The 72089-nt window shown below is 34.6% G+C and overlaps 3 protein-coding genes across 15 annotated transcripts; 1 reads left to right on the forward strand and 2 right to left on the reverse strand.

The window, feature by feature from the left end:
- Positions 1 to 4475: 4475 nt before the first annotated feature.
- LOC132295127 (uncharacterized) lies at positions 4476 to 15607 on the forward strand. 13 transcript variants are annotated; one of them, XM_059793268.1, is made up of 10 exons: positions 4476 to 4909; positions 8413 to 8534; positions 8876 to 8959; positions 11061 to 11232; positions 11358 to 11514; positions 11591 to 11789; positions 11917 to 12006; positions 12116 to 12214; positions 14645 to 15007; positions 15093 to 15607. In XM_059793268.1, the coding sequence occupies exons 3-7, from the start codon at positions 8917 to 8919 to the stop codon at positions 11922 to 11924; spliced, it is 579 nt and encodes a 192-aa protein (XP_059649251.1). In that variant the 5' UTR covers positions 4476 to 4909; positions 8413 to 8534; positions 8876 to 8916; the 3' UTR covers positions 11925 to 12006; positions 12116 to 12214; positions 14645 to 15007; positions 15093 to 15607. The 13 variants fall into 13 exon arrangements, 6 of the variants coding, with proteins under 6 accessions (XP_059649251.1, XP_059649259.1, XP_059649228.1 ...); XM_059793276.1 differs by having other exon boundaries at positions 8425 to 8534; XR_009478339.1 differs by lacking the exons at positions 4476 to 4909; positions 8876 to 8959 and adding an exon at positions 7733 to 8079 and having other exon boundaries at positions 8392 to 8534; positions 15093 to 15164; positions 15245 to 15607.
- Positions 15608 to 17749: 2142 nt separating this feature from the next.
- LOC132271087 (protein ALP1-like) lies at positions 17750 to 18892 on the reverse strand. The gene is made up of 2 exons (XM_059772354.1): positions 18160 to 18892; positions 17750 to 18078 (listed from the first exon to the last, which is right to left on the reverse strand). The coding sequence occupies exons 1-2, from the start codon at positions 18890 to 18892 to the stop codon at positions 17750 to 17752; spliced, it is 1062 nt and encodes a 353-aa protein (XP_059628337.1).
- Positions 18893 to 31327: 12435 nt separating this feature from the next.
- LOC132295169 (peptide methionine sulfoxide reductase B5-like) lies at positions 31328 to 38995 on the reverse strand. Its single transcript, XM_059793321.1, has 3 exons — positions 38759 to 38995; positions 31726 to 31882; positions 31328 to 31642 (listed from the first exon to the last, which is right to left on the reverse strand). The coding sequence occupies exons 1-3, from the start codon at positions 38851 to 38853 to the stop codon at positions 31478 to 31480; spliced, it is 417 nt and encodes a 138-aa protein (XP_059649304.1). The 5' UTR covers positions 38854 to 38995; the 3' UTR covers positions 31328 to 31477.
- Between the last annotated feature and the right edge of the window lie 33094 nt (positions 38996 to 72089).

A 72089-nucleotide genomic window follows, 5' to 3' on the forward strand; every position in this document is an offset into this window, starting at 1 on the left:
TGGCTTTTTCATGTATAAAGTATCATACTTAATTTTGCGTGGCTTTTTCATATATAAAGTATTATACTTTGTGAGAGTGATAAAAATGGTGATTGTAATTAATTTAGTTATGAAAAAGTGTGTGCTAGTGCGATATTGGAGGAAACTAATATAATATAAAGAGGGAACTTATTAAAAGTTGGGTGATGATCACAGACACAACGTACCACAGCAAATAATCTAACATTCAAAGCCATACAAGATTAATATATATATCACGTGTATATGTAAAAAGAAATCAAAATTCTCAGAAATCTCAATTCAGAAAAATCTGAGAAGGAAAGATTGCAGAGACGCATAGAAGTAGCAAACCTGTATTTTCTGTCTTCGTGCAGAAAGATTGACACCGAGCGCTGTGATTGTTGAGAGGTTGAATCAAACAATATTTTGATGGATTGATCACAGAGAGATTAAACAAGTTGAAATATAAAACTTTGCTATGGTGTATGTGTGTTACATATATATAAAAATTGGGATAAAGTGCAAAAAAATAAAAAAAAATAAAAACCGTTCGTCTAAATTTGCAAATAACCCCTTAAACAATGTTTCTTGCATAAAATCTCCTAAGTTATCACATTTAGTTGCAAAATGACCAATTGTCTTACCTATTTTTCATTAAATAACCATAATACCTGATAGGGAAAGATACTTCCCTTATTAAAGGGGTCGAGACATCAATGGTCAAATAGATCTAAATACGACACTAGAAAGAGAAAATAGTTCCAACACCAGAAGTTAGATCATAAGGGTACAACCATTGGTTATCATAAATCAATGATTGGTTATCCAAAACTAAGGCCTAGTCAACCAATATTAAGAATTAATTGCCCAAAGTGTACAAAGGCTCGATCATTCAAGATCAGTGCCTGGTCACCCCAAGTCTGGTCATCAGAGACCAAGACTAGGGCCAAACTGACAAAAGTATGGTCATCAGAAATCAGGACTTAATCTACAAAGGTCAGGTCAAAAAACGATCCTCTTCATAAGTTCCTGAGAAGTTCATCTTTAAAGGGACGATGTTTATTGATCGGTGATTTATTATTTTAAATGGAGGGTAGCTCCCTCACGTGTTATACCTATGTGGTAATTAATGTTTTACAAAAAGTTAACAAAAAATATAATTCCTTTACTAAAGGGACGAGCTGAGTGAAGCTTGTAAAATTTAATTTTCTTATTAAAGGTGTGACGAGCTGAGTGAAGCTCGTAAAATTTATTCCCTTGCTAAAGGGATGGGCTAACTGAAACCCATAAAGTTTACAACTAGTATATTAGATTTTCAAAAGAAAAATCTAGTTTTACATCACTAAGAGTCATTAATCATAGGTTTGAATCCATGCCCTTCCAAAACAGAACCTTGATTTGATATCTGTATTAATCATAGGTTTGAATCCATGCCCTTCTAAAACAGAACCTTGATTTGATATCTGTGTTAATTCCACCATTGGGAATAGTACCTAAGGAAAGATTATTCGAGGGAACATTACCTAAGGGAAAAGTACCCAAGGGAATAATAGCCAAGGAAACATTACCCAAAGGAAGAGTATCCAAGGAAACATTACCTAAAGGAAGATTACCCAAGGAAACATTACCCAAGGGAAGAGTACCTAAGGGAATATTACCCAAGGGAAGAGTATCTAAGGGAATATTATCCAGGGCAAAAATAAAAATAAAAATTAAAAAATTACTATTCAAGTGAACAGTACCCGCGGGCACTTTTCCTGTGGGAGCAGTGCCCAGGGCAAAAAAACTACTGTTCAAGTGAACAATACCTGCAGGCACTATTCTCAAGGGAACAGTGTCCACGGCAAAAAAAAAAAAAAAAATTCACATTCCCAAAGCTAGACGAGCAAGCTTGGGAATAGGGAGCAACTGATAGGGAAAAATAAACCTAACCTACCTTGACTTAACGATAGAGGCAACTAAGTGTTGACCAGCCGCCAGACCTCTTCAAGTTTTGAACGATGATATTTCCATTGGATAAGAATGATAATATTTCATTATCAAGAATAATGAAATATGACGTGGTTCAACATAGTAAGGATAACCTTGGCACAATTTGAGGAAGTCAAAGGAGTAAATCATATACCCGACAAATCTGGTAACAAACGGATCTCCTCTGATCTCGTACAAGCGGATGATAAGGGAGACCTCAACCATCAACATCGGCTGAACCAATTTGATTCCAATCGACAGCTATAAATAGAGCACTAAGTCGTTAAAGAAGGTACGAGAAAAACCTCCTAAACAGAATATACATAATTATTATGTGATATGATTACAAGTACTAATTAATTTGATCATCGGAGGGTCCTCGACTGGCACCCCACCGGTACCATTCGAGGTGACATCCCTTTGTTTTGCAGGTAAACATCGTCGTTCCGAGTTGTGAGTATTTTCGCATAAACAATACCCTTTCTTATTGAATTACATTTGATATATTTTTCTTGTTGAAATAAATTATGAAAAAAATTCATACTAATTTGATAAAATATTCTCCATTAGATTTGTATAAATTTGCCTTTAATTTTTAAAATTAATTATTTAAATAAAAATCTTAAATAGAAAATTTTGAAACAATTTAAGTAATTTCTTAATTTTCATGAATACATTGCATTAAAAAGAATATATTTTTTATTTACGTAATTTATTAATTTTTTAGAATATTGTTTGAAAAATAAGATATTTTGTTATACTAAATTTTTTAAAGTGAGTGTAATATGTTTTATTATAATAAGTTAATCATTTTAGAAAATGATAATCGCAAATCTATTTATTTTTTTTCATTTTTATAATCAATTAATACTAATTATAAAATTAAGGTAAATGGTATAATTAATATTTAAATAAGAGAAAATATAATAAAAAATAATTTAATAAGAAATGACAAATTTAAAAAGAAAGAGTGAAATAGTTTTTGTGATGAATTTGTCATTAATTATAATAAATTAATAATTTAGGGGGCAATCTTTAATTTAGGAAGTTAGTTGTAAAAAGTCAATAGTTCAGGTTTTTTTTTCCACTTTACCCTATTATTTGATTGTATACTCCCCCCTCTCTCTCTCTCTCTCTCTCTCTCTCTATGTATCACTGTTTTTGTACTCTTATGATTTTCTGGTTCCTCTTTCTCTCTCTCCTCCGTTTTTAAAACCTGAATGAGGAAGGGGAGAGGGTTGCAGAGGTAATTATATAACTTCAGCTTAACTTGAGAAAAAAAATGTAAAAATAAACTTTGAAAGCCCATTAAAACGTGGTCGTATCCTTACCAATTACGTAGTAGTTAAGACTTTGACTCCACAGGCAATAACGACGGCGTACGGTTTCCGGTGAAAATTAAATATTCAAAAGAGATATCAAATACATATGCATATGAATTTGAATATATATAAACAAAAAATACATACATATATACATATGTGTATATATATAAAAGAAATACCTGGGAGATGGTTGGGTTGGAGAAGAGGAGGGAGGTGTAATTGGGGAAGGGGCGCGAGAAAAGTGGTCAAATGGGTTTTATGCCATAGGAAGAACTCTTGGACCTGAGTCCTTGTCAAATCACATCATTTATATTTAACAGCATAAATGTGTGTGTATGTGTGTGTTACATATACATAAATTGATTGTATACTCTCTCTCTTTCTCTTCTATGATCACTATTTTTGTGCTTTTGTGATTTTTTGGTTCCTCTTTCTCTTTCTCCCTCCGTTTTTAGAACCTAAATGAGGAAGGGGAAAGGGTTGTAGAGGTAATTATATAACTTCAACTTAACTTAGTAGTTAAGACTCTGACTCCACAAGCAATAACGACGGCGTATAGTTTTTGGCGAAAATTAAAGGTTCAAAAGAGAGATCAAATACATATGCATATGAATTTGAAGATATATAAACATAAAATACATACATATATACATATGTATACATGTAAAAGAAATCCCTGGGAGATGGTTGGATTGGAGAAGCGGAGAGAGGTGTAGTTGAGGAAAGGGTGCGAGAGAAATGTCAAATGGGTTTTGTGCCATAGGAAGAACTCTTGGACTCGAGTTCTTCTCAAATCCCTATATCAACATCATTTATATTTAACAGCATAAATGTGTGTGTATGTGTGTGTTACAAATATATAAATTGATTTTATACTTTCTCTTTTTCTCTCTCTATGATCACTGCTTTTGTGCTCTAGTGATTTTCTGGTTCCTCTTTCTCTCTCTCCTCCATTTCTAAAACCTAAACGAGGATGGGAGAGGGTTGCAGAGGTAATTATATAAGTTCAGCCTAACTTGATAAAAAGGTAAAAATAAACTTCGAAAACCCATTAAAACGTGGTCGTATCCTTAGGCCTGTTTGGAAGTCCAAATCTGATATTGTTTTGATATTTTGGTTTTGTATTTCGGGCCAATAGCACGCTTAGAGTGAGCTGATGTGATATTAAATAATGTCAAAACATTACTAGATTTGTGCCAAAACCCATATCACCAATTTGGTGATATTGGGTGTTTTGGCTACTGTAGTGGAGATATTAGCCCAAACTGATATCAATTATCAAAATACTGTAGCGGCCATAATAGGTATATAATATCGCAAATCAGAAAACTTTCATTTTTCAGCCTCATTTTCTCTCTCTTCGCGCAGCTCCTTGGAGGCGATTTCATGGGCCAAATACAGTGTAGCTAAACCAAAGTCACACAATTTCTCCTTTTATCCTTCACAAACCTTAACTCCATACACAACCTCCTCCACCACCGATCTGGCAGATCTGATGAGCTCCTCCACTAGCAAGAACAACCAGTTCTTTTACTTTCCCTAAAGCCGATCTCCTCCACCGCCCACATCCACCAGCAAGAAGAACCTGCTCATCATTTTTCTCTCACAACCAGGTAATATTCACCTATCTTCATCATTTTTAAGCTAGGGTTTGTTAACAATTTTTTTTTCAAGGTCAAATCTTTTCAATTTTAGTTGAATCTTGAGGGTTTAATTTGTAGGTCAAATCTTTCACTTTACAGAAGCACTTAATTGTTTTGCTGATGATTCCTTAATTTGTTTATTCCGTTCTTCAATTGTTTTGCTTGTTCTACAGATTTTGTACTAGTTTCTTCTCGAGGGTTGAATTTGTTTACAGCAGAACACTTTTTAGGTGGCCAAAATTGGAAAATTTATAAATTTTTAAGCGAAGGTTTGTTGAATTTGTTTATAGCAGAACACTTTAAGTGTATTAATTGTGAGGAAATTTATAAATAGGCTAGGGAAGAGACCAAAGGGTTGAAGCAACTTCCTATCCAATTGAAGCAGAATTCCTAAATTTAGGTGTCAACAACAATTTGTAGCAATCTGAGTAATTGTTTTCATGCAAAGACTTCTGTAGCAAAAAGGAGACCATTTTGCAATGAAATTATATATGTTGCAAATTGTAAATTATATATTTCAAATTACTTTGGCGCTCTAAAATTTCTTCTCAGGAATTTTTTTTTAGCTTAACATAGCATATATATGCTTGATTTAAAAAATTATACATTTCTTTTTTATTTTGTATCAAATGTGGTTTATTGAATACACTTTGACAAAGCTTTATTTATTTTTTTGAAAGGTATTTGACAAAGCTTATGTGTATTCATATATACATTCGTTTGTGGGTTGAGCTGGTTTGACAAAATTTCTCACTACCTTTCACCTACCGGACCTTGTTTGGTCACTAAAAAATTAAATACACTGTGTGTAGTAGTATTGAATTATCACTTTAAAATTAGAATTCGATAAACAATTTACTAAAGTGTGAAATTTACTTAATAATAATTGATGGACATGAACAATGACAATGTTTTTTTTTACTTTCTTCTTTTTTTCCCCCTTTGTTTTGAAATTATTGAATGGGTTAGCAGTTTAGTCACTGCCACTCTCTTTACTTTCTAATGCAAATTCTTGTTTAGCCTCTTGTGTTTTTTCTATGTGGTTTAATTTTTGTGTGTGTTTGTGTTTGTGTTTGCGTTTGTGTTGTGTCTATATATATATATATATATATATTTATGTTTGATGTTGTTAACTCTAATTAAGGCTTGAAGAAGCTTCTCCTATTGTTGAAATATTTGTGTAGCATATTGTGCGTTTTCTTTTGAAATGGGAAATTGATGTAGTAGCTGAGGAGTGAGGATTGATGTGTGTGTGTTTTGTCAGAATCTGAAGTAGCAGTGATGGATCAATAGAAGCTTGGTAGAGTAAGAATGCGCAAACAGGAGGATTGAGGAATATAGATGGAGCAGTAGCAGCAGCATAACATACACATGGATCATCCCAAACAGGAGGATTGAGGGTTACCATTATTATGTATATCTCTTGTTAGTATGTAGTGTCACTATTAATTCTTGCAATTGGCTTGTTATTACCTCTATATTGAAAAATTAGGTTGTAGTCCTAGCAGTGATTCTGCAGATAATTCATGTTTTTCTTGCATCCCAGTTGGAACTTATTTAATCTTTAGTTTAATCTTCAGTTTTAAAACTCAAAACATTGATTAGAAGATATTGTTTTTACAGAGAGCGGAGGAAATTCACTAGTCTCATTGTAATAGCAATTTGGTCTTTGGCGAATAATGACCACTACAAATGCAAACCACAATTTTTATTCATACACTTGGAAGGAATGTAATGTAATCCAAAAGTAAAAGATAAATGGAGAGTAAAGATCTCCTCTCATTGAAAGATTATTACAAAATTAGAATTGTAATTTGGTTGCCACTAATCATATTTGTGCCTCGTAAAGATCCCACATGATCTTATTTATACATGTAAATTTATTAATAATTTTTTTTTTCAACTCTTAATGGAGAATATATATATATATTTTTAAATTTTAACAAATTATCTCAAATCATAAAAAAAAGGACTATTACATATAAATTTATAATTGTATTAATATATATTTAATTATTCAAAATAAAAATAAAATAGTTTTTACCAAACAGGTATCCTATTATTGATTTAGAATTCGCATGACATTGCCAAATGCGTTTTCATATTTTTGTTTTCGAATTATCAAAAACAAAACAGTCGTTACCAAACATGGTTACGATTTCTACTAAAAACATACCAATACTAAAATGATTGTTTTCATATCATATCAAACCATAACGCCTATTTGATATTGCGATCCGAATGAGCCCTTACCAATTCTGTAATAGTAAAGACTGACTCCACAGGCAAAAACGACGGCGTATGGTTTTTGGTGCTTCAAATAATAATACAAATAAAGTAATACGGAATAATCAAAATTGCTTATCAAAACAAACAAATATGTATATGTGTGTGTGCTATATATATATATTTATATATATATAGAAAAAAAAAGAAAAAAAGAAAAGAAAGGGTAAAGTGAATCAAAAAAAAAAAAAAACTGAATTAGAAATTTTTTTATCATGTATTTTTAAATAACTTCCTCAAAACTTCAAAAAAAAAAAAAAGAGAGAGAGAAAGAATTCACTAAACTATACAAAATTTGCAAATAACCTATACTCCATATTCAACTTAATGTAATTAGATAATAAAAAATTAAACTATACAAAAAGAAATATATGCCTTACACCAGCGTTTCGTAAGAAAACGCTGTTAATTCACCAGCGTCTTGTAAAAAAACGCTGGTATAAATGAACGCGCGTAAGTTGGTAACTGCGAAATTTAGTGTATTTTTTAATCGCGGGAAAATTTGGCGCTAATAAATTTTACTTTACCAATTTCCCTCGTCATCCGTCTACTCTGTGCCCTAGCCTAGCTGTGTGTTCATCCGTCTCCCCTCTGCTCGATCTCGATCTCTCACTGCTCGATCTCCATTTCTCAGCTGAAGCCCTTGATTGATGTTTGCTAACCCCGTGTCTCTTTCGGCATTATCTCATCTGAGATTACAAAGTTGAAGCCCTAGGTTTCTCTTCAGGCTGTCTCTCCTTTGTCTCGATCTCTAACCAGCTGCTCGATCTCCAAGAGCTGTTAATTTATGTCATTTCGAGATCTTACTCACTAGATTTTCCTCCCAAAGCGTTCTCGCTAAAGCTGAGTCTCAGGTACCTCTTTGTTTCATTTTAATTTCTTTGTGGTTTTGTTGTTTTATTTCTCACTGATCATTCATTTTACGCAATTCTAGGGTTAGTCGTGCTTGTTTTTGATTCAGCAGCCCCCATGGAATGATGGGTCTGCTTTAGTTTTACACAAGGATGGGTCTGTTTTAGTTTTACAAAATTCAATTTGTTGGATTCTCGACGATTGAATTTTATTGTGGTTCATCAAATTAGGGTTTATAAAATTTAATATGATAATATAATATATAATATGATTAGTATATAATATGATTTTTCAAGATTATTTCCATTTCCCAGCTGAAGACCTTGATTGATCAGGCCGTTTCTCAGCTGCAAGGCTAACCCGTCTCTCTTTGGGTATTTCATCTGAGATTACAAAGTTGAAGCCCTAGGTTTCTCTTCAAGCAATCTCGCCTTTGCTCGATCTCCATAACTCTCAGGTAACTTTTTTGCTTGTGATGGTTGGGGAAATTTCTGCCCTTTCACTCTCTATATGTATATATTAAAAATTATTATGGTTCGATTTCATGGAAATACATATAAAGTCTTTTGTATGAAAAGTTTTTCCTGGAAATCAATTATCGTATTTAAAAAAATAGTCATGGGCAATAAATGGATCGAGCATTGTAAGTTGAGTTCCTCTTGGTACTTGTTTATTTTTTGTACATGGGCTCTGCTATATGCAGAGATTTGTTGTTGTGTTTCTTTGTGTGCTCTGCTATAACCTGAGTTATTATTCAATTGCCTGTGGCTCCCATAGCTTGAATATCTCTGTCTGTAGGTTTAGCGGTTGAAGTCGGATTGCCAACTGGCGGTTTACAAATGCATGCAGAAGTTAATCCACAGATATTGAATAATAACTCAGGTTTACTTTCAAAAAAGGAAAACACTTTCATATACCTATAAACACATGATGCATGGTTGAATACTGGTGAGGCGCTCCCATAGAAGCAATCATGCATACATGGATATTACCATGCATGCATAAACACATGCATGCCCATACACTGAGATGTACATACATTTATTTGAGTCATAAGTTATGAAGATCATTCTTGGTTTTCCGGTGTGAATTGATCGTTTTATTATGGTTCATAGTTACTTTAGAGAAGTTTTATTAGTCAAAGTCTTTAAATTTTTATATTTCAAATCTATATTTGGAGTCATAGTCCTAAATGCTGTATGAAATTTCTAGCAAATTTACACATACTTAGATTGTCTTTTAATTTCAGTAAAGATCAGTTTATTGAATTTTCAGAAGCTATTTTAGTTCTTCTAACCTTAGTTGTGATGCCTAACTTATTTATTTTGTTATCATTATTATTTTTTTTGTTAAAGTTTCTGCACTTTTTTTTAGCCCTTGCAAGAGATAATCAGACTTGTTTACCCTTAAGATCCTATCTTACAAGTCCTAACCCTTCCATATTCAATTATTCAACTGCTGTGCACAAAAAAGCTAATATTTTCTTGTGGGTTACTATTCTCAGTCCTTTAACTCTCCCTTTTTCATCCCCAAACTCTTTTGTACCAGCTCAAAATCAATGTTAACCCTTTTTCTTATCTTTAGGCCCTCAAAATCATACTTAAATTCCACAATCTGTCCAGAATTTCCTGCAACCTTCGTCTCTGGAACCAAGTGATTTTCAACGGCTCTTCATGAAAACTTCCTATTTTTCAACAAACTAAAACCATAAATATATAAGATTTCCACGAATTAAGCCCACAATAAAATCAATTATTCGGGGTTCTATTACTACTTTTACAGTGCTGTTCTATATCACCTTTGCTGTCATAGTTTGTAGGATAGTATTCTCTACACTCTACAACAAAACTATTTGGTAGAAGCAAATCTTAGTCTTGCATAGAAATATATAAATGTTAATTAATTTAACTCCTCACCATTTTTGGAGGGATGAAGTTTCGTAGATGTGACATGAAAATGTGATTATGAATATTCTTTTTTTCGGAAATTGAAGCAAGGGGATTTTGAATATTTTGTATATAACCTTATAGTCTTATTGCAACAATTATTTACTAATGTTGTTAATCTATTACTGTACTCTTTCCTCGTATGTTTCTACGCTTGATACAGCATAAGACTATTGATAGTGTCCTTGCGCGTGGTGAGAAGCTAGACAGTTTAATTGGGAAGAGTTCAGATCTCAGTGCTGCTTCACAGCTACATACTTGTAATTTGTGCATACTTGCACTAGCACAACATCTGTTTGTTCAAACTTCTGTTCACCATGGAGCATTTACATAGCATATGTCTTTTTGGTTTACTTATATTCTCTATTAATGATCACAATGTGTCCGTGTTGAACCTCATTGAAGTTTATAATATACTGCATCCATGTCAACTGTTAGTTGTAAGATTATCAACGCAACTGATCAGTGTGTGGGGTTGCATCGTTATTGTGCTTTTTTTTTTTTTTACTTGTTTCAAAGTGCCTCTATTCTTGCAATTTGGGTCATGGCTTCGATCTATAACTGAATGAATGCTTGCCTGCATCAGAGGTTCCAATTATTGGGATATAAGCTTTTTTTAATTACTATTAGTAGTACAAGAAAAAATCATTGATTTCACTTGGTGGAACACTGGATGCATAACATTTTTAATCTAGTTTATGATATGACAGGGTTTTCTGCAAGAGGTTATCGTTGGTCTAAAATTTTGGATTTGGAGTTGCTTATTGGTCTTCTTTGAGCACTAATTAAAATGAAATCAAATCGTTAAAAAAAGGTATTTAAAAAGAATAAAAAAGTAACAGCAAAATTAATCATGACTACTCCATAAAAACAAATTCCTCAACAAAATGTAGCCAGGGTTCCTAAGAATGATCAAGTCCCTTATTACATCACAAATTGAAAGTTCTGTTTTCTGGATAAATTGTAAAATATATGATATTTTGTAGAGTTTTCAATGATATTTATATGAATTCTCACTTTTTTGTTTGCTTCTCCAGGAAGGATAAATAATAAGCTGACAATGAAACGAACGGTTAGTGAAATGGAAAAAGTGAGTGAAGAAAATACCGAAGCTTCAACTTCAAAATCATCCCAACCACCAGCGAAGAAGAGACGGGGCCCAACACGATGCAAGAATGTCGTAAACGCGACAACCTTAATACCATTAAGGTACATATATATAGAGATCATCTTATATAGTTTACATAATTAGACTATATTCAATATGAAGGAGAAAAAAGGAATTGCATCTTTATTTTTGTACTAAACATCTACAATTGTTAATTTTTGTTTAGGGTTAATAAATATGGACAGCCGATCGGTCCTGGAAGTGGTACGTATACTAATTATTTGGGAACACTTGCCCGGAGTGCTAGATTAGCTCCTTTGTGCTACAAAACTTGGTGGGAGATGTCTAAACGGTTTAAAGAGGATATGTGGAACATTGTAAAGGTAAAACCCTTCAATAACATTAAAATAATTTTGATGGAAAAAGTGGATTAACATGTAGCAATTATCACATTTTCAGGGAAAGTATGATGTGGGAATCATATCAAAACAATGGACATTATCCGCCATCGGAACAAAATGGATAGGGTACAAGTGTGAATTAAAAAGCGAATACTACTCGGTTCGGGATACAGATGCAGAAAGATTGGCAAACCCACCTCCTGATGTTGAGAAGGAGCATTGGGAATTTTTGGTTAGGCATTGGGCCTATGGTAAAGGTAATCCTCCATCTACCAATTTTGTTTAAAGTCAATGAGTTGAATTTATAGTTTACCTGCTTTCAGTCATTATTTTATGTGGAATGTTCTTTACTCAAAGAATGTTACCTTTTCTCACTTTTTGTAGGAGGTTAGCGAAAAAAACAAAGAACGTCGTGGGAAGCAGATAATGCTGCATACTACAAGGACAAAAAACTTTGCACGTGTTTCTGCCGAGGTTAGTTGAAGTTTTGGCAATATAAATTATTTCAATTCTTATATCGTTGAATGATTATAAATGTTAGTGGTAAATAATATATGTCACAATGTCTGTGTTTCTTTTATAGATTGAGGAAGGTATTCAGCTTTCTCGTGCAGATTTATTCCTTTGCACACATATAAATAAGGATGGCAATGCTACTGATGCTGCTGCGTCAGAGATGATTGTAAGTTTTCGTGCTTCCAATTTGCAAAAAGGGGGTCACGTGCCTTGAAGTGACCAATTTTTAAATTCTTTGTTGTGTATTAGGGGGTCACATGCCTTGAAGTGACCAATTTTTAAATCATCAGCCAGTGTGGGGGTATTTTAATTTCATTGTTTATCATCGGCCCGTGTGGAGGCAATTTACTTTCTTGTATTTGTTGAAAAGCATGGGAGCATGAGATCATTGTATGTGGAGACTTCTTGTTGATTGATTTGTGTTGTGGAGTAGAAGTATTTGCTATTTGTTGTTTGTTGTTTGTGTTCATTTGCATTGTGCATGCATGGTCGTCTAATGACTAAGAATTAATTAATTTCGTAAACTAAGAGCAATGCCCTCATGGTTGTAACTTGCATAAGTTTGTTAGGAACAACTTTTCCTAATCTTTCTATGCCGACTGGTCTTCCCTCCTTGTCAATGCCATGATAACTTGCATAAGTTTGTTAGGAACAACTTTTCCTAATCTTTCTATGTAGACTGGTCTTCCTTCCTTGTCAATGCCATGATAACTGTTTAATACCGTGGTATTCAATGACCAAAGTAGAGCTCAATATTGCTATTATTCAGTTTACGAAGCTTTGTTCTATTAGTGTTCTTCTGAAATTTAATTTATTTCTAAACAACTAGGATTAGGAATCCAGAATCTCAGGTCATTAGATGACATGAACAGATTTTTTTTGGTCCCAACTTCTATTAAGCTAAAAGGTTGTTTTTGAAAATTTAAACTAACTTGAATAATGTCTCTGCAATTTATGAATCGCCGGAGCATTCTAAAACAGATGATTACTTTTTTATTTTATTTAGAAAATATTGTAATTCTATTTCTTCTACGGCAGAATAGATATTATAATAAAAAAAATAGGATTCCAGAAAATATGATTTAAAATTAAATAAATAATTACTCCAAGAAAATGATTATTCAAAAGGATAGATGAAAATATGATTTCTAACTTGACGAAATTGAGGGATATGAACATGAAGAATATTTCTACTAGAAAATTATAACTATATAAAAAAAATGATTAACGAGAAGATACAGATTTCTTTTAGAGAAATCAGCCTTAAAGATTATTTGTTTAAAAGGAATACATGTTTTAGAAATGCATCACTTTTAGAAAATACTAATGTAATTCAAAGATCAATAATTATTTCCAAAAATATAATTTTAGAAATTCCTTGCAAAATAATGAGGTTTCGGAAAATATGATTTCTTATAATATCATTTGTGATCTTTTGTTTAGGTAGTATGATTCTAAAGAATAAGAAACCTGATTGTTTAATTGCTTGATTCCAAATTCTTTTTTTGAAAGAAATGATGACCTTTAAAAAAAGGCATTAGTTTTTGGAAAATAATAATAATCTAACTGTTTAGTAAATATAATCTTATTTCATTTATAGAAAGTATGGTTCATGAGTAAACTAAAAGATCTGTAGTTTTTATTTTTTTATTTTTTTTATTTAGAAATATTTTACTACGATTTCACAACCAATATATATATATATATATATATATATATATAATTTCTTAGTTAAAAATATGGCTCTAAAGAATACAATAAAATGTAAAAATAAGTAGAGTCACAATTTAAGCAAAATAATTAAGACTTATAACTGGCTCACATAGCAATTAAAATGCCATGAAACTGCGACACCCGAGTAAATGTATCCGTATGCTAGGAAGGAAGGAGGAACGATGAAGGAAAGATAGGGGGGAAGGAATTTTTATGCACTCCCTAAAAAAAAATAATGATTATATACAGAGTACACAAAAAATCTGAATGTAATTGTATATAGAATGTATATAATAATAAAAAATCTGCCATATATGGTGTTGATATACCAAGTTTATGTCATCAGAAGGTATTTCTGTCTCAAAAATAAATGCCTGATTTTATGCAAATACCTTAGAGCCCTATAACTGCAGAGGCCCAATTCATCTAATTCTTGTTTGTTCTATGAAACCATTGGTAGCTTCCAGAGCCTTATATTTCTGGAATTGCTCCAGTGGAGTGCTGTTGCAGTCTGCTAGTCTTGGTACCTCATTTATGTGACAATTGTAGTCAAATTTGTCACAATGGAATTGTTATCTCTATGATAATAGATGAGGATTTAAAATTTCTGGTCCTTTTGGATTGTAGGCTGTTAACTATTATATATATATATATATGGCAAGAAACACACCTTTACTCACACTTTTTTGCCTACACTTTGGATTGGGTTAGATGTCCGTTGGTAACTTTTAACATTGTTAGACGTGACTATAATGTTTACTCCTTCCTATCATAGTAGTTACTATTTATTTTTGTTTTTAGAATTTTTTAGGGAGACATGCAATTAATGCATTATCTCCTTTTAAAATTGTCAAGTCGTTTATTTTGTTTTCTTTTTTTGCAGGAAAGCATAAAAGGTCTTCAAAAAAGTTATTCTGACTCGTCTATTGGCAGTTCCGAAGATTTGTTCTCCGTTATGAGGGGATAAGAGAGAATTGTTCGTGTGCGGATGCTTGGCTTGGGGCCTACACCAAGCGATGTTTGGGGGCCCTCTCCTAGTAAAGCTAACCTGAATAATAATGCCAAAACATCTGATGAGGAGACACGTGCTGCACGTGTAGAGTTGCAGGATACCATTTCAAAAATGCAAGCTGACTATGACGACAAGTTGGAAAATTTACGAGCCAACTATGATGACAAATTGAAAAATTTACAACAACAGGTGGCTATGCTAATGCATATGCAACAACAAAATTAAAGTAGACAGGTATATTTATTTTTAGTTTTACTCTTTACTGAATATACGTTTACTTATGCCAAGATTTCATGTATTTTGTTTTGTTATTTTGAAGGGTTATGATTCTTTAAATGTTCCTGGAGTATCTCCAAATTCATTTTCTAGTCATGATTCCAATTCAGTTAAGGTTATGAACTTTAATTTCTCTTATATGTTAAAATTTTCATTTATTATAATGTGCGCTTAATGAATTTATAAAAAATGTAGGGTAATTCAAATCAAATGGGCAAGAAGAGTTGTTGAAGTTGAAGCTGAAGATGGTGTTGTGATTGTGCTTTTTGAATTTCCTTCGCCTTGGATGGGTTCTTTTTGAAAAATTTCTACATTTGTCAAAAAAATTTAATTCTTTTTGTGTGACATTAATAGCTTTATTTAGACAATTTGGATGGTATATTTTCATATTGGTAGGTTAACATGTGGTTGTATTAGTAGTGATTGACATTTATCAGCTTTATCTATTAGTAGACAATTTCGATGGTATTTTCCATCTTGGCAGCAGGTTAACCATATTATGTAAAAACAATTTGGATGGTATTTTTATATTGCCAACTTGTGTTATATTGGATGACATTTAGCAGCTTTAACTTGGTGAAGATATTTTTTCAACAAAGCGCTGTGGTAAAGACCACATACCACCCTTTACCGGCGTTCCTCAAGGAGCATTTACCAGTGCTCTCGGTAAAGGGTATTTATCGGTGCTTTTTTAAGAAGCGCCGGTAGAAGGTCTTTACCAGCGCTTTTTTAAGAAGCGTCGGTAAAGGCCTACTGACACTGGATTCACCAGCGGTCTTCTATGAACGCTGGTAAAACATTAGTAATTGAATCATCATTTTTTTTTTTTTTGACTTGCACCAATGTTTTTGAGTGCTGGTGAAGAGTATAATTGTTGTAATATAAGTTACAAAAAATTGCAGATAGTCCTTTCTCTATTGAGTATTCAAATTTGAATATAAGAAGGGTAGCAATATAAAATTAAAGAATAGGGTATGCTGCACCCTATTCTTATAAAATTAAAATGTAAAAATAACCCCTAACATTATTTTGAAGACAAACCAAACCTATTAGGGCCCGTTTGGCATGCGTTTTACTTTAGGCGTTTTGTTTTTGGCTAAAACAGAAATAACGTTTTTACTATCAGAGTGTTTTGGCAAAAATCGGAAGCACGTTTGGAAACGATGTTTTGCTGTAGAAATGTCGGAAACAAAAATATGCAAAACACGTTTGGTAAGTCATGCGTTTCAAGAATTTTAAAAACAAAACATGTTTGGTAACTCCAACTGTTGTAAACAAAATAAAACAGAAATAAAAAATATGTTTGGTTATCATTGTTTTTAATTTATTTTTATAAATTTTAAATTTATTTATAAATTTATTTCTATATAAATAGTCTATATATTTTTAATAAATTTATTGAAATTTGAACACACAAACATATATATATATATATATATATATATATATATATATATATAACCAAAGTGTAATTACAGAAGCAACTGCTTTAGCGAAAATGTAGAATGTTAGTTCTAATAATTGAACCAATAATTTCAACCATTTTGCATGTTATCTTGATCTGAAACTACACTTCAAGTTATTTGAAATTTCTTGGTATAGTTTGTTCCTTTGGTGATGATTGTCCATAGGTTTGTATTTCATTCATTTTGCTCATTTTTCGCATTAGCGAAAGAAGAAAAAAAAAATACTACACAGCTCTAATAATAATTTTCGATTCTTGTAAGTCTGCACTGGTGGGAATTTAACTCCAAAATACAGATTCTTGCCTTCTCTTTTGTAAAAAAATGTAAACCCCCACCAAATTATATATATATTAATTTTTGCAATAACCTATTTACAAGTTATTTGCAATAACCTACTTCAAATTTATTATCATTATACCTGTATAGTCTAATTCAATATTAAAAATAAATAATCTCTAGTCACATTTTACTATACTACATGAGAGTCAATATTTGTAAAAAATTTTGCAATAACCTATTTACAAGTTCTTTGCAATAACCTGCTTTAATTTTATTATCATTATACCTGTATAGTCCAACTCATTATTAAAAATAAATAATCTCTAGTCACATTTTATTATACTACATGAGAGTCAACATTTGTAAAAAAAATTTGCAATAACCTATTTACAAGTTCTTTGCAATAACCTGCTTCAATTTTATTATCCTGATACCTGTATAGTCCAACACAACATTAAAATAAAAACAAACTCAATCGAAAGCATAATTGAAATAGAGTGTATAACATTTACAAGTCCTGAAATATTCAACCAACAAATTAAACACGTTTAAGTTGTACATAAAATGTTTGGAACAAAGCATTAACAATACGTAGTTGTCACTAAAAATTAATAAGAAGTTCATAAAGTGGATAACAATGGCAACGACACATCATCTTCATAACAGCACATGTGGCCTTCAAGAGAGCATCAACACACTTCATAACTGCAATAATAGCATTTAAGTTGAATTATATATCTGCAAAAAATATTTATATTACATATATATATTGCAAGCTCACAATAGTAACAAATATATTACATATAAAAGAAAAAATATACCATCACCTTCAGAAGGATCAAGAGTGCTGAAGAGAATTCCAAATCTGATCAGCAATAGTATTACGCAATTGATCCATTTCTCGAAGCTGAGCCGAAGGCACATGCTCAACAATCTCATCATCTTCACCATCACTTTAAGGAGGATCATTAGCATCAAATATGTCATCAGGCTGAAGCTGATTTTTGATAAAATTATGTAATGTGCAACAAACCATTACAATCAATACTTGTGTTGAAAACTTATAAGGAGGCATTGCCCTCAAAATAGCGAATCTCATCTTCAATAACCCAAAGCATCGCTCAATTATATTTCTCAAAGATGAATGTCTATGATTGAACACTTCCTCCCGACCACGAGGTTGTCTAGTCCTACGGTATTCTTGAAAGTGGTAAGTATGACCTCGAAATGGGGCCAAATAACCAGGCTTATTGGCATACCCTGAGTCCACCAAATAATACTTACCTGCCATGTTTAGAATACATAAAGATATATACAGTATGATAAACTAACCATATATTAAGTGAATTTATAAAAAAATATTACCTGCTGGTGGAGTTGGAAAGTTCATTGCCTCATTTTCAGTACACTCATTTAGGATTCTCGAATCATTAGCTGAGCCTTCCCACCCAGCTAGCACATATGTGAACCTCATGTCAAAGTCACATACAGCCATTACATTTTGTGTGGTATAACCCTTTCTACCACGAAATGGAAGTTGTGTACTTGCTGGCAGAGTTGCAGGAATGTGGGTTCCATCTATAGCTCCCACACAATGCCTGAAGTAAGGGTAAAACCTAGAAGACTCTCTAATCTTATTCGGAATCACAGAAAAATTAGGAGGGGTAATGATATGGGTGCCCAACTGACATACTGCATGCAACACAGCATGGAAGTGTCTAGAAATGGTTTCAGTGGAGTGTTGAAATCTCTCTGCTACAACACGATTCCTTTGATTATGAGATAAAGTGAGCAAAAAGATTGCCACTTGTTCATAAACAGTTAAAAATTTAGAATCCTTCAGCCCTATACCTTTCAGGGTACTACACAATATTCTAAAAACTTCAGGGTACATCCTAAAATTTTCATAACATCTTTCTCTATGGCCGTTTAAAATCTCCATAACATATGTTTCCCCTTGTAAAATAGAATCCCTACAACGCCTCTTTTGATAGAAGTTCTGCTCTTCTAAAAGAGCAGCAAATATTAAGACACTCTCATTATCCTCCTCATCGTCAGATAATTGAATTATTCTTCTTATATTGTTCCACACATCCATTACCCTATTTAAAGATTTAATACAAGCAAAGCATTTAAGTTAATAAGCAAATCAATTAAATAATAAACAAATCAATTAAATAATAAAACAAACATTTAAATAATGGTATTAAAGTATTTGAGTACTAACAGGCATCCAAGAAATAAAAGTATTTAAGTTATTATAGCCATCCAAATGTGAGATAATAAAAGTATTTAAGTTATTACAGCAATCCAGATGTGAGATAATAAAAATATTTAAGTTATTGCAGTAATCCAAATGTGAGATAATAAAAGTATTTAAGTTATTACAGTTATCCAGATGTGAGATAATAAAAATATTTAAGTTATTACAGTCATCCAAATGTGAGATAATAAAAGTATTTAAGTTATTACACTTATCCAAATGTGAGATAGTAATAAGTTAAATGATGACACAAAACACAATCATCCATAAAGAAAAACTCAAGCATTCAGTGCCCAACCAATTCTTACATCCTCAGGTGCCGAAAGAAAAAATTTCTGCCACTTCTCAGAATCATGTAATAACTTCGATACCTTAGCGAATTGGGCCATCTCAATTCCAGGTATTTTTTTGTAAAAGGAGCATGGAGGCGTCAAACATTTCATAATCTCTATCCTTTTTTGAGGGAGAGAGAACTTCATCATCTCCTTTCTCACATGAAGATACACGAGTAGAAGTAGAAGACGCTTTAGCTGCTTTCTCTATTGCATCTTCCATTCTCTCAGCTCTCCTCTCAGAATTCTCATTCATGTTTGACAAGAGTGCAGCTATACCAGGAGATAAAGCATCTCTTTTGGCTTTCTTACCTTTACGTAAAGGTGGGGGACTGACCTCACAACCCTCTTCCTCATCATCGTCATCATTGGGAGTGGGCAAAATGATTGTGGGTGGTGCTGTAGTGGATGGGTGGGCATGCATCCCTCTTGCATATGTGGCCCCAAATATAGTCGACATCTTGTCAAAATGCTTACATCCATACTTTTTATACTTATTTGCATTCGTAACAACTTACAAATTTTGTTACAATATTAACCACATAACCAATAATATACAAGATTTTATTATTTATTTATGACTAATAATTAAATTACTAACCTTGCACAACCTGTCCCATCTCTCTTCCTCAACTATAACCATGCCCGTCTCATGGTTATATCCCACGCCAGTCTCCGATAATAATTTCTTAAACTCAGTATAAATTTTCCTCAAACCATTAAACTTATTCTGAAGTTGGGTTAAACCAAATTTTCTCCCCGTTTGAACATTCATTTGTTTGACTAAATTACTCCAACCACTTTTACTAAATGTTGTGCCACTACGATTATTAGCCTTAACTTCTTCCACCATAATATTCACGAATTTTTCAATGAGTGACTCATCCCATAACAATTTTCCATCGTTCGTAACTTCAACCACTTCTTCAACTGTGAGAGAATCACCGCATTGTTCCACATTCTCAACATTCATATTCATCTAACATATTAATAACAACACTATAATTAATAACAAAATTAAAAGAGGAAAAGGAAGAAAAAAACAAAAAAAAAGTGATTCAAAAAGTTCTCTAATTAGATAAACTAAAACCCCAAAAATATTATAGGAAACTTCAAAGACAGAAACATAGCAAAATTCTGTAAATGAAATGTAAATGTGTTATAAATGAAATGAAATTCAATTATAACACACCAAATAACATATTACCATTTGCTTAGAGAAAATTATATATTCAACATATTTCAACTTCCAACACGAACAAAAAACATAGAAAAAGGAAGAAGAAAATCAATTACTGGTCTCATAAAATACTACAGTGAATTTAAAAATTCTCTTAATTAGATAAATTAAGACCATCTTTAAAAAATTATAAGAAAAATTCAACGGCACAAATACACCTAAATGAAAAAATAATAGTTAATTACACTATAAATATGCATAACTCATCTATATATGTGTGCAAAAAAATTAGAGAAGAGAATTCATATAAAGTAATTACGTGATTTATTCTCATTAAAAATGAAATATTTGATTAATTATCATACAAATTAATGTGCATAAAAAATATGTATGCAGATGGATACACTTTGTAGAGTGAAAAATCTTTCATTCATTATTCATTAAATAAGTTTATAATGACTAGGAATTTAGATAGACTAACAGCCTTTAATTATATTAAAAAATGTTACAAACTAATTAGTTAGTGTATATATATATATATATTTTACCAATAATTAGTATATATTATATTAGTTAAAACATAAGAAATAAAATTTCTATTGACATTTTATATAGTAGTATAGAGAGATATGGTATTGATGTACCTAAAATTGTTGGAATGACTAAAGAAAATCATAAGAATATTTTCTAATTTGCATCCATAAATTGTTATGACCATTAGAAGAAAAAATGAAAAAGTTCAAAATAATAAAATGTGAATTGCAAAAATATTACAGTGTTCAATATTCACATTACCTTTTCTTTATGAGAAATTGAGAACCGACCACTGCAATTCCTGTATTCGTTACAACCATTTTTAAAGCTTTATTGCAATTTAAGTTCAGTTTTTATGAGACTGCAGATTAATGTATATGTAAAATTGTATATTGCCATTCCCTTTATTAATTAGATGAAATAAGCTCTCTGATCCTTTCATTTTCTTTAGACTTACAAAACCAAGAATCATTTTCCAAAGCTTTACATATTTCTTCAACATTTTCCTCTGTAAGTGGCCTACTCTTATATTGTATTTTGTTCTAATTTAATAATTTATCAGTTTTGGGGTCCTCAATAGAACTGTTTTTGGATCTTTATTACTTGTTAGTAGTCCACCTTGTATATAGCACTGAGAGTTGAATTTTGTAAGTGCGTGTATATATACATTAATATATATATATATATATATATATATATATATATATATAAATATAGACATATTCTTACATCTAATCAAAGGAAGATCTGAACAGAATGCAAAAAAAAAAAAAAAAAAATAAATAAATAAAAAGAAAAAAAGAAAATCACTGAAGATCTGGATCTAGGAAGGCAGTGAAAAATTTAGGGCTTTAGGCCAACTTCTAAAGATGAGACGAGCTAGGGAAAGTCACTGAATATAGTTCTTATGGAGTACATGAGAAGCACAGTTTTCTTGTTTCACAACTAAATCGAAGACACAGTCTTTAAAGAGGAGAGAAATAGAAGAGAGAGTACTCACCACAGTTCGTGCTTTCGATTTTGTGCTTGTTAACGACTTCGTGCTTGCGATTCCCTTTCGTCGCCTCCTAAATCGTCTTCTCTAGGGTTTCAGATTCCCTTTCGCCTCCCAAATCGTCTCCCAAATCGCTTCTCTAGGTTTCAGAGGAGAGAGAAAAGATCGGGCCAAAATGTTGCAGATGACGTTTTAAAGTTACTTCCTCCGCTACAGTTCAAGACCCAACTTACTTCAAGCGCTACAGTTCTTTTTATTGGGCTACAGTTCAGAAACAACAAAAAACACCGAAATGGTGTTTCAGTTTTGGCCCAAAATTGTGCACTGTTTAAAACAATATTTTTGTACTGTTTAAAACATAACAAGGGCTACCAAACATGTTTTTGGACCTGAAATGGAGCCCTGCAACAAAAACACTAAAGTAAAATACATAACAAACAGACCCTTAGTCTTCTTCCTACATCTCTCGGCCTAACCAAAATAAAGCTAATTGATATCTTCATAAATCTCTTTTTTCATTTGTTTTCCACAATCAACATTTTTGTACCATTGTCTATAGACTTTCTAATTCTTCTTTCTTTTGGGAGAAATTATTATGTAGTCCGGTACCTATCCATGTAACCTGTTGTCCGAACCAATGAAAAAGTTTTATGTATAAATTTTTGAAAAAAAAATTAAAAAAAAACTCTATTTAATTTTACATATTTTAAAATATGTCAACTTTTTTAAACTATTAAGTTTGACTGCCAATATTATCAAACTAATTACAAAAGTGTACAAAAATACTATTTAGCCTTTTTAAAAGTCCAAAATGCCCTTATCTTTCAAAAAATTCCAACGCCCTCCAAGTTCCTAAACTCTATTGTTTCCGGCCTTGAGCTGCAACACATTCCATTAAAACAAAAATGTCAAGTAAGTAATTTTTTTTTCGAATGTCAAATGTCAAATAAGTAAATTGCATTAAAGCAAAAATTCCAAATAAATCTAAATCTATATATAACCAAAACCAGAATCAATAAACATTAATTGGTTGAAAATTAGAAAATCAATATGGTTCCAGCCAGAAACAACCAGAAGATGAACAAGCAGCAAGAGAGGAGACAAAACAGCCGAAGAAAAAGGCACCGTCGTGGAGCCTTCGAAGGCGAAGAAGGTGGAAGAAGACAACGACGCGATCGATTTGATCAAGAGGATCTTTGAGTGCGAGGCCAGCTGACGGTGCAAGCCTTCTTCGTGAGCTTATTGTTGGGGATTACCTATTCACCTTCAAAGTGATGAAGCTCAATCTCACCACCGGTATCATCCCTTCGCTCAACATCTCCGCCGGTCTGTTAGGGATCTTCTTTGTCAAGACGTGGACGAAGCTTCTCCAGAAATCTGGACTCTTGAGATCACTTTTTAGTATATCGGAGCTGACATATTTTTGATTCATCATAGGCTAGATTCCTTTTAAAAATCATGTTCTGCTACTGATGATATTTTCAGCTCATCTTCCTGTCCTATTTTCCCATTTCCTTTTTTTTGTTTTTTTGCTCCTGGCAATCAATGTCCTCTTTTCCTATTTCAATACATTGTAATGGCCGAAAATAATAGACTTCAGGAAATTGGAGGGCGTTGGAAATTTTTTTTGGAAGAGATAAGGATATTTTGGACCATTAAAGAGTCTAAATAGTATTTTGTATATTTTTGTAATTAGTTTGATAAAGTTAGTAGGTAAACTTAATAGTTTAAAAAAGTTAGCATATTTTAAAATATGCATAATTAAATAGAGTTTTTTTAAATTTCAATAAGTTTTTTCCAGAATATTTTACACATTAGCGTCTAAATGATAGACCTTCTTGGCTTTTCTCTTTCAAATTTCTCTCCACATGTCTCCTTCTATCTCTTACACATATTTTCCCCCAATATCTCTATAATTTTTCCCTCTACAGTTTCTCTCACTTTCCAAATTTGCAAACCTCTTTGTACGGCTCCCAACTCTGATCTGGAGTTTGAAGAAACTGAATGATTGCGACCACCGGCATTACAACTTTGTTCTCCCTCTTTCCTTCATTTCAGTGATCAAATCCTTAACCCTTTATAGAGTCGCCACTTTTTTTTATTGTTAAACCACGTATTGATTGAAGGTATTACTATAATAACTTCTAGAGGACTTGAGGTTTCAGTCTATCCCAATAGGAGATTATGAAGCTTCAATATGTATATGTGGAGATTTTTGTTCTAATACAAATGCCACAATGGTTATACAATTTGATATTATTTTATTTTTAGAATTTTCACATTTTATGTTATATGTCTTAAATTTTACATATTTAATTTTATTCTAAGTTTGGTGTGCCAGAATGGAATGAAATGAAATGCCCATTCCAATCATTTTCTTGTGTGGTATGCAATTTAAAGTAGGAATGATCATTCCATTGGAATAAAAATCCATTCCATTACTAAACCTATGGAATGACCATTCCATTCCCAAGCAATATTTTTTAAAAAATCAAGTTTCCAAAAAATCCTCATGCTCCAAGTCTAGGGGTGAGCAAATAATCCGTTAATTTGTCAATCCGGTCCGAACCAATCCGATCCGTGTGGTTTGGTTCGGTTTTCAAATCTCATGATTCGGTGATGATTTGAAAAATTTGCAATCCGGTATTCGCGGTTCGGTTAACGGATTGGATCCTGAAAAAACTGATCCGAACCGTTAACCGAACCGATCCGAATCGTTAGTAATATATTAATATATATATATATATATATATATATATATATATATATATATATATATTAAATATACTTATTACTTACCTATCTCCCAAATAACCCTAGTTCCCATCTCATTCCATTACAGCTGCGCCTTTCTCAGCCTCTTCTCTCTTCCTGGCGTTACATACTTCAAGTCCATGACCTCTCTCACTGGCATTTACCTCGGAGCTCGCTTTCCCACTCCTGTAAAAACTCCATCAAATTCGTCGATCCCCTCTCTTTCTACTTTCTCTCTTTAGATCTAGGACGTGGGTTTCACAGCTATTCCAACTCTCTTCACTATCAGTGCTGCCCTCTTAATATCAGCCAATGGATCAGCTCATGCCTTTGTCCACATCTACGACCAAGATTCTTTTACAGAAGTCGGCAATGCTTTCCTTCTCTCCGGCGGCATTGAAGGCATCGTTGCTTCTCTCACCGCCGTTCCTCTCACCGACAATTCGATCCCATCATCAAATCATGATTGCCGTTCTTATATCAAGTAATATTTATACATTTATTTATATCTGTAGATACATATATATATGTTACAGATATAAATATGTGTGTATGTTACACATGTTGAATTTCATTTGCTATTGGTGAATTTGGTGTAGATCTGCAACTATATTGCCTGTATGCTTGAATTTCCTCAACTTTCTGTTTGGTTGCTGCGAAAATTGAAGAGAAGGAAAGATGAACAATACCAATTACATTCTTGTGTGTTGCATTATTTAAATTCAGAAATCTATATTTCAGAATGCTGACTTGAAAGAAGCCAAATGTAGTTGTATCAGGCTGTTAATGGGCCATAATCCGTGAAAACCGATTCGATCTGATCCGTTACTTCACGGATTAGTTTGGTTCGGATTGAAGGCCCCCACGGATCGGTTCGGTTTCAATTTTCACCAATCCGTGGGGACCGGTTCGGCTTGATCGTTATCCTCCAAGTCCAAAAACCACCACCACCATTGTTGCCACCTTCAACCAACACACCGTCGCAACCTCCACTACCTTTATCCACCTCCACCACCACCTCCACCATGGCCACCACCACCACTGACTTCCACTACTGCCACCTTCTTCCACCACTACCACCACCACCTCTATTGCCTCCACCACCACCACTGTCTCCATTATCACTACACTGTCGCCGCCTTCACTATCACTGCCACCGTCCACCTTAGTCACTGCCACCGCCACCACCATAGCTGCCTTCCACCACCAGCACACAGTCACCACCTCTACCACTACCGCCATCAACTTCTATCACCTAAAAAAATTATGCTAAAATAATAAAATTAATAAAAAAAAATTCAGGTTTTTTTTTTTTTTAATTAGTTATGGTCTAAAAAAAAACTTTTCTTCAATACTCAATGATGTGGTTAACTTATACTAAATCATCAAATTTATTTATTTAGTTTTTATTTTTTTTTGAAAGAGTTTTATTTTATTTTCTTGAATACTCAATGATGTGGTCAACTTAGTAAGAGTGTTTCTAATATCACTAATGATGTTTTTTATGTCACTAATGTCTTGAGAATTTTGATTATGATTCTTTTTAATGTCACTATTTATAGTAGCTTGAGTTTCCATAAATTGTTGCAAGGGTATCTTTAAACTCAACTTAGAAGGTTGATTATAAGGAACAAAAGTATCATTTTTCCAACTAAAATTTGGATGATTCCTCCAACCCAAATTGTAAGTTTAAGTAAAATGGGTGGAAAAAGGCTCTTTAGTTATATTTTTAGCATTTGCTTGATCATGCAACACCTTTAAAAGCTGGAATAATGGACAATCATTTGTAGAGTGTCCCATGGTCTCACAAATACTACAAAATTATTAATTTTAGGCACATACATGACTTCATTAACTTTCCTTAATTCCATGGCTTCAAGTTTTCTAGTTAAACTAGCTACCCTAATACTAAGGTCATCTTCTCCCTTAAGCTGATGCTCATCTCCCCTATATGGTTGGTAAAAGTCTTGGATTTTTTTAAAAGTATTAGTGGTGTCCCAAGATTGGGCATTTTATGCTAAAAAGTCAAAATAATTAAAGTAAGCGGAAGTGATAGATTGTTCACATGAAACGGATTTACTTTGAATCCACAAAGTAGGGTGTTTTGAATCCATAAAATAAGAGATAAATTCATAATGAATTGTGAAATATTATTGATAAAAGGTTAAATTCTGCTCTTGCAATACATGAATATTTATAATAGAGTAAACCTAAAGGAAATTAAAATCTAATCCTATAAGGAAACTAATCCTAAAAATAAGGATAAAAATAAATTCTCTCTAAAAAAAATCCGAAAAAATAGAACAAGAAATCTAATAAATAAAAAATACCAAATCTAAAATTTTAGAGCATTTGGACTTCGTTAAGGCCTCAAACAAAAATCTCAAAATAATCGGCAGACCTCCTATAACACAATAAAATGCAATTTTGGAGCCCTAAATAAAGGTTTTTAGCCGAAAACCAACATGGCTTACAAGCATTAGCTAGTGGGTTTTTTTCAATGCCTCGTTTCCACCAAAAAACACTATTGGTTTATCAAAACAGACCCGTCAAACTGTTTGTCGAACTGTGCAGAATTCTGTCCGACATCAATAATCAAAAGCCTCGTCGAGATTTTTGTCAAAAAAAATTCACCATTGCACATCATCTCAACAAATTGACTCATTTTAGCAGTTAAACTATCATAGAATTTTTTTTATAAATACTCCAAATTTCATAGCCATGATGTGGGCAAGAATTTAATAAATCTTTAAAACGTTCCCAACATTGGTAAAAAGTTTCATTTTCGTATTGAGAAAAATTCATAATTTGTCTTTTTAAAGCATTTGTCATATGAATTGGGAAAAACTTTTTGAAAAATTAAGTTAGCATCTCTTGTCATGAACCAATTGATCTAGGTCTCAAAAAACTAAACCAAATTTTCGCTTTCTCTTGAAAGGAAAAAGGAAACAACTTCAACCTAATAGTCTCTTCAGTACAGTTTTGATTAGGGAAAGTAGCACGAACTTCTTCAAATTCTTTATTATGCAAATAAGGATTTTCATATTCTAAACCACCAAGTTTTGGTAGCAATTTAAGTAGTTCTAGTAGGTTGCAAATAATCTATAAGAGCATCTCCAGTCGTATGTTAAAATATTTTTTTTCTCTAAAATATGCACTGTCACATATGATGTGTAAATTTATTTTATCTCCAGCAGTTTGTTAAGATACACTGCCATATCACCAATGTGTAAAATTATTTTTTTACACAGCCATATCAGTATATTTCTTTTCTCCTCTCTCATTCTCATTTCATTAAGGCATCAACCCTATATTAAGTAAGTTTGTAAAAATTATGTGGGGTCCAGACATGATATTGGTAGATTGTTATTGGGGGATATATTTTTATAAAGAGGTATAAAACAAGCATGTTGAGCAACTTGGAAATTATTATATTCATGATTATTAGCATTACTATTTTCAATGCCATCCATGTTGTCAAGTCTGTGATCATGAACAGAAGAATCAAATAAATTACCAAACAAATTTTTAGACTCAACTCTGACTAAACGATGAGTATAATCACGATACCAATATTGCATAAAATAAAAAATAAAAAAAAAACAAAAAATAAAAAAAAATAAAATGAATAATAAAAACTAAAACTAAAAGTGTGGAAAGAGTTCATCAGATTTGCGAAGAAGTTCGAAAATCAACAAACCTCCACCAAAAGAAGTAATTCTGATTTTTTTTATTTTTTTTTATGCATTATTGAAGTAACTTCAGTACTTTTTGATTGAAGTCCAAGTGCTCTTCGATCGATCGAATTTGTTGTAGCTTTAATCCCTTCACCAAAACGTGTTTCGCCACTAACTCTCTGATAACGGCGATAAAAACTTGTTGCAACTTTTATAGTTTTATATTACTCCCAGGTGTAGAATGACGCAACATAATATATACTCAGTAAGCCCGAGGTCGAACTAGAGGGAATGGGGAAACAATAATTAATGGTGAAGTAAAAAGAAAAATAATTTAAAAGGTTTTTGAATATTTGTAGAGTTGATAATAGAGAATTGATTTTGAATAAAAATAATATTTGTAAAGCACTAAGGTTTTAGAGATTCACACACAATATATCCAGTTTTGACCTGTTTGAAGTGTGATTCACTGTTTTACAAAACTTTTATTAAACACAAAATTGACGGGCTTTAATTCTTATTTTCATAAATGCTAAGGTTGTGCAATTCCAAGTTTTGAGTCAAAGATTATGACGACAACACTGAAGCTGGCCCAGAACTTTCTGCCCAAGTAGATTTCGTATTTTATTATAAAAGTTCCTTTTCTTCATGTAACGTCCCAAATGAATGTTTCTTGTTGTAAACTCTTTCAGAGTTCTTCTAGAATCCTCCTTGAATGATCTTGGCCATTAAATCTTTATGTGGGTCCGATCTTTTGCATTTCTTTACCGTAAATTGAAGTTATATTTGGGTCGATCGATGCTCATGATACTTCGATCAAGGCTAGCTCTAATTTTCCTACAAAATGAAATATATAATAATAATACTAATATGATGAAAAATAAACTTATATATCATAATAAACTTGGTTACCACCAATATCAAAACAGGTTGCCTATAAACCATTCTTGAGTATTTGTTGTTGTCCAAGGGGCCTTCAATCTACAATGATTGTCGTTAGAGTGGTTATTGTCAAATCAATCAATTCCCATCAGATCAGGGTCAACCAAGATTCTGATAATAATTAACATAACGAGAGTTATAAAGTCGTTCTCAAAGGAATAAGGGATAACTTTGAACCCACAAAGGTGTAACTTTGAATCTACAAAGTTGAAGAAATTCACATATAATTATGATATATTATTGATAATTGAATTAAATTATTTTTCTATTCTTTGTAGTACATATATCTATAATAAACAAAACCTTAAAACTTTACAAAAAAAACTAATAGCATAAAGAAACTTAAATAGCAAAATGAAACCAATACTAATAAAAATAAGCCTAAAATAAAAAAAAATTTCTAAAAATTATGAAAAAAAAATAGATTAAAAAACCTAATAAATAAAAACTTCTAAATATGAAATTTGAGATGAATTCGACTTTGTTTAGGCCTCGAACAAAAAATTCTTAAATATAAGCAGGCCTTGATAAAACAAGAAGATGCGATTTCGGAATCATAAAAAGATGGTTTTCAGCCAAAAGATAGCATGGCCACTAATTAAAGCCAGTGGGATTTGCTCAATGGATCATTTCCACCTTAAAAAAATTTATTTATTTTTGGTCAAAAACAGAGTAATCGAACTGACTGAAATTCTGTCATGCATTGAGACCAAATTATGGCAAATTTTTTTTTTTTTTTTTTTTTTTTTTTCCTTTTTCAACAAAACATATCTTTAGTTAAAGTGATCCTCTAAAAAATAAGCTTTAATATTATTTGGATAAAGCAGCTGTCCTAACATTCAAAACCATTTTCCTATGTTCGACAGAGCACTGACCAATTTTCTTTTTTATAAAGGCTAAAAAAAAAAAAAATCTTTTTTATATTGTTAAATTTACTCATATGTATTGATTACAAGAATTCTTCCACAATTTTTATTTTTTATGTTGTCATACATAACTCTTCCAAACTTTCATTTAATGATAAATTTCTGTAAGCATTTATTGCTGTTAGGATTTTTTTTTTTTTTCGGAATAAAAGTGGCATCAAGGTATCCACCAGAAAATATTTAATGCTACTATAGTGAGATATTATTACTTATATGCTGTTTGATAACTCAAATTGCTTAATGTTAAATGAATTAAACCTGTATCTAATTAAGCCCTTTTGATAATGTAATTTAAGTATAAAATTATAAACATCACTGAAAATAGAATAAAATTTCAAGTGACAGAGACATCATTTATTGAATGCTGAAAATTGAAAAAGATATCAAAACAAAAAAGAAATTTAATTACCACTTAAAACCTTCAGCACATAAATTTGATTACCACTTGAAACCTTCAGCACATAAATTTAGCTCCTGAAACTTTTAGTACTTAATTTTCACTTTAATCAAGAATATAAACACTCATACACGAAGAATACATGCATTTGTGGATGGTCGGGAGAACCGATTGGATTGGCGACTGTTATCAATTATAGCATTACTCGTGACACATAATAGAGGCCCACTGAAATAGTTATATTCTTGCTTATGTAATGAAATATGATTAGTTGATAACATCGAAGAAGACATCGTAGTCCTGGTGTAAGGAAGAATTTTTGGGGACCCCTAGGTGTAACCTTGGTCTCAATATAACATGAGTGGTTCTATAAAACTGCTTCCATCCCATAAGGATAAGGGAGGAAGTATGAATTCAAGCAATTCAAGAGGAAAATTTATGAAGTCAACAACAAAGTAATGTATATATATATATATTTTTTCCTTTTAAAAAAAATAAAAATAAAAAAACAACCCTGGGTTTCATATCAAGTACTTAACAACCGAAAAAAAAAAGTTTTTATTAACATAAATTTCCAAAACCATTTCTCAGAGCAAGCCAACTAGCATTCATTGAACATAATTATTAACATAACCAGTAATACAGAAGAAGCTTGCTCTTACATTACAACCTTCAAAGAAATTGTTACAGGGAAGCAGGGGAATTCTCAGTTATAAACTTGACCGAGACACTGTTGACACAATGGCGTTCATCGGTGGGAGTCTGAAACCCTTCACCTTTAAAAACATGGCCCAGATGCCCACCGCAGGCTGCGCATGTAATTTCAGTTCTCCTCCCATCCGGGTCCGGCTGAAAATTTGCATTTCTTATTTTCAAATACCAACAGGGATGTCATTACAATGAACAATTTCACAACAAAAATAGTTACTCACATTGCGATTAATGGCTCCAGGAAGACCCTCGAAGAAAGCAGGCCAACCGCAACCGGAGTTAAATTTGGTTGTAGATTTATAAAGTGGCGTCCCACAACCTGCACAATTATAGATCCCTTCACCAAAGAACTTGTCATATTCCCCGGTGCCTTTCAGCCTGTATATCAGCAACTTATAAGCAACGCAATATGCCAATTGACTCAATTGGTATCCAACACAAGTCATCTACGGAATCGTATATATTGGAAGACATTTTGGATCAGTTGCATGCATTTATTGTAAGCATAGATCAAAGTGTCTCACAGTGACAGTCTTCACACAAGGAATTATAATTCCAACTTAACAATCAACGATAATTCTAGCAGCAAGTGGTTAGTGCAACTTTTTAAACCATTCAAATCTGTACTACCAACTACCAACTACCAATGAAGACCTATGCATTTGGGAATTGCCTTGTATTCTTATTATTTTATGTAAATTAAGGGAGTGGATAACCTTCATTATGCCGTTGAATGTGCCAAACATTAGAGTGGGCACTGGGCAATATGTAATAATCTAATACCTGTCCTTTGTGCCACAGAACTAGCTTAGTAATCGGATTGTGCACTGATTAGTCACAATAATTCTTGGGATAAAATCGAATTGTTTAGTCACAATAATTCTTGGGTTAAACCCAAAAACACTAAATAAATAAAGAGGAGGGTTGAATCATCTAATACCATTTTTTTTCCTTGTTTAAGGAGTGGTGGTGGTGGAAGGTATTTTTGTCGGCAAGACAATTCAGTAGTAAAAATTCACATAAAATAGCCAACAAAGAATGCATACTTACAATTTCTCCATCATAAAATGATTGTGATAATTTTATAGGAGAAGCGTTGGGGGAAGGGATTTTCGTTGGCATCAACAACTTTTAGTCAAACTTACATTAACAAGTGACGGATATTTTCTATCACAAACCAAAACTATTTAAGCAATACAAGGGTATTATTAAGATAGATGGCCAACACACAATTGAGGTGACCATTTTAACCATATTAGCTAGAGTATCTTTTAGGGTGAACGACAAATACACTCCATCAAGTTAATGAAAAATAGCTCCCCTCTTCCCTCTGCAACTCAAAATTCTCCCCTTTTGGAAACTTAGTGACAGATTCCCCCAATGTTAGCATTCTCAGTGTCCATCAAGTATGTAACCCAGGAGACGTAATTTTAAAACCTAAAATCCAAAAAAGTGCAAATAATGCAACTAAATCACTAACCACCACATAATCACCATTTTTTATCAAATGATCATTGCCGGATCAGTCACATCACCACCATTATGAACACCACATGGCATTGGCGTCAGTTCGATGTGGCTTGACAGTGCAATTTGCTGGCAACAAAACAAGCACAGAACATGCAGTTTCCTCAATCCTCTCAATTCCCATTCCATTTGACTTCTCTGTCTGCCTTCTCCGCACTGCTTTCGATCCCAATGGGAGGTGACAATTATATATGTATTTGCAACTATATATACACAAGTTTAAAACTAAAGCACCTTATCACCTTCCACTAAAAATCTAAAGCACACCAGCATAGCTCAAATATATGCCGAATAAGACCATATATCAGATTAGATCAAATTCTTAGTAGATTCATCCACAACATCTGATGGAGCCCTCGTGGATGCATTCCCGGATTGGTATGGTCTAATCAAAAGTAAACAATAGAGCAGAGAGAGGAATTAGGGAGAGAAAGAGAGTCTAGAGGGAGAAGGAAGAATAAACGCGTTCCAGAGAAATAAAATGCCAAAAGGGACTGTAATCTCTATATGTTCAGCAAACAAACTCCCTCTGTCTGCTTCTCTACAAAAGTCTATCTATTATCTCCACAATAGCCTCTTCTAAAGACTGATAATGCTCTGTTTTCTTTTGCATTTAATTTACTGTGAATTGATGAGGACAAGCATGATTAACGACACCTCTCTATAAGAAATGACATATAATCCCAATTTCTAAAGTCCCTCATTCTCTTAACACTTTTATCCTCCCTCCATAATTTTGACAGCTCGCTCTCTCTCCCTCTCTCTCTCTCTCTCTCTCTCTCTCTCCGAAATTTCTGCAAGTTACCACTTCCTAAATTTCAGTTTCTGTTTCTAATTTTGTGTTTAAATGGTGGCCATGGTGTATTCCTAGCTTTGGTGCATGAATGTTTAGTAAATGAGTCGCTATTTTAAGCTATGTTACATGGACATGTGTTTTATGCACAGTTATGTTATAAAATTATCAAATGCTTGCTAGGTGCATACCCAACCAAACATGTTGGGCACATATCTCGTGCTTTGTGTTCGACAAAGGTACTTCATGCATTGGGAGAGTCAAAACATTGATTTCAGGTGAATGGTAGCAGCAATGGTGGATAGAGAGAGAGAAAGTAAACGAGAATTAAAAAAGCTGGTGGGTTAAATGGTAGAAATGGTAAACTGGGTGTGAAAGAAAACTTATCACTTTCTCATTGTTAAACACATATGTGATTAAGTTTCTATATATATATATATATATATATATATATTAATTTGAACAAAACCAGGTTTTTCAAAACAAAATTTAGTTGTGAAGTAATATAATTGTTAATTATACATCTTAGAACCAAATTCGTTTTATTAAATATTATTTATTAGAGGGCTAACTGAAGTAGATATAGTTATGGTGGTCTGGGTGGTGGAGGCCTGTAGTGATGGAAAATGTAGAGGTGGGCAGTGATTAGTGCTATAGTGAAGGTTATTTTTACTAAAGAAAAAAGGTTGTGGAAAGTTAGGGTCTAGTAGTGGAGTGGCGATGGTAGGTTCAAGAGATGTAGTACAGTGCTGGTGCGTGAGGTTAATGGTGATGCCTTGGCAGACATTGAGGATTGTAAAAGTGACAAGTTGGAGTGGCCTAGATAGAGAGAGGATAAAAGAGAAAGGAACAATGAGAGAGAGAGAGAGAGATTTAGTTCTTAGCCGTTCGGCTCGTTCTTTTAATGGAATATGTAATTGTTCTGTGAGGGTAATATGGTAACCGGGCACTTCATCTCCTTCTGAAGGAATCTGCCCATAAGTTTCAAAGAGTAGGTAGGAAGCTTTCACAAGGTCTAATTACCCATAAAAAAAATAAAAATAAAAAGGCTTTCACAAGGTCTGGAAGAAGTTGCAAATTCTAAAAAACCCAATCGGGTGCAATTGTGACATCTGGTATTGCCATATTTCAATAATCTTACTGGGTGTTTTTGTGATTTATACTAGCTTTTAAGCCTTTTATCGACACAGACAAAAGGGAAGCATGCATATAAAACTACAAACAGATGGATAAAACAGAGATGCTCATAAAAATGCTGGTAAATCACATCACATATCCATCCAAAAAAAAAAAATAAAAAAATACCTGAGACTTTTTTTTTTTTTTTTTTTTATTCTTTTGTAAATAACCCCCTTGAAGACTTGAAGTGCTAATTTGGAAAAAGAAACCCTAAAATTTCTCAAAATGCCTAAAATTTCTCAAAATGCAGCTACCACCCTGTTGTTTGTCTACTGTTAGAAAATAGACAGAACTGTAATCACATGCATTGCATGTCACTGATATTTTATAATTGATAACCAATGTACCCTTTTAGTTATCAATAATGCCAATAAATCATTTGTACCTAATATATCTGATCTGAATCCATTTTTTGACCAGCACAACTAATTGTCTTTATCTTCTCTTTCTCTCTTTCCCCATTTATCTTCTCAGTTCTCTCTCTCTATTCTCCAACATTTGTCTACTCAACCGCCATTGGACCACCAAGGATACATGGCCTTCTCTTTTTCTCTCTATCCATTCTTTGCAGACATGCCCATATCCATGCTTCCCAACAACAGAACTACTGATTACTAGAAACTACTTTTTAGACACGAATATATCTTGCTTTTCATCACAACTTTTCCAAATGCAAATATCAATTTCTAAGCTAGCTTAATTGGAAGTGAATTGCCACATAGTTTTCTTTCTCTTTTTACTTATTATTTTTTGTTTTCCCAAATTTAATGATTGCAATCAGGAAATCAAAATTTGATATTGTATTTAGAAACTTGGTTCTTTTTATCATACTTTTGTTTTCACGAGGCTATCAATTGCAAAGGAGCAAAATTAATAGATCACAGCAACAGCAACAGTGGATTTAACAAATGACAATTGTGGGTGGTGCAATCCTCTTCTCACACTTCAACCTCACCATATTAATGATCATCAAGACATATGACATCAAAAGAGAGCAAGAAATTTTTCGAAAATAGAGTTTTAGATAGAAAAATCAGAGAGGCATATGTATATATGAATTTATGGATCAAGTTTGAATTTTCTCCGCTTCAACCATCACTGTCTCTCTCTAAAATCCCATTAACAAACTCGTTTGATTGTTCAAAACAATATCCATGTCGGTCCATTTGGCTCTTGCCACAAAGACTTCTGCTTCCATTTCTCTTTCTACCTACTTTCTCTCTGCTGCAGACTGATGTCTAGAGCCGGTGCAGGCTGCAGCCATTGCCACCATTTATCACTGGAGTCAGAGGGGGTAACCTAGGTTTATAAATGAAGAAGAAAAAGAAAGTAGATGGGTGTATGAAATGTGTGGGTCATTCTTAATGGCTTTTCATTCCTTTGACACGTGACAAATTGTATTGAAGATATATATTTTTATTAACTACCTTTACAACACAATGAAGTCTACTTAAGACCATTTCATAATTTTTCTTCGCATGTTACAGCAACCTGACTTTGTGTCCTTGTCTGCACATTTTTATAATTCAGGGGTTTTTTTGCTCGGTCAAGGGGGTATTTACAAATAGCTAATTGTGTGAGGGAGTTTTCTGCATTTTACCCTTAAAATTATATTAGATGTATATAAAACCTTGTACACTTTATGCTGTAGAATTTTGGCCATTCAAGGAATATATCAATTTAACGAGCATAGTAGTGATACTGAGTGGCATGAAAGGAAATAAATGCAAAAGGGTAGAGCTGGCACTAGTATGTGATAGGAGAAATAATTTACTAAAATGGTTTAGTCTCAGACATTGAATACCAATGGAAGTAGAACAAGGGTAAACAATGAGGTTCAAGTCCAATATTCTAAAACCCAAAAGGATTTGCTTTAGGCAGCAGGGAAAATCTTATAAGCTGACCCCAGGTAATTGGGAAAAAGGCTTTGTTGAGTTCAGTGGGAAAAAAACTTGTAAGTTTATTGTACCATATGGTCTCAAGAGTTGCATAGCAGAACAGGGTTACTACCAGACTAAAATACTCAAAATAAATCATTTTTTTGGATTCAGTTTGACGTTTTTGTATGAACTATCAACTCCTGGATAAGAAGAAATAGAAGAGACGATGAAATAGAAGAGATGATATTCAATACTATAGGAAGGTAAAGCAATAGTGGATACACGTTTTGTACAATACTTGGTTTGTTCAAAAGTTCTCGGGCTCCTACCAATGCACTAATTTAAGGTGATGATCGCACTAGTGCCTTGGAACAACCCAGTGAGCTGAATTTGCTGACATGTTGCCTAGGCAAGTGCCAAGTAAAGGGTCCCGCGTAGGTTTGTCTCACTACTTTAAAAGGAGGGGCACTTTTGTCCAGATAGTTCTACAGTGTAAGAAAGAAAGTAAATGGAATCAAGTAGCTGACCATGTTTGATTAAGGCTGGAATCTCAAGAGGAGAGTGACGAAGAAGAAGACCCATGTCTGATTAAGGCTGGAATCTCAAACAACTAAATCATATTCTAACTCATCATCAGTTTTCTATTTCTATAACTATATTCTGATCTCACAGTTTACCGGTTTGCTTTGACATTAACCAGGAAATTGAAGGGCTTCTTCCTAAGAGGCACTAACATTTAACAGGTATTGTGGAGATGAGTCCTACACTCTGTGGACGCATTCACGTTTCAAACAAAATCTATTGTTTCGAACGCTAGGAAGACACATCTCAAAGAACTTCCAAACACAAGCTTTACATAGCACAAAACGTCTAAAAAGGAGCATTGTCTGACAATCTTGAAAATAAGATGAACTTCAGCCAAAAGTGTCAAAGTTTCTTTCTTTAAAGAAAATTGACACCACAAACATGGCTATCGCAAGTCAAACAGGCATTGGAAATTTTTCTTTTCTTTTTTTTCCTAAAAAAAATTGGAATGTTGTCAATGTAAAATTAAAATATAATAGTAGAAAAGTAGACTAGTAGTAAAAAAAATAAATTAAAAATCTAAATGATATTTGTGCAACTTCATCCTCCACATTATGCAATTCTCCTTCTGACCTCACCACTCCACCACCAAGTTGTAGTATTTGACTTCATAAGAAATAAGAACACAACCACCAAGTTTGTTGTGTGTGTGTGTGTGTTGTGGGAAGAAAGAACACTGAGAACAACAAAGAATACCAAAATAAAGCTCAATTCCTCAACAATCATCCATAAAAATCTTGCCCAATTGACTAAGAATTGTTATTGAATTGATATTTACCTTTGCATTCCTAGAATAAACATATATCACTAAAACCTGGTTTGCCCTCTCTAGCACCAAAGAATTGGTTGATCCAAGGTCATACCCATTAGATCAATCATTAGCAATTTTTTATTAGTGTAATCAATTTTCAGTTTGTTCCATCATAACATGAACAATAAACTCAAAGCTCGAAATATCTTAAAAGTTCCAAGGAAAAGAAAGTCAGCAATACAACTCAATAATCAAAATACTGTTTACTTAAACATGCGCTAAGAATCACCAGAGCCATCAAATGGGTATATAGCCAAAACCCAACCCACAATCATAATTCCATAACGGTCATTTGATCAAAAACACCAAGCAACAAAATGAAGTTTAACCTAATTAATGTATTTTCAATGCCAATCCAAAGATGAAACAAAGGGCATGAACCCTAATTAAAATTAAGAGCTATATGAAGACACATAGGTGCTTGTGTGTGTAATATGTGTGTGTTGGTTCAAAACAAGTGTGAGAAACAGTGGTATTACTCTGTTCCTTTCTGGCGTAGGATCCGAAACTGCTCCGGAGAGAGAATAGCTCGCCATTCTTCTTCTGATTTCTGACCCGAACCAGGAGCGGCCATGGCTAACTTCTAGTACTGAAAAGTCAACAAACTAGACGCGGTTTGGTCGGGAAACCAATATAAATTTTCCGGGAAAATGAACTTGGCTGGAAAATTGGGTTAGAGGGGGCTTATTAATGCATATAACCCTGGTAAGTGTGAAAAGGAAAAAATTAAAAGGACAACTCAGCAGAAAGAAACAGAGAGAATGTTTGCCTTTTAGCTCGCCCATTTCATGTATCTGATCTATCTCTTAAAGTGGAGGGTTTAAGTAGGGTGGCCATGAATTGGATCGGATCGGATTGGGCATCAATTCTAATCCGATTCGTTCGCAACGGATTAGGAGATTTTGAATCCGTCACCAATCCGTTAGTCCATGGATCGGATCGGATCGGATCCGTGAAATGACGGATCGGATCGGATCCAATCCGCGGATTGTATCTTCTGAACTTGTCATCTGCGAAGAAAAGGAAAAAAGAAAAATTTAAGATTTGAAATTTAAGAAAATAAAGAAAAAACAAAACAGAAATTATGAATAGCTACATCTATTGTTTTAACTCACGGATTACCATAACAATTATCTTTTGCATTACAAGAAATATGAACAAACAATCTTTTAATCCGGACAAACCAAGAGTATTAAAATTTTAAATATTAGTTTATGAATTAACAATGGTAGCTTTGTAGTTTTTAAAATTATATTTTCAGAAAATTCAATAAAACATCTTTAATTTTTTCAGCAAATCTATAGGTATATAGATAGTACGTACGCTGAAAAAAAAAAAAAAAACAAAACATATATGGGTTATTTATAGCAGCAAATCCAAGGACCAAGGGACTGTTAACACCAAAAAGAGAGTTGAAGCAAAAAAAAAATTCACAAGAGGATAGAAAAAAGTCCAGCCACACAAAGGCTTTTTAACATTCAGCAAGTTCATCAATGTGACTGCAAACATTACACCAAGAAATAATACATGAAAAGGCAATCAATTCAGAGATTGATAAGAAGAATTTTTTTCTAATCCAGATTCCATATCATATCTAAAGAAGAAAAGGAGTACAGTAAGGCGTAAGCGTTCTTTGAGAATCCAGATCAGCCAAGACTTGATCTAATCTGCTCTATCCTAGCCCGTTTTGATTCGGTGAAGGAGACGGCAACAGAAGTGCAGAACTGAAAAGGAGCTCACTGAGGCAGCCGCTTTCTCTTCTTTAGCTAGGTTTAGGTTTTAATGTTTTATGAATGAGAAAAGTCGGTGGTATCAGTATGTAATATGTATAATACTTACCAAAAAAAAGAAAATAAAAAACGCAAGGTATCAGGTATGTGGCACACGGATTGCCACGGATAGAGTAGATTGCTATATATATATATATATATTTTATGGATTACCCACGGATTGCCACGGATCGGATCGGATTTTTGATAGCCTAATCCGTGATCCGATCCGTGAACTACGGATTCAATTTTTTTGAATCCACCACCGATCCGTGGGTTTGGTAAGCCGATCCAATCCGTACGGATCGGATCGGATCGGGTTCGTGGATTGGCGGATTTTTTGCCCACCCCTAGGTTTAAGTCTCCAAATGTTAAGTGAATATCTATTGTTTTATTGTTTAAGTATCTGTTGTTGTTGACGTGGCAAAAATAATCTGAACAGTAAGTAGTATTGCGACAACATATCACTAATCACAATAACCACTTCACACTACTGACAAACACGGCCTAATTACAATAATAATTTTAGTGCCAAACACGGCCTTACCCACGCTTTCTCTCTCTATACGCTATCGTCCTCCTGTAGCCGAGGATAGTGCCGACCAATAGCAAACTCTGGCAGTCAATTTCGCCGACCAGTTGGGTCTTCAAGGGAGTTTACGGTTTGTATGATGCTTGCTAGAAATTTTGTCAATTGTGTCTGTTTCTGGTTCATCGGAGACTTCATTGGTTCTGGTCGATGCAATTGCATCGTTAATGCTTAAAGCTTCTCGCTGACGGTTATGGAGTTTAAGGTTGGGCTCTCATCGGTTTCGCTGCAATTGTGTCATTGATGCTTTAGAGCTTCTCCGGCGATCTCCATCATCATCTCCATGCTCACCCGGGTCAACTCAGTTCCCACCAAACTTAGTCTCAAACTCACTAAACACAACCCTTAGTTGTGTGGTGGCCTCTGCAATGGTGAATTGAGGATTGTTGCAAAAAGGATCGCAAACGGACCCTAAAACCAGAGAACACTCATATAGATACCAACGAAGTATAAAAATTAAAACACAATTACACATTAGTGGTGACCTCTGCAATGGTGGGGCAACTGGTGGAGACGGCGGTCGGCTTGATGGGCCGTCTTCTTCACAGTGATTCAATAAGTAAATAAAAAGTTGAGAAAGCGACTGAGTCGACGGCCATGTGAGATCGCAATAGTCTCGAATAGCCAAACCAAAGGCCACCACAGCACTACCATCCCCATCTCCAGAATCGCCACCACCATTCCAACCTCAGAACCACCACCATCACCATCCAACACCATTATAAACGCCTCCACCACCACCTCCCTCTACCTCTTCCATTGAACCCCTAATTTCCCACCTTCTTCATCAATGAATACCCTCATCGTTGCCACCATGTACCTATTTAGTCCTTCTTTTTATCCCAATTTGATCCCAATTGCTTCAAATTCTGTGATTCCGATTATAAATTTGATGATGGTGGTTATGGCTCCCTCGCAGTAGTGATGTGTTTATGGAATGGAATGGTGGTTAGGGGTGTGAACGACGTCTTGTGCATTAAAAGGTAAAATTGTCATTAAAAATATAATCTTTAAGTTTTAATTTAACATTAACTAGTAAGGTCAAATTCGACATTTCACAACCTATTTAATGGGTCGGACTCAGATATTGGGGCAATGTGATCAGTGTAAGAATTTTTGGAAACAAGTTGGGATTTTATGATCAAATTTTAAAAGTAGTGGAGATTTTATGATTTTATCCCATAATAAAAATAAAAAAATTGGTGGCTATGGTGACCATGGCTACTCCTATTTTGTGGTGTTTCTTGTATAGGAGCATTTATCACAATCAGTGGCGACCTGCAGGAATCAAGTAGTGGCGGTAGAGGATGAGGATGGAAAGCTCACTTGGTAGGGGAAATAGTTTTAAGAAGGATATTTTGGACCTTAAGAATAAATTTTGATGTATTTGTAATTATTATGTTTAATTCAATTAATTTGAAAAATAAAATTTAAAAATAGACCATTTTGTTATTTAATACTCCTAACTCTATATATGTGTAACTTTTACAATATCTTTTATATTTTTATTTAATATAATATAAAAAATCTATTAAACCAAAAGACACTACTATGCTTTTATTTATTTTTTCCTATCTTGTAAAGATTATCTTAACCTACTTAATTCCTTATCTTTTTTGAAAAAAAAAAAAAAAAAACCTAATCAAACCCTAAAAGTAACATAGTAAAAGGTCATTAATAAAATAAAATAAAATTGTAAAATTTATTAATATAAAATTGGTAAGAAAATTGATACTTACATTTCAATGACATTTAATGATGTTTTTGTCCTTTCATGTTAAAATATAAGGTTATTGAGATCTTTTTATACAAGAAAATAGGGGTACACACGGTTCAATTTAGACTGATTTAAGAGTTTTTTTTGGAACCAAACCAATTTTAACAATTTCATAAAATTTGGAACCAAACCAAACCATTTGACCAAATGAACCAAACCAAATCGAATTGTGAAAAATTGGTTCGATTCGGTTCGGTTCAGTTCCATGGTTCCTTTTTTTCTTTCTTTCTTGTTACAGAAGTATTCATATTTCAAAATCCAGATACACAACAATAAACCAAATTACCAAAACATTCATAACTATTAATATATTCAGAACTTTCAATTCATTCTTCTCTGTGATGGGCCCAAGTTTTCAAAACTCGGTTCTTTAATGAGTGACCCGAAATTGACCCGATACTGGATCCAAAATGCGAAAATGAAAGAAGAAATGAGGTCTTTAGAGATGTACATCACCTTTAAGACACCAAAGTGACTTCCTGAGGATTCCCGAGACCTAACGAAAGCAAATGCAGAAGCTAAGGTTTCAAAACCCGACAAGAGAAAGACTAAGGGTAAAATGGTTATTTTATCCCAAGTGAAGTGGATGTGACTTATGACAAGTCAAAGAGATCAAAAATACCCAAAACAACCATTGGTAACCTCATATAAGGTCCTGAGGTCAACAGAAGAGAAAACCCTTGGGAACCTATCCCGGTTCAAACCAAACTTTGACACTCTCTCACTAAAATGAGGATATCTCAAGTTAGGAGTAAAATATGAAACTGTAATTAGTACCACTGGAAATCTTACTTCGACGTGGTCCATTTAGACTCAAGAACGGACTAATTCAGAGTTAAAACGAAAGAGTTATGATAGTTTGAAGTTGAAAGGCCAAAGCTGAGAATCTGTAACACAAAAAGGTTCTGGGGAACCTGAACTGGTTCAGGACCCTTGAACCGGTTCAACCTGGGAAGAGTGCCCACGTTGAACCCCAAAATGACACTTGAACCGGTTCAGCCCCTCTAAACCGGTTCCACCAAACCAAAAAGTGGAAAAACAGCAGAAAACCAAAAGAAAACCTAAATTCTAAAATTGTGTGGGAAAAACCAAGTGTAAAAGAAACTTTTTTGGAAAAAAAGGTGTGAAGCAACACCCCCCCCCCCTAAAATTATGTTTTCTATATGAACCATGTCAAAAGAAATTCTTATTTTTCAAGTGAAGTACCTAAAATGCCCTTTTGCGCATATTTTGCAAAAAATGAAAATACATTAGTCCAAAGAACATCCATTTCGTCAAATGTGATGTTGTGTGCAAAAGTGAACATGCACGCAAATGTAATATGTATTTTAACACGCGCTACAATGGCTCAAGGCCTCAAAAAATGCCAAATACAAAATATCATACGTTAAACCTCTAAGTTCTCAAAATTACTTTCAAAAGTAAGACACGAATCCAAAGGAGCATACAAGTGAACTAAAATTGTTTGGCCCTTGGCCACATATCATACATATAAAAAGTGTCTTAAAGAGTGTGCTTAGGCACACTTTACATATTTCAAATTAAAAACAACATGTCATAACCAAGTTATACATTACAACTTCAAAAGGAAAGTAATACATGCTAACACTTGCATGCATTTGAAATTACATAAAATGACGTCATTATAACCAAACCAACCTAGGGATATTGTGCATCCCAAACCAACGTCTTCTTGCCTGAAAAATCGTAATCATCGGGGGTGAGTAACTTACATTACTCGTAGGAGAAACATATGCATATAACCTAAGGTTTTAATGAATTTGCAAGTTAAATATAAACCGAATCCACACGGAGCATGCCACCTAACGTCTAAGTTCAAAGGGGAAGCTAAAGGACCTCCTAAAGCTACATTTAAAACATGTTATAAGCCATTCACAACAAGTAAAACAAATTAACTACAACTTCAAAAGTATTGTTAACTTGTAAATGAAAACGAATTCAACTCATAAGTATACATTTACAATTATAACTACCACAAAGCTAGTAGGATAACAAGGTATACATCACTCCAAGAGCTACCAAATAACTAGAATATAGACTCTACTATGATGCAACTCACACGTGACTCCAAAACACAAAGTAACAAAAAATGAATGTGGGAATCAAATCCTGGACACGAAAATGAGATTGGTGCACTTCCATACCCCATTGGCTAATGTTCTGCAGGACTTTCAGCCCATTAGACGCGATGTCCACATTTTTCAAGATTCGGATGGCGTCCATCCTTCAAAGTTTTTATGTATGCCGTGCATACACAACTCAAAATCAAATGCATGTTCAAGAACCAAATGATGACAACTATGCTCCTAAAGCCCAAGTGGCACACACACCATGATTCACACATAAACACTACATCTCTACAAGTTCATAATGTAAATCCCTAAGCTACAATAACATGTCAACTTATAAAATACATTATTCTCATTATAAAGTAAGGTTTCAAGTCTTTATTTCAACATCAAATAAGCATTGAATATACCACAATTCATAGGTATGCTTTATACATAAATCAAGTAATCTTTGCACATATAAAATCACTAGAATTAAGTAACCACTAAACATGAAAATCTCTAGATTCAAGGTTACTTCAAATGAAACAACACATACACAATATATAGGTTACACACAAGCTATATTCTAAGTTCTTCATCTACTAAAGCAACCTATATGCAAGTTCTAGAAGTAAAGCATGCATACAACATATATTTAACCCCAAAATAAGCATTAAAACACTAATGCTACGTTTGGTGTGCAGGAATGAAATGGAATGACCATTCCAATGGAATGAAAATCCATTCCATTAGTAAACCTATGGAATGGCCATTCCATTCCATAGTAAAATAAAATATTTTTGTAATATTCCCAATAAGCCCTTAATCACATTCCAATAAGGCAAAAATATTTCGCATTCACCAAAAATCTTTCACATTCCATTTTTCATGTTTATCGGCTTCTTTATTAGACGTGGTAAATGTCTTTCATCTTCCCTCTCTTCTGAATATACCCAGAGCTGCCATTGACAAAAAAGTTGCAGGACTTTAAACTAAATTACAAGTATTAATTTCTTTGTTTATTTATTTTTGATAAGTAGGTATTAAATCTCTTTTATCTTCTGAGTATATCACTTTTTTATTTTTATTTATTTTTTTTTGTATCTTTGTGTTGAAACATTTGTGTAGTCATCTGGAACCAAAGTGGACTAGTTTGACTTTTGGACCCTTAGTCAAGTTCATTGTTGGATGATTGGAGAACCTTGCTTGATTAGAATTTTATCAAAACTAGAATTTCCAAGAAATCTGCAATAAAAAAAATTAAAAAAAAATTACACAAGTACTTGGAAATATTACCAGGTTTTTTGTTGGATTGATGATTTATCTATTTCCTTAACTTTATTTGAGTTGATCTTATGGTGCACGATTTTTTATATATTATTAAGATTGATATATCATTATATATATATATATATATATATATATATATATTATTTTTTAGCCTTTATATCAATTTCTTAGATTAAATATTCAATCATGGTGAGTTGGTTTAGTTATAATTTTTTTATTTTTTTTTCCTCCAATGAAAAGGGCATTTTTGAGAAAAGGCATTCCCTTCCAAATTTAATGATACTCAACCAAACAATAAAATGGTAATAATCATTCCATTCTATAACGATTCACCGTGTCATACCAAACATTAGAATGGTAATACTCATTCCATTCCATTCTCATTCTCATTCCATTCCAAATTTTATTCCATTCCATTCATGCACACCAAACGTAGCACAAGGGTATAAACAAAGGACATCCCCTACCTCACTAGAGTAGAGAGCTCTAGAATCTAAAGCAACCTAAGGCAAATGGTAAAACCGTTCAAGGGTTTTGTAGAGGAGGATGAGGGGAAGCTTTTGTATTCCAAAGCTAAGAGAAAAGGTGAGAGGAAATGGTTCAAAACCAAGGTGCAAAGGCTAAGTCAAAGTGTTCTTCAATGGAGGCAAGAAAGAGGTTAGAGGGAGAGATGAAGAGATACGGAGATAGTGGAAAATCTAGGGATTTTCCACTATCTAAAGCACTATGTGTGCTAGCACTACCTCTATAACACACACTTTAGGAAATTGCAAAATAAGTCCCTCTTCCAAATAGAAATTGTAAAAAGAACCGTCCTCAAAATTTAAATTGCAAAAAGGTCCCTCCTTTAAATATCTCACAAAATGAATTGCAAAATGGTCCCTAAGACAAAAATATCTAAAAAGATAATTATGAAAAATACCCCAAGAAAAGAAAATGTTTCCGAAGAAACTATACATCCATGCCTTTACAGGAAAAGTAAACAACTAGCATGCTTTTCTACAAAAGTAAAGGTATGCATTTCACGAAAATCAAATAAAATGAAAGCTTGCAAAGTTAGAGTTGAATCCGAGCACAAATCCTAAGGTTACGTGAAAGAATACTATAAACAAATTTGCACAAACAAAGGAAACAGAATACGCCGCAAATGGAAAGGAGATGACACCGTCATCACAAGGTCAAGACCAATCTCCAAAAGAAAGAGTGTCGGGAACTATTCCCGAGAACTCAAAAGGACCCGAAGGGATAAAACCTACACTCAGAAAAAAAAACGTCAACGGAAAAAGAAAATTCATAAAAATGGGAAAAAGAATGAAAGGAAAATGGCAGGGTCATTATATTCTCTATCACCTTTGGAACTAAAGTGAATAAATTCAGAATTGCTAATACAACAACAAACATTAAAAAGATTTAAAATTACTAATTCAACAACAAACAATCAATTACAATTCAAAATTCAGCCACTATATAAAAAATTTAAAAAGATAAAAGAATCATATAATAAATTGATAAGACCTAAGAGAATTAAGAGTGGATCATAGGATTTATAGTTGCTACAAACTTTTAAGTGATTTGGATTGTAGGATTATATTATATTATATATACTATATATATATAACAGTCCAGTTCGTTCTAGCTCGATCTTAAAAGATCTCAAACCGTTACCAAACCGTATTTTTACGGTTTTAAAAATTTAAAATCGTGACCGAACCAAACTATTTACAAACCAAACCAAACCAAATTGTCTTGTGACGGCCCAAGTTTTTCAACCCGGTGCGTCAGTGATGATTCGAAAGTTAATCCGATAATGGATCCGAAATGCGGAAGAAAAAGATGAACAAAGGTCTTAAGAGATGGAAGTAATTCCTAAGACACAAATATGACCATTCATGAGATCATGAAACTTAAAGAGAGTAAGAACGGAAACAAAGATAAAAAAAGATAAAATTCGTCATTCAAGGGGCAAAATGGTCAATTCACAACAAAAGAGAGAAACTTGACTTTAAATAAGTCAAACAAGGTGTATAAAACCTATCAAATCATTTTGAAACATTCCAAGAGGTTCCATGAACATTGGCTAAGAATCCCACATAATGCCCTATCTCTGTTGAAGTGAAAACTAATACTACTTCACTAAAACATGAATAACTTCCACTGTGTTTAGAATCTAAGAATTTCATTGGTACCATCAGAAAGTTGACTCAAAATCCATGAATTTAGGTTCAAGAATCACCCCATTTGGATTAGAAACGAAGAAGTTATGACCCTTTGAAGTTAGAAGATCGGTGCTGAAACTTAACAGAAGCTAGGCTCGGGATCAAGCTATTTCGGTCGACCGAAATAGAGTTTCGGATGACCAAAATGAAGATTCTAAGAGCTGAAAACATGAAGAAAAGGTTCTTGTTGCTTCGGTAGACCGAAATAAAGGTTTGGTCGACCGAAATGACCCTTGAACAGTATATTTGGCTACTAGAATGTGATTTTTTTGTGCATTGACAAACCCAAATGCCATCGTTCGACCGAAATAGAGTTTCAATTGATCAAAATACCACTAAAAGCTGCTGAAAAAGCTGCTATGAGCCTAAGGTGTTAAAGTTCAACCTCAACTTTGAATCCCATTATGTTTTGGTTCACAATGAATATGTAAAACTGATTTTTTTTCGTAAGTTTTGAGAATGTGAACATGTTAACAACTTTGATATGAGCACATGAATGTAAAATGATGGCCCATGGCCTCATACACATCAACTACAAGATTTTCATATGTCAAACCTCCAAAATCAGTTTTAATACATTTTGAAGCAAAAGTTTGATGCCATTTGAGTACAAATGCAAAAGCAAACATGTTTGGCCCTTGGCCTCTTTACATACATGTTTATAATGTCAAAAGCAAATATTTGAGTGTCATTACCTATCAAGAAAGCTACTAAAGCTTCAAGAGTACCATATACCCATGGCATTCAAAATATGATATCAAAAGAAAGGCATGCTAAACACTTGCATGTCAATATACAAAAATGCTTCAAATAGCTTAAAAGCTTCTAAGGATGATGAATATCCAAGAACATGGTCTCTTTACCTAAAAAACAATCCAAACCACTAGGGTGAGTAATCAAGTTACTTATAGGAAGAAGCACATATGTATACCCTAAAGTTTTAATATCATTGCAAGATTAATATAGACGAGTACAAGGGAGCATTCCACTTAACGTCTATATTCAAGGTATTCTAAGGGATCATCTTAAGCTAACTTGAATAATTCTTTAGCAATATATATCATTATTAATGTACTTAACAACATCAATTCGCCAATAACAAGAATTTCAAGTTACAATTAAACATTTGGTTGTCAACTTGAAATTAAATGCGAAATCAATTAGTGGAATACTTGGACATCACATTTCGGACTAAATCAAGAACAAAATGGTTATTCCGGGCATTAACCCGCTGGGAAGACCACCCTAGTGCGCACTATCTTAATTGGGGAGAACTCATACCTCCCGCACTAAAGCCAAACTTTAGCCATGTCACTTAAACAATGTCCCAAGAGAATCCAAAATATATATATCAAGTTCAAAACTTATATATAGATAATAAGACATATCAACCACCTTACAAGCACAAGTACTTTGAAACCACACAAACCATGTCTTAAGGTTCCAAGTCTAGAATGACATGCTAAATGACAAGTCTTCATCATGATATTATGCACAATACAATACCACCTACTTATCAATTTAAATCATGCCTCAACATTAAGCTTTATATACCAATTATCAACATTTTAGCAATAAGCTTCTAAATTAATCACAATTTGTAATTTATAAGAACATAGAATTATTATCACAACAATAAAACAATTCAAGTTAATCGAAATTGCATATAACATTAATAATTCTACTAGAGTTCTATATTACAACCACATGTGAATTTACTAGAATTTAGCACACCACTAAATTATATAATCCTTTTACACATGATTTATACATATCATACATGCTTAAATCAATAAACCCTAAGTCAAGAAGTGAGGGTTTCCTATAATATGTAAGACTATCATATTAAAAGCATGTACACAATATATATTAAACCTCAAGGATTATAAAACACTTAGAATATAAACATACTACCACCTCTACCTCAATAGAGAATCAAATCTCTATAATCCAAGCAATCAAGCTCAAAATGTAAAACAAGTTTAGAGTTATTGAAGAGGAGAGTGAGAGGAATCTTTTCTCTCCCAAGGTTTTTACTCTAAGGTGAATAGAAGGAAGCTAAAATGAACCAAGAAGCTCTAAACCAAGCTTTCCACTAATGGTGGATTGGCTAGAGTCTTAAAGAACAAGTGTAAATGAAGAAGGTGAAGTGAAAATGGTGAGTGGAGGGTCTAGTAATCTTCCACTCACTATGTGCTCTTACACTACCTCTCACACACACACAATGCAAGACTAAATCTTAATCCTACACTTGTCACTAATCCAATGCTCCTCCCTAGGCTCAATCCTAAACCTACACTTGTCACAATTCAATGGCTACATGTGCACTAATCTAAGGCCAACAGTTGGGTGAATCTCCACCCTCCAAATGTCAAGAAGTCATGGTGCCAAGTCTCTTCACCCAAATGCCAACAAATGGTTCCATGAGAGTGTGACACTTATCACACTTTCCAAAAATTACAAAATAGTCCTTTTTAAAAATATCTTTCAAAATAAATTGCAAAAAGGTCCCTAAAATGAAAAATAATTATTTTACATAATTACATTAAAACCCCAAAAGTTATGAATAATTACAATAAAGTATGCATTCATGCCCTTTACAAGAAAAGTAAGCAACTAGCATGCTTTTCTACAAAAGTAAGAATACCAATGTCATGGAAATCAAATATTATGAATGCACAACAAGTGAGGTTATGCAAGGAAAAACGATAAACGGGAAAAAGACGAAATAAGGAAAAGACAAAATAGGAAAAAAACAAAAAAAGAAAATCGCCGAAATTGGAAAAGGTGGAAAAAGACTGGGTCATTACAACCTACCCTCCTTAAAAGGATTTCGTCCTCGAAATCGAGTCGTACATGAAAGAGAGAACAAATGGGGATACCGAGAGCGAACCTCCTGTTTGAGCTCCCAGGTAGCCTCCTTAACGCCGTGATGTCTCCACAAGACCTTAACCAATGGAATAGTCTTGGTCCGCAAAACCTGTTCCCGTGCATCAAGAATTTGGACCGGACCCTCCTCGTAAGTCGCGTCCTCATCAACAACAACATCCGTCCACCGTAAAACATGCGATGTATCCGGCTTGTACTTCCTCAACATAGATATATAAAAGACGTCGTGAACCCTATCCAGGTCTGGCGGTAATGCCAAATGATAAGCAACTTCACCGACGCGCTCTAAAATCTGAAATGGTCCAATGAACCTGGGAGACAGCTTGCCCGTCTACTGAAATCTCAAAAGTCCCTTCCGTGGAGAAATCTTGAGAAAGACATGGTCCCCTACTTCAAAGGACAATGATCTCCTCCTCTTGTCAGCGTAACTCTTCTGCCTGCTCTAAGCTGTAGCCAACCACTGTCGAATCAACTTGATCTTTTTTGTTGTCTCAAAGACAATGTCAGGACCTAAGGCGACTGTATCACCTACCTCGGTCCAACAAACTGGAGATCTGCAAGGTCTGCCATACAACACCTCAAAAGGTGCCATGTCAATACTGGTCTGGTAACTGTTGTTGTAGGCAAACTCAACCAAGGGTAAGTAATCCTCCCAACTACCCCCAAAATCCAAAATGCAAGCCCGTAGCATATCCTCCAATATCTGAATGGTACACTCCGATTGACCATCAGTCTGAGGATAGAATGCTGTGCTGAAATGAAGCCCCGTGTCAAGAGCCTCCTGAAAACTCTGCCAAAAGTGAGATGTGAACCTGGGATCCCTATCCGAAACAATGGACACTGGAACCCCGTGAAGCCTGACAACCTGCCCCACATACAGTCCACTAAGTCTCTCTGCGTCATCTGTCACTGCCATAGGCAAAAAGTGAGCCGTCTTAGTCAATCTATCAACAATGACCCAAACGACATCATTCCTTGCCTTGGATCTCGGAAGTCCCGTCACGAAATCCATAGTGATGTGCTCCCACTTCCACTCTGCCACTGGTAGTGGTTGCAACAAACTTGCCGGTCTCTGATGCTCTGCCTTCACTTGTTGACAAGTAAGGCATTTAGCCACGAACTGGGAAATATCCCATTTTATACTTTTCCACCAAAACTGTCTCGCAAATTATGCTACATCTTCGTACCACCAGGATGAACTGTGAGTCGAGAATGGTGAAAATCCCAAAGAACAACGTCACACAAGATAAGGGAACAAACATCCTTCCACTGTACCTAAGACCACTGTTTGAATGTAAGGTCCAACCCTCTACATTCCCACCGCCTGAAATCTGATCGTGGATGGACTTCATCTTCCCATCCTACTGTTGTGCCTCAATAACTCTACTAACAAGAGCTGGTTGAGCCACAAGGCTAAACAAAATAGCCGGTGAAACATCCTCATACAACTGCAAACCAAGGTCTGCAAGTTCTTCTAGCATCTTCCATCTATGAATGGAAATGCTAGCAAGAGTCCCCCGTAACTTCCGACTCAATGCATCGGCCACCACATTGGCCTTTCCTGGATGATATTGTAACTTAAAGTCATAGTCCTCCATGAACTTAACCCATCTGCGTTGTCTCAAGTTCAAATCCTTCTGAGAGAAGAGATACTGAGACTCTTGTGATTGGAGAAAACTTCGAACTTCTCCCCATACAAATAATGTCTCCACCCTTTCAGGGCAAAGATAACTGCTGCCAACTCCAAGTCATGTGTCGGATAGTTTAACTCGTGAGTCTTCAACTGTTGAGACCCATAAGCAACTACCTGTTTTGTTTGCATCAAGACGCAACCAAAACCTTCTCGCAAAGCATCACAATAGACCACGTAACCCAAACCATGTTCAGGTATGATCAAAACTGGAGCCGATGTCAATCTGACCTTCAACTCTTGAAAAGCAAAATCACAAGCCTCATTCCATATGAACTTGACCCCTTTGCGAGTAAGTCCAGTCATAGGTGCCGCTAGACGAGAAAAATCTCGAACAAACCTCTTGTAATAGCCGGCTAGGCCAAGAAAACTCTGAACTTCAAACACTATCTTCGGACGCTCCCAATCCATCACAGACTCAATCTTCGATAGATCCACTACAACACCACCCTCTGACACAACGTGTCCAAGGAACTTTACTTCTGGTAGCCAAAATTCGCATTTCTCGAACTTAGCATACAATTGATTATCCCTAAGGATTTACAACACTGTCCTCAAATGATACTGATGCTCCTCTACCGAAGCCGAGTATACCAAGATGTCATCAACGAACACCACCACAAATCTTTCAAGATAGTCACTAAATACACGGTTCATCAAATCCATAAAAGCTGCTGGAGCATTGGTCAAACCAAATGGCATCACCAGAAACTCATAATGGCCATACCGTATGCGAAAAGCGTTCTTGGATATATCCTCATCCCTAACCCTCAACTGATAGTAACCTGATCTCAAATTAATCTTCGAAAAGCATGTCGCTCCCTTCAACTGATCAAACAAGTCATCAATCCTAGGCAAATGATACCTGTTCTTGATCATAGCGTGATTCAATTTGCGATAATCGATACAAAGTCTCAAAGACCCATCCTTCTTCTTCGCAAAAAGAACCGGTGCTCCCCATGGTGAAGCACTAGGACGAATAAAGCCCTTAGCTTTCAAATCATCCAACTAACTTTTCAGCTCATCAAGCTCTACCGGTGCCATACGGTACGGCGCCATAGAGATGGTCGCTATACCGGGAATGACATCAATGGAAAAAACAACTCTCCTTAAAGGAGGTAACTGTGTCAGGTCCTTTGGAAAGACATCAACAAAATCCTCAACAACTGCCAGAAGAACACGACCCAAACTACTATCCTCGTCAACTAGCAAACTAGCCAAGTAGGATCTGTGGCGACTCCAGTCACCAATATTGAAAACCATCGCTGGGTGGGAATCACTCCGATCTCCCACAAAATGGAAACAATCTCCCTTGGGAGTGCAAATGGACACCCTCCTACAGAAGCAATCAATCGTAGCCCGAAAGAATGACAACTAATCCATCCCGAGAATGACGTCAAAGCCCGTCATGTCGAGAACAATGAAATCAAACTCTAAGGTCCGCCCAGCTATCTCAATAGCACAACCCCGACAAACACGATCCAAAGACACTGAACCCCCAACTGGTGTGTCAGCATAAAGAAGACTGTTCCAAAGTGTGACCTCCAAACCTAATGAACGTGCAAATGATGCAGAAATGAAAGAATGTGATGCACCCGTGTCAACAAGAACTCGTGCCCAAGAATTGAAAACCGAAAAGATACCTCGAACTGAAGAGGTGCCTGCAGAAGCATCCGCCTGTGGAAGAGCATAGGCTCGTCCCTGAGTCCTTGAGCCCTGTTATGAACTGCCCTGATAGCCTGACTGATGTCTAGAAGCAGTAGGTGTGGAACCCCTGGTCGGATAAGTGCCAACTGGCGCCACTGGCTGTGGTGCCTGAGGAATTCTGAAACTAGACTAAACCACTACAGACTGTGCTGGTACCATCTGTGAATCTATGCCACCACGTGACTTATTCAACAACCTTGGACAATCCTTCTTGAGATGGCCTGGTTGCTTGCAATAGAAGCCAGCTCCCTGCCCTGTTTTTATAAAAACTGAAGTCTGACTGGCCTGTGCCCGAAGCTGTGGGCAGCGAGGCTTGATGTGCCCCAGCTGTTGACAATGGTAACAAACTACTCCCTGGGTTGATCCCGAAGATACAGGAACTATGGGTGTAGAACGATTCTGCTGCAGTGCCCCCTGTGAGTGAGTATTGTTCCCTGCCCTGGCCTTCTTCCACTGACTCCCAGAAGATGATAGATTATCTCCACGAGGCTGCTTGTGTGAACCCCTAATCCGTAACTAATCCCGTTCTTCTGCTTTAGTTAGTATAGCCCTCTGAACCACTTCTTTGTAAGTCCTCAAATCAAGAATTGAGACCCGTGGCCTGATGTCAAGATATAGCCCATCCTGAAACTTCATTGCCCTGGCCTCGTCTGTTGCTACCATATCATCGGCATAACGAGAGAGAGAGAAGTAAATCGTGTCTCATACACAATGACACTCATAGTGCCCTGATAAAGACCTGCGAAATGTATCGTTATCTCCCGCCTCATAGCCCTAGGAAAGAAGCACTCGAAGAACAAATCTCTAAACTCGTTCCAAGTCATTAACTCAACATTGTGGACATTGGTCATAGACCTCCATCAAATATCTGCATCCCCTATGAACAAAGAAGCAGTTAAGGAAATCCTCAACTTGTCCGTGGGTACTGCCATACTGTCTAACTTGCGAACCATAAGGTCTAACCAAGCTTTTGAGACTAGCAGATCTGAACTCCCTACAAATAGATCAATCTTAACCCTCTGTAGTTGTATGAAGTACTCCAGTGCCTCATTGACTATTGGTGCTGGTGCCGGAATCTGTACCCCTGCCACCTACTTGCGTATCAACTCCTGTAGAGATTCAGCGATCCCCTAATTAATTCCCTGAGCCACGAACTGGAATCCTGGGCCTTCCCGGACCCTGTGTGAACTCGGTGTCAGCCACTTGCTTCTCACTACCTTGACTTGAAGACTCTCCACTCGTGATAACCATGATGCTAAATGTACAAAAGAAAGAAAGCCAACAATAACACAAGTTATTATGACCAAGTGCAACTCATCCTATGAATGTACGAAACATAAAGCAAGACAAGGCATGCAACATGCTGTCATGCTAAAGCAATTAAAGAAAGCTCTTAAAAAAATTAAGCACTTAAGCAATTAAGTATACATGTCAAACAAGGATGCTCTTAACCACATAGGCATATAAGCAGAAAGACATGTCATACTACCAAGCGTGTTATCAAGAAACACCTAAACATGTTATAATGCCAAAACATGTAATTAAAAGCATGTGAATGCATCAAAATATATCAACAAAAGCATGATATGCACCCAAAACCCATCGTCTTAAGGTATTCAAACCTAGGAGCTCTGATACCACTTGTGACGGCCCAAGTTTTTCAACCCGGTGCGTCAGTGATGATCCGAAAGTTAATCCGATAACGGATCCGAAATGCGGAAGAAAAGGATGAACAAAGGTCTTAAGAGATGGAAGTCACTCCTAAGACACAAATATGACCATTCATGAGATCATGAAACTTAAAGAGAGTAAGAATGGAAATAAAGATAAAAAAGGATAAAATTCGTCATTCAAGGGGCAAAATGGTCAATTCACAACAAAAGAGAGAAACTTGACTCTAAATAAGTCAAACAAGGTGTATACAACCTAATCAAATCATTTTCAAACATTCCAAGAGGTTCCATGAACATTGACTAAGAATCCCACATAATGCCCTATCCCGGTTGAAGTGAAAACTGAAACTACTTCACTAAAACATGAATAACTTCCACTGTGTTTGGAATCTAAAAATGGAATTGGTACCATTGGAAACTTGACTCAAAATCCATGAATTTAGGATCAAGAATCACCCCATTTGGATAAGAAACGAAGAAGTTATGACCCTTTGAAGTTAGAAGATCAGTGCTAAAACTCAACAGAAGCTAAGCTCGGGATCAAGCTATTTTGGTCGACCGAAATAAAGTTTTGGATGACCAAAATGAAGATGCTGAGAGCTAAAAACATGAAGAAAAGGTTCTTGTTGCTTCGGTAGACCGAAATAAAGGTTCGGTCGACCGAAATGACCCTTGAACAGTACATTTGGCTACTGGAATGTGATTTTTCTATGCATTGACAAACCCAAATGCCATCGGTCGACTGAAATAGAGTTTTAGTCGACTAAAATACCATGAAAAGCTGCTGAAAAATCTGATATGAGCCAAAGGTGTTAAAGTTCAACCTCAACTTTGAATCCTATTATGTTTTGGTTCACAATGAATATGTAAAACTGATTTTTTTTCATGAGTTTTGAGAATGTGAACATGTCAACAACTTTGATATGAGTACATGAATGTAAAATGATGGCCCATGGCCTTATACACATCAACTACAAGATTTTCATATGTTAAACCTCCAAAATCAGTTTTAATACATTTTGAAGCAAAAGTTTGATGCCATTTGAGTACAAATGCAAAAGCAAACATGTTTGGCCCTTAGCCTCTTTACATACATGTTTATAATGTCAAAAACAAATATTTGAGTGTCATTACATATCAAGAAAGCTACTAAAGCTCCAAGAGTACCATACACCCATGGCATTCAAAATATGATATCAAAAGAAAGGCATGCTAAATACTTGTATGTCAATATACAAAAATGCTTCAAATAGCTCAAAAGCTTCTAAGGATGATGAACATCCAAGAACATGGTCTCTTTACCTAAAAAACAACCTAAACCACTAGGGTGAGTAATCAAGTTACTCGTAGGAAGAAGCACATGCGTATACCCTAAAGTTTTAATATCATTGCAAGATCAATATAGACGAATACAAGGGAGCATTCCACTTAACGTCTATGTTCAAGGTATTCTAAGGGATCATCTTAAGCTAACTTGAATGATTCTTTAGCAATATATATCATTATCAATGTACTTAACAACATCAATTCGCCAATAACAAGAATTTCAAGTTACAATTAAACATTTGGTTGTCAACTTGAAATTAAATGTGAAATCAATTAGTGGAATACTTGGACATCACGTTTCGGACTAAAGCAAGAACAAAATGGTTATTCCAGGCATTAACCCGCTAGGAAGACCACCCTAGTGCGCACTATCTCAATTGGGGAGAACTCATACCTCCCACACTAAAGCCAAACTTTATCCATGTCACTTAAACAATGTCCCAAGAGAATCCGAAATATATATATCGAGTTTAAAACTTATATATAGATAATAAGGCATATCAACCACCTTACAAGCACAAGTACTTTGAAACCACACAAACCATGTCTTAGGGTTCCAAGTCTAGAATGGCATGCCAAATGACAAGTCTTCATCATGATATTATGCACAATACAATACCACCTACTTATCAATTTAAATCATGCCTCAACATTAAGCTTTATATGCCAATTATCAACATTTTAGCAATAAGCTTCTAAATTAATCATAATTTGTAATTCACAAGAACATAGAATTATTATCACAACAATATAGCAATTCAAGTCAATAGAAATTGCATATAACATTAATAATTCTACTAGAGTTCTATATTACTACCACATGTGAATTTACTAGAATTTAGCACACCACTAAATTATATAATCCTTTTACACATGGTTTATACATATCATATATGCTTAAATCAATAAACCCTAAGTCAAGAAGTGAGGGTTTCCTGTAATATGCAAGACTATCATATTAAAAGCATGTACACAATATTTATTAAACCTCAAGGATTATAAAACATTTAGAATATAAACATACTACCACCCCTACCTCAATAGAGAATCGAATCTCTATAATCCAAGCAACCAAGCTCAAAATGTAAAACAAGTTTAGGGTTATTGAAGAGGAGAGTGAGAGGAATCTTTTCTCTCCCAAGGTTTTTACTTTAAGGTGAATGGAATGAAGCTAAAATGAACCAAGAAGCTCTAAACCAAGCTTTCCTCTAATGGTGGATTTGCTAGAGTCTTGAAGAACAAGTGTAAATGAAGAAGGTGAAGTGAAAATGGTGAGTGGAGGGTCTAGTAATCCTCTACTCATTATGTACTCTTACACTACCTCTCTCACACACACAATGCAAGACTAAATCTTGATCCTACACTTGTCACTAATCCAATGCTCCTCCCTAGGCTCAATCCTAAGCCTACACTTGTCACAATTCAATGGCTACATGTGCACTAATCTAAGGCCAACAATTAGGTGAATCTCCACCCTCCAAATGTCAAGAAGTCATGGTGCCAAGTCTCTTCACCCAAATGCCAACAAATGGTTCCATGAGAGTGTGACACTTGTCACACTTTCCAAAAATTACAAAATGGTCCTTTTTAAAAATATCTTTCAAAATAAATTGCAAAAAGGTCCCTAAAATGAAAAATAGTTATTTTACATAATTACATTAAACCCTCAAAAGTTATGAATAATTACAATAAAGTATGTATTCATGCCTTTACAAGAAAAGTAAGCAACTATCATGTTTTTCTACAAAAGTAAGAATACCAATGTCATGAAAATCAAATATTGTGAGGGCATGCAAAACCGGAATCAAATCCGAGCACAACAAATGAGGTTATGCAAGGAAAAATGATAAACGGGAAAAAGACGAAATAAGGAAAAGACAAAATAGGAAAAAGACGAAAAAAGAAAATCACTAAAAATGGAAAAGGAGGAAAAAGACCGGGTCATTACATGTCTTGTCCGGTTTGGATTTTTGGTTTGACTCAATTTTTGTGCACCCCTGTAAGAAAATGACAACTTAGTTATTTATTGAAATTTTATTAGCGGCCTTTGCCATTGAGCACACGCGTCAAATCTTAGGAGATGTCTAAATAATAAAGAGAAACGCTCTACCTATGTGTAATTTGTCCAAATCTTAGTAAAGGTCAGTGTAATTTAGCCTAAATTATGTTCACTTCATTTGGCTATAACAACATATTTAGAAACTTAGAAACTGATTAAAAAATCTGGAACCAAGAAGAGAGATGAGTAGCCCAAAAATTATCAATTTCCCGAGTTTTATAATTTCCAGTCAATATAATTTCCTTTTACCAAAAAGGCCATAACTCCTTCTAGGAATGTCCAAATTATGCACCATTTTTTTGCGTTAAACGCATGCTCATATAGATTTCCAACCATATACAACTAAGCTTTTAATTATTGTTCAACTGTAATTGGCAAAGCTTCAAAGTCGATCCAAAACCGCATTAGGTTTTTCTAAAAATATAGGCTAAATAACTTTGAGTTGGTTGGGCTTTGGCTAAGGACACTCCAAAACTGTAGATGTGGTGGTCAAGAAGAGAGAAAAGTAGTGGTGTATGAAGGAATTGTTGTGAAATATATATGCTTTTATGTAGCGTTTAAGATATAACAAATCTTATACTAGTATGCTATAAGATAATTAATAATATGTTAAGAAATGATTAATTAAATATGAAACTCTATATTTAATTAAATATGCAAAATAATGCAATAAATAATAATAATAAAATAAAGAATTTGGATCGACGCTAGTATTTGATACTATGTCCTCGAGAAAATTTATGCCCTGCATGGTGCTAATGGACTCCACGACCATTGTCTCTTAGGATATAACGGTATACATATGATACCCGTCGATTCCAGAACACTGGTCGATCAAGTCCACGCACGATACCGAGGAAAGTATCAAAAACAATTAGGTAATAAACAAGCATAAAATACAAAAGATAAATAAGAATAAATAAATAAGCTGAAAAGAAACTAAATAATAAATCTTCCATTAAAATCCAATAAAACCAATCCACCATGAACCATCCAAATCATCTGATACTAGTAACCATCTAGATTACAACTCTAGAATCCATAATATGGACCCTTAATAATCCAACTAAAAATAAATAAATAAATATAAAGATTGAAAATAGGGAAGTATCCTACGTAGAAGAGTGATGAATACTGTCTCTGCTTAACATGAACAATCTTTAAGTCTGGAACTGACGAACACCTGAAAAATAATAGTGGGCCAGGCCTACGAACAAGTTATACTCTATTACATTCCAAACAGATACCCGATACACGTATACATCCTAGTTAACTCAACAATAACTACATAGTCCATATATATATATATATAGAGAGAGACACACTAAAGGACTCTCATTTAACTATAATGCGGCCTCAACCTGAATAGTAGGCAACATGCAAAATGCATAAGTAGTGAGCATGAGTACCTAGATCTACCTGGGCACACAACTATCATTATATCCAGCTATGCATCCCAGGCAATATATGCTCCCTAACCACTGATCCTGAGACTCAAGCTCATATCATGGCTTATATCTAAACATATTTAAATCCATCATATCCCAAAAAAAAAAAAAAAAAAAACTATCCTGCCATATCCTTTTAATGGCATGTCATCTAACTGGTTTCGTGGCCTGACACGAATGGGTAGGACTTAACTTATTAGTTAATCCATCACTTATAGGCCCCCATATATTGACAATGGTACATTCTGTAATGACCCAATCATTTTCCTTCCTTTCATTTTTCTTAAATTTTAGTGATTTTTTTTTTTTTACATTGATCTTTTCTTTTCTGAGTTCGATTTCTCATCACTTAGTGTTGTCTCGCGTGCTCGAGAATGGTTTTCGAGACTCTTTTCTTTAGATTGACAACTTCCTTAAAGGATCGCGTCATTTCCACATTTTCAATTTTTTGACACTATTCACTTTTCGTCTTTTTCCCTGTTTGTCACTTTTTGGCACAACCTCACTTTTTATGTTTGAAGTTGGTTTTTGACTTCATATACCTTCATTCTAAGTGGTTTTCACGAAATACGTATCTTTACTTTTGTAGAAAAACTCTATGGTTGCTCCCGGTATCCATTGGGGCATGGATGCATAGTTCTTCAGAAATATTTTCTTTTTTTGGGTTATTTTTTGTAAATATCTTTTGAAGATGTTTTATTTTAGGGGTTTTTAAGAAAATATTTTTGGAAGATATTTTCATTCTGGGTAATTAGTGTAGTTAACCCTTTTTGGAGGGGTCATTGTGCAATTAACGAAAGTTATTACAAAAATGTCTCATTTTGAGCCTGGATCCTCGTACGGGATTCATTTTCACTTTTCGTCGAGTCGTGTACTCTTAGAATTTCCTTTTGGACGTTTTTCCCCAGTTTTAGGATTTTTGATCTAGTTGCTGCCGAACTTGTTTGGGGCATATCTTTCTGCTTGGGACTGGGTTTTTGACGCCGTTTATTCCATTGTTAATATTTTCTCATTTCGGTTCTTTTTTATTCACAGAGTTTTGCCATTTGAGCAGTTTGCTCAAATTCCACTTTTCCGGATCCTATAGGGCCCGTTTGGGGCACTTTTTGAGTTTTTCTATAAATAGGGGGTTCTTCGATGAAAAATCAGATTTCTCTCTCTCTCTCCCCCCTCTTTTGGATAGAGTCCATGGCAACCAAGGGGCTGCCACCTTCTCTCTCTTCTTTTGAACCTCCTCCCTTTAGTAAAAAGTCGTAGTGCCTTAGTGTTTAATGTTCACCTTGGCGAGGCCTTCGATTCTAACCGATTAGAATCCCGTTTTGGTCATTTTTTGAGTTCGGATTTGAAACTAATTTAGGATTTTGGTAGGAATTCCTTGGAGTTTATTATTTGCCTTGTTGTCCCCGACAAAACCCCGAAGTATTGTCAGATTCAGACCAGTTTCCATTTGGTGGTTTTTGAGATTGAGATAAGGGATGTCTTAGATTTATATTAGTGTTGTATTGATTATTTTAAAAGCTTATATAACTTGTATGCATGCTTTAATTCAAGTCCTAGAAATTAATTTGATTATGTTCTATGTTAAGATTTAATTCTCATGATGGTATACAACTTAGAATTAAATTGTGGCATATTAGTCAATTAGGCTTGGTATGTTTGTTAACATATATTAAATTGGGATTATTTGAATAAGAATTGTAACTTTTATTTAATAATTTTCTTTTATGAAAGTTTAATTCATATGGCTGTAACTTGTATGAAATCAACTTGTAATGTGATATTAAAATAGGCCTTGGTATGTTCTTTAACTTATGTTAATTTGAGAACATTTGGATGATTTTAAAAATCTAAGGATTGTAATTAAAAGAATTAATTAAATCTATTTAATGGTTCCATTGGCTTAATTAAGTTTTAACTAGATATTTGTAATGAGTAAGACTTGTTTATTAGTATATATTAATTTGGGACTATTTGAAATTGCTTTAGAATATAGAGATTTAACTATCATGATTTAATTAAATTTCTACTTGATTATTCCAATGACTTAATTAAGTTTTTGAAAAAGTATATGTAGTGACCATGCTATGTTGTTTAACATATATTAATTAGGAATTATTTGGTTGAGATTTAAAACCTAGAGGAATTAATTAGGTTATTTAATTAATCTTCGTTTCTATTGTGTTAATAATTTAATCATGTGTTTGACATTGGTTATAAGTTTAAATCATGATTTTGGACTTGTAATGGATACATGAGTTTATGTTTTCAATATTGAATGATATTGTTATAGCGTGTAACGAATCGCACACTGAAGATTCGACATGTGATGTTATTATAGCGTATAACGAATTGCATTATGAAGATTCAACATTTGTCATGCCATAGTAGTTGTGGGCTTAGAGCATGTGTTGTGTGGTTTCAACCTACTTATGCATGGAAAGTGGTTTCGTGCATTATTTAATTCGCGTATAAGTTGTGAACTTATTTATTGATTTTGGAGTCACTTGGGACATTGTTACAAAGACATGGCTAGAGTTTAGCTCTAGTGCGGGAGGTACGAGTTCTCCCCATTTTATAGTGCACACTCGGGTGGTATTCCCAGCGGGTTAGTGCTCGGAATAATCGTTTAGGTCTTGGTTTACTCTGAGATTTAATGTCCAAGTCTTCCACTATTTGTTTTCGCATTCAATTTAAAGTTGACAACCAATGTTTAATTGTGACTTGTGGTTTTGGTTATTGGCGATTTAATGTTGTTAAGTACATTCATGCATTATGATTTTTAATGAATCATTGAAATTTCAATGTTGTTAAGTACATTTATGCCTTATGATTTTAATGAATCATCATAGTTTTAATGTTGTTAAGTACATCTAAGCATTATGATTTTTAATAAATCATTGCAAATTTTAATGTTGTAAGTATATTTATGTTTTATGATTTTAATGAATCATCGCAGTTTTAATGTTGTTAAGTACATTTAGGTATTATGATTTTTAATGAATCATTACAATTCTAATGTTGTTAAGTACATTTATGCTAAAATATTCAAATGTAGCTTAGGAATGATCTTATAGATTCATTTGGAACATAGATGTTAGGTGGCATGACCCATTTTAGTTGTTTTTGTATTTTAGATTTCAAGTTGATGGCTTTAAGAATCTATATCTTGTTGCTTTGTATAATATATTTCTATATTGTTTGAATTGCATGAATGATATGATTTATGCTAAAAATGATCTGAGGTAGCTTAGGATGCTCCCTGAGTCTCACCTTTGACTTAGACGTTAGGCGGCATGACCCCTGTAATGACCCGATCATTTCCTTCCTTTTCTTTTTCCTCAGAGTTTCACGGATGAATTTTTTTCGTTGAAATTTCTTGTCTGAGTTCAGTTTCTCATCGTTTAGTGTTGTCTCGAGTGCTCGGAAATGGTTTTTGAGACTCTTTACTTTGGATTAACAACTTCCTTTGAGGACCGAGTCATTTTCATATTTTTTATTTTTCGACACTATTCACTTTTCGTCCTTTTCCTTATTTTGTCTTTTCCCCTTTTGTCACTTTGTTGGCGTAACCTCACTCTTTGTGTTCGGAGTTAGTTTTTGACTTCACGTGTGACGACCACGGATTTTTCAACCCAGTGTGTCTTGTGATGACCCAAAACGGATCCAAAATGCGGAAGTAAAAGATAGAACAATGGTCTTTAGAGATACAACACTCCTCTAAGACACTAATGTGACCCTTAATGAGGTCACGAAACCCAAAGGAAGAAAATACGGAAGCAACGTTTCAAAAATGGATAAGAATGAACCTAGGGACAAAATGGTCATTTCACACTAAAATGAGTGCCACCGTGCACACCATTGGAAAGACAACAAAAAATTAATAAAGATAGACTCAAGAATCACTTGATTCGGAGTCCGGACGGTAAAGAAATCAAGTTCTGAAGTCGAAGGAAGGGAAACCCTATCCCGGTTTGAACCAAAAATAGACACTACCTTACTAAAACTTGAATATCTTGAGCTACAAGAAGAATTTGAAGCTCTCATTAGTACCATTGGAAAGCTTATTTCGACACGATCAATTTAGACTCAAGAACGGACCAATTTGGAGTTAAAACGAAGAAGATATGATGATTTGAAGTCGGAGGTGCAGTGCTAAACCAAGACACACATACACCCGTGAACAGTACCTCGAGCGCTCGAACAAGGAATTCAAGTGCTCAAAAATTGCCCTAAGAGTCCTGCCCAAAGTTAGAGTGCTCGAACTCCCCCTTTAGAGCGCTCGAACTACTGTAGGCTGTGCCTGAAATGCCAACTTGAAATGCAATTTTGAGGACTTTCTGGGCCTTTTTAAGAAAAACACAAAGAAGAAACTACTCTCAAAATCATGTTTTCTAGCCAACCATGCCAAAAGAAAACTTTATTTTTTAGGCTCAAAACAGCAAAAATGTGAATTTGCACCACATATACAATTGAACCCAAATGCACTTCTAGGCTGAAACGAATATGCACGCAAACGTAATAAGTGATTTTGAGAGCACGGGAATGGTCTGCGGCTTCCGGAAACGACTGATGCAAAATCCGACCCCCCGACGGCCAAAAAGGCAAAAATGAATACGAAATGGAAATTTTGAAAACCAAAATTAACAAATGATTAGAAATTACCATTTGGCCTTTGGCCACACTTCATGCATGATTAATAAGATCCTACGGAAGAATCAAAATGGGATTCCCACACCCGATGCAAACATAGTGAGACAAAACTTAACATTTTCTCAATATTTTCATAATATTTCATGAAGTCAAAACTATATAGAATACAAATACATGTCGTTGGCCTCCAGCCTCATCTCATACATGTTAAATACATTGTAAGGAGTGTACTGATGTACACACTACATGTTTAAATTCAAATATACATATTTTGACATATAAGGCTATAAATGGCTTTTCAAGCCAACCGTTACAAGAAATGAAAATCTTCAAGTCCACCAATCATCCAAGCATGACGAGAATCGCAACCTTGGTTTTATACCTGAAATATGCCCCAGTATCGTAGGGGTGAGTAACATAAAGCTACTCGTAGGAAATGAGCATGCATCGACCTATGTTTTACAAGTTTGCATCATTTAATTATTGTGGTTCATTCCACCTAACGTCTATGTCAAAGGTGAGACTCAAGGAGCATCCTAGCCACCTAAGATCATTTCTTGCATCAATCATCTCATTCATGCAATTTTAGCAATATAGGGTTATGCTTACATAAGGCAACAACATAGGAGCATGCTTTCACAAAGCAACACTATATAGATTCTCAAGGTAATCAACTTGAAGTCTAAAATGCAACATCAACTAAATATAACAATTTAGCATAATTACAATATCTAATACCACACATCATGACATAGGTTCTCTAAGTTATCAACTAGAAATCTAAAAGCGTGTAATTAACTAAATATAACAATTTAGTATGGATGTACTTAACAACATCGAAATGATTCACAAAAGTCATAAAACATAGATGTACTTAACAACATCAGAATGATTCATTAAAATCATAAACATGGATGTACTTAACAACATCAAAATCGCCAATAACCAAAACCACAAGTTACAATATAAATATGATTGTTAACTTGGAATTGAATGTGAAAACAAATAGTGGAAGACTTGGACATCTAAGCTCGGAATTTTGCCTAGACCTCAATGGTTATTCCGGGCACTAACCTGCAGGGAAGACCACCCTAAGTGCGCACTATCTCGATGACTTAGAGGACTCACGTCCACGTACTAGAGCCAAACCCTAGCCATCTCAACTCAACAATGTTCCAAGATTCCAAAATTAAACCAAATAAGTTCACAACTTATACATAACATATATAATGCATGAAAACACCTTCCATGCACAAGTAGGCTAAAACCACACAATCCATGCCTTAGAGTTTCAATTCTAAAATGACATACATAATGTCAATTACAAAATGTGCAATTCACTACACATGGCATCAATATATTCCATAAAGAAAACATGTTCTCATGAATATAAATATAACAACAAAGTTGTCCAATGCTCAAAGCACAACAAAGTGAATACATAACAAGTTCAAGTCCATGATTTGAATATAGAAACAACTTCTAAAATACCAATAGATCCATGGAGCCATTAGATAGAATTTAATTAAATAAAATAATTAAATTCTCTAGATTTCAAATCTATTCCAAATAACCTCAATTTAATCTATGTTAAACAACATAGCATGCTCATTACATATATCAAGTCAAAAGAACAAATTGAGCAAGATACCTTCATATAGAATTTAATTAATTCAATTTTAATTAAATCTCTAGATTTCAAAAGTTATTCAAATGATCCCAAATTAATATATAACAAGCACCAAATCATGGTCATACCATATCTCAAATCTAAAATGGGATACAAGCAAAGCACAATTTACTAGAATTTAAATCAAATTAAATCCATTTAATCTCTAGATTTGAAAACTCATCTAAATCATCTCAAATTAACATACGTCAAAGATCAACTCATGGCCATGCCATTTACCAAGTCTAAAATGATTTATAAGGAAACTACCATAAATCATAATTTCTCAAATTAATACAATACATGCATACAAGTTGTATAAGCATAAAAAACATGCAAGATAATACACATATAACCCTATAACATCCCTTACCTCACTAGAGAAGTGTCTCCCTAGAATCCAAGGCAAAATCAATACAAAATGGCAAACCCTTCTAGGGTTATGAAGAGGAAGATGAGGGGAACAAAATGTATTCCCAAGTTCAAGCTTGGAAATCAATGGAAGGCTCTCAAAATCAAGGTCAAAGCTTAAGGCTTTGGGCTCCATTCATGGAGGCTAGGGTTTTCTTTACAAGAAAGGAAGGAAATGAAAAATGATGAAGATGAAATGTGAGTGGAGGGGATAGAGATCCTCCACTCGCTATTTGCTCTTACACTACCTCTCACACACATACTAATGCAAGGTCAAATTATGAGCCTACACTTATCACTCATCCAAGCATCCATTGTAGGCTTAATCCTAATCCTACACTTGTCAACCATCCAAGCTAACAAGTGCACCAATCCTAGGCCAACAAGTGGTTAAATCTCCATCATCCATATGTCCTCATCCAAGGCCTCAAAGTGTTTCCACACACATGTCAACAAGTGGACCAATGAGAGTGTTACACTTGTCACACTTTCCGAAAATTGCAAAAAGGTCATTTTTGAAAATATCTTCCAAATTAAATTGCAAAATGGTCTCTAAGACGAAAAATAATTACTTTACAGTAATTACACAAAACCCCAAAAGTTAAGAAAATTACAAAAAGGTCTTGCATCTATACCCTTTACAAGAAAAGTAAGCACTTAGCATGCTTTTCTACAAAAGTGAAAATACACATAGCATGGAATTTAATTATCGTGGATGCATGCAAAATCGGAATCAAATCCGAACACGAAAAGTGAGGTTATGCTAACAAAGTGACAACCGAGAAAAAGACGAAAGTGAATAGTGTCACAAAAGTGAAAATGACTCGGTCCTCAAAGGAAGTCGTCAATCCATGGAAAAGAGTCTCGAAAACCATCCTCGAGCACTCAAGATGACACTAAGTGACAAGAAACTGAACTCAGAAAGGAAAAAATCAACGGAAAAAAAATATCCGTGAAAATCTGAGAAAAGGAAAAGAAGGAAAATGACCGGGTCAGTACAACCTTCCTACCTAAAAAGGGATTTCGTCCCCGAAATCCAGCCCCAACCAACAAAAGGCAAAACCAGGAAAACCACAGAGTACATCTTCGAGTATCCCAAATAACACGCTACACCACAACCCAGTGTTATTTGCACCTACGTGCTTATGACAAGAACAAGTCAAAGGAAAAGTGACTACATGGCCACACAACAAGTCAAAGGTCACACACAGAACCCAAGGTCAAACAAAGGAACGGAAGACCACAACTGTAAGCATCCCTCCTGACGAACTATTGTACGGATCTAAAAACAACCACCAAAAGAACTCCAAGATATCTACGTATCAAATCAGGGTATAGAACAAACACAACGTGGCAGTATGAATAGTGCCAAAACCCGCCTATGATGCACTCAAATGTGTGGTAGCAATGACAGTATCTAGTGCCCGCCCACATTTACTCGTCAATAAGGTAGCATCGACGGCAACTAGCACTAGCCCACAACACACAACTTGTACGGTAGCATGACAGTATAAGGCACTAGTTCATAACCTGCCCCCCACTAGGTCTACCCATGAAACCTCTCGATACAAATGACGTCAATGTCAAAAATGATCATTACCAAAAGCACTACGGGGACTAACATTTTGTGAGAGTTGAGATATGGTCCAAAGATGTCCGGCCGGACCATCCTGGCTAATCCCAAAACTCTTACAACAATGCTATAGGTACCGCTATGATTAATGCCCCAAATCCTCAACACAGCAAAACCAACATCTCCAATGTCTCAAAATACCCCTATTAACAACATTAATCAGGAATCCAAAACTTGACAAGCAAGTCAACGCCTACAGAAATCAAAACGAACCTCACGATAAGACATTTCATCGAAAGTCCTTCATAACTCCCTGAAATAGATCAACTACAAGACTACACCGTAATCAAACATCAGATCCGCATCCCTATGATGGATAACTAAATCCTGGAAACACAAGTCCACCAGGTGGTACACATATCAAAAATTCTGACAACAATCAAAATCACAAAATGGGTCTCTCTAAACCGTACTTGGCCACACCAAGCAAAATCAAAATTCCTCAATTTTCCATCGATCCATAAATAATCACTAGAACTACGATTCCTTAAAACTACGCCTAGTCATAACTAGGACGAGAAAGCTCCACAAACAAGCCAGATCCAATAGCAATCTTTCAAAACTCCTCCCAAGAGTCAACCACATCAAGGTCTCCAAAACTGAAACAAGTCTCCAAAAGGCATCCTCAAAAGAGCATCGAGCTCCCCTCACAATCAAACAAATCCTTAATGATATGGATACAAGTCCCCCACAACCCGTCAATAACCACGGCAAAAACTCCCCAAGGGAAGACATGAAAGAAAGGGAACCACCAGTCCTAAGAAGGACAACACCATGACTCCATCTCTGAAATAAAAGACAGCAAGGTCAAAGACTTCACCCCCTACATGGAAGTAAGTTGACCAAAATCCATCAAATCCTCACCAAGGACTCAAGACAACGATAGTGATCCTCACGGACCAACCAACCCCAAACTTGTGCACACTGCAACGAAGAGAAGAGACTTACTCCTTATGAAGTCCCTAACACGAACCAACACAAAACCCTTGTGGAAACCCGCATACACACTACGTGCGACCGAGGGAAACGAATGGGGAAAACCAAAGCTGGAAGTTATGCATATGACAAGGAAATACAACTACCAAGAAATAAATCTACTTACATAGATAAAAATCAAAGGTACATGCAACACATCTCCATGTAAGCACAAAAGCATGTCACTAAAGCGCAATAACAACGTGGTATCTCTAAGCATATAAAGAAGGCATGCTAATGGCATACAACAAGAAGGCAAATATGGATAGACCTCCACCAACTTATGCATCATAATAACATAAATTATACTACTAACATGGTAGTAAGCGAAACTACAGAAAACAAAATGATGCAACAATGAACCCTATGGACATCGTGTCCTAGAGTGTCTAGGTAAAGGGAAGGACCAGTCCTAGCCATAAACTATCTCCAAAACCCAATGCGACAACAACCTGTTTCAAAACAAATATGAGCCTTTACCACAATGGTAAGACTCCAACAATCCAACTCTGAATCTAGAGGTGATACTATAAATGACACTAACAATGCAATGCTCTCACCAACCCAAAACATCGATTAATCGACTCGATCCCAAAAGCATTATCACACAAAGAGAACTCAACAAAATGGCTACTTTAGCCATACAATCAGACAACCGAATCAATCTCCAAAATCGTCCTCAAAACGACCATCAATCACCATCTCAACACCAGACGCTCAAAACAAAACTCATATAATCACCAACCAAAAGGACAACGCCTATCACAACAAAACCAACATGGATTCCATCCGAATTGCACTTGTAGCTTGCCTGTACGGTAGCATGACAGTGCCATGCACCCGCCCACGAAAATTACAATCCCAGAGGAATCATCCAGACTAACCAAGGATCCTAAGAGGTCTATGACCTCATCGTGGCCCAAAACCAACAAATCCAGCACTACGGCAATGCCAAATGACTCACCTCACGAGAGCCTAAACAAAAGGTGTCTCACCACCTACCTCAAAACCAACACTAGGTCGACAACAACCTACACTACCATAAAACCATGTGGACAATCACCAACAACCTCAAGGAAGAATGCTAAAATGAAACCAATTACACCAACCATCGTGCTAAGTGAAAACTCACCAGACGACTCAATCTTAACTCAAACGTCCAATGACTAATCCCAAGTCCTGCCAAATATGCAACACAACTATGCATATACAAATCTAATCTAGCATACACCATATGTCATGCTCTTCACATTAAAATAAAATTATGCTTAAACAAACAGCATACTGCATATACCACATAACCACATAAGCATATAAACATGTAATCAAACCAAAACATGTTATCATAAAGCATATAAACATGTAGAGCATGGCAACATAAGCATGATATACACCCAAAACCCATCATCCAAGGTATTCAAACCTAGGAGCTCTGATACCACCTGTGACGACCCTAGATTTTTCAACCCAGTGTGTCCTGTGATGACCCAAAACGGATCCAAAATGCAAAAGCAAAAGATAGAACAATGGTCTCTAGAGATACAATACTCCTTTAAGACACCAATGACCCTCAATGAGGTCACGAAACCCAAAGGAAGAAAATGCGGAAGCATTGTTTCAAAAATGGATAAGAATGAACCTAGGGGTAAAATGGTCATTCCACTTTGAAATGGGTGCCACCGTGCACACCATTGGAAAGACAATGAAAAATTAATAAAGATAGACTTAAGAATCACTTGATTCAGAGTCCGGAAGGCAAAGAAATCAAGTTCTGAAGTCGAAAGAAGGGAAACCCTATCTCGGTTTGAACAAAAAACAGACACTACCTTACTAAAACTTGAATATCTTGAGTTACAAGAAGAATCTAAAGCTCTAATTAGTACCATTGGAAAGCTTATTTCGACGCGATCAATTTAGACTTAAGAACGGACAAATTCGGAGTTAAAGCGAAGAAGATATGATGATTT

The sequence above is a fragment of the Cornus florida genome, unplaced genomic scaffold (genome assembly GCF_030987335.1).
Source record: "Cornus florida cultivar Cherokee Brave unplaced genomic scaffold, ASM3098733v1 CherokeeBrave_3.0.0_Hap2_Chr01, whole genome shotgun sequence".
NCBI classification, from domain to species: Eukaryota; Viridiplantae; Streptophyta; class Magnoliopsida; order Cornales; family Cornaceae; genus Cornus; species Cornus florida.

Coding starts and splice junctions, on each gene's coding strand:
- LOC132295127 (XM_059793268.1), top strand. CDS start 8,917: ATGCATGCAGAAGTTAATCCACAGATATTGAATAATAACTCAG. Junction 8,960..11,060: donor GATATTGAATAATAACTCAG/GTTTACTTTCAA, acceptor TTGCTTCTCCAG/GAAGGATAAATAATAAGCTG. Junction 11,233..11,357: donor ACAACCTTAATACCATTAAG/GTACATATATAT, acceptor ATTTTTGTTTAG/GGTTAATAAATATGGACAGC.
- LOC132271087 (XM_059772354.1), bottom strand. CDS start 18,892: ATGGATGTGTGGAACAATATAAGAAGAATAATTCAATTATCTGACGAT. Junction 18,079..18,159: donor CTTTCCAACTCCACCAGCAG/GTAATATTTTTT, acceptor TAAACATGGCAG/GTAAGTATTATTTGGTGGAC.
- LOC132295169 (XM_059793321.1), bottom strand. CDS start 38,853: ATGGCCGCTCCTGGTTCGGGTCAGAAATCAGAAGAAGAATGGCGAGCT. Junction 31,883..38,758: donor CTACGCCAGAAAGGAACAGA/GTAATACCACTG, acceptor GCTGATATACAG/GCTGAAAGGCACCGGGGAAT. Junction 31,643..31,725: donor CTGGAGCCATTAATCGCAAT/GTGAGTAACTAT, acceptor GCAAATTTTCAG/CCGGACCCGGATGGGAGGAG.